This window comes from Pelecanus crispus, chromosome Z (genome assembly GCF_030463565.1).
Source record: "Pelecanus crispus isolate bPelCri1 chromosome Z, bPelCri1.pri, whole genome shotgun sequence".
In the NCBI taxonomy this organism is placed as follows: domain Eukaryota; kingdom Metazoa; phylum Chordata; class Aves; order Pelecaniformes; family Pelecanidae; genus Pelecanus; species Pelecanus crispus.
Window position 1 is genome coordinate 86,447,546 of NC_134676.1, and position 68,175 is coordinate 86,515,720.

Genomic DNA, 68,175 nt, shown 5'->3' on the forward strand with positions numbered 1-68,175 from the left:
ACCTTTTGGGATAACCAGGAGGATTTTGGATAAGTTCTTCCCCACGGATCGGTGCCAGCCGCCGGGGCATCACCCTGCGCATCTGCAAACGGCTTTTGGCATCGCTCTGAAACATCCCTTAAAAAAAAAAAAAAAAAATCCATAATCCCCATCCCGAAGGGTTGCTCTTCCCTGAAGGGTCCCTTTTCCGTACCCCGATGCTCCTCCAGCTCGGGGACCATGGGAAAAGGGGGTGCATTTTCATCTCCCGCGCGAATATTCCCTCCGTGGCGGGGGATACAAGGGCAAAATCTCTTCCCAGGTGGAAATTTTTAGGCGAGGACTTTCCCTGGGCACCGATAAAAGGTGCAAAAAGGCTCAAAAAAGGGTCAAGAGGAGGAGAAAGGGAAGGAACCGGCTTCGTTTTCTGCGGTGGTTGCTCACTCGCTCGATTTCTGCGCCTTCAAGCGGGAAAACGGGTTTAAGGCTCCGTCGCTTAAGCGCTGTTTTTGCGGGATCTTGATAAAATAGTTTGCGGAGATGCCGGGATGGGGAAAATAGCCGCTCTGTGAGTAACCGGGGGGCTGAGGAAGTGCCGGGTCTTCGTGTAGTGAAGCGCAAATTGCTGAAAATGGGCTAAGAGAAACAAATTTTCATGTAGCAGAGCATAAAATGCTGAAAGTGGGTGGAAAGGAAACAAATTCCTGTGTAGCGAGTCTAAATTGCTGAAAACAGGCAGAAAAAGAAACAGATTTCATGGACTGAAGCCTAAGTTGCTGACAGTGGGCCAAGAAGAAACAAAATGTTTGTGTCCCAAAGCCTAAATTGCTGAAAAAGGGCAGAAAAGAAACGTATTTTCATGTAGCGAGGCATAAATTGTTGGAAGCGGGCGGAAAGGAAACAGATTTCTGTGTACCAAAGCCTAAATTGCTGAGAGCAGGTGAAAAAGAAACAAAACTTAAGTGTAGTGCAGCCTGAATGTCTGAAAAGAGGCTGAAAACCAAAATTTTCATGAACCAAAGCCTGAATTGCTGAAAACGGGCGGAAGAGAAACAAAATTTCACGTACCAAAGCCTGGATTGATGAAAACGGGCAAAAAAAAAAAAAAGCCAAATTGGGGAAAGTGGTGAATATCCAGGAGGTGGATGTCAGCGGAGGGATGTTAAATCTTGTGCCGCGGGCTTTCGGCTGATTTCTTAACGACGAGAAGCTAAATCAAAGCCTAACGCGGGGCACAGGTTGCGTTTATGCGCTCAGCTCTTCTCTTGAAGCACCTCCCGCTTTTACGCTGGGACAAAACCATCTGAATTTTCCCCGTTTCTCTCTTCGCTGACAGCCCCGAGTGTCATTCCGCTGGACACCCGTATTATTCTTGGGTTTTAACGCGTTTTTAGCCACGGTACTGTCATGCCAGGCTTCTGCTAACTAGCATTTCGAGTCGCCGCCCCCACCTCGGCCGATCCGCAACGCTAACGGGGTACGTCTCAACACGCAGCGCTAATTAGGAGGCGAAACGCTTTCGGTGAAAAAAATCACCCGGGATGCGCCCGTGGGGCTGGGAAGAGGCACCGGCGGCAGCTCGGCCGACGGCGGGACGCGCCGCACAGACGCACGCCGGCGAGAACGCGGGTAAATAAGTTTTATGGAGCGTTTTATTGAGGTTCCGCTCCCTTTCCAACCTGTTTTCCACCTGTGTCGCATCGCTGCTGCAGGGAAGGGGGTGTGCTGGTAACGCTCCCATCTTTCGAGCAGGTTTACTTGCTCGTCGGCGCTGGAAAATGCTGGGAAAAGGGTTTTTAAGGATTTTTCTGACCCTGAAATACCCTATTCCCTGTGCTTTCAGGGCCCGCTGACCCTTTCCCAGGCCGCATTGGCAGCAAATGCCCTTTTTTGAGGTCTTGTGTTTTTTTTTTTTTCTCCCCGAGCACAAAGGGGAAGGGCGCTACCAGCAGCCCTGGACTTTTCCAGCGTTCAGCCGGCCCCGGGAGCTCGTTTCGGCGCCGACGGTGCTCACAGGCAGCCTTTGTCCCAGCCCAGTGGGGCGCTGGGTTTTCGGCCGGAGCTCAAACTGGAGAAGAGGAGGTGGGGTGGGGGGGGAAGAAATTGGGGTGAGGGAGAACGATTTCTGTTCGGTGCCGGTGGAAGATGTTGAACCGAAGCCGCCGCACCGGGCGGGAGTGGACTCTTTTGCTCCCCGCTTGTCCCCGTCAGCGTCATCCCATGCCCCAACCTGAAAACATTAAATATTTCCACGTGCTGAGAGGCGCTTTTTTTTTTTCCCCCTACAAATCCACTTTTTAAATTGATTTCGGTGCTTTTTCGCGGCTAAGCCACAACTGTCCGTGGTTCCCCAGCGCGGTGGCTTGCGGCCACGCATCCGGCAGGTGTTTTGGCGAGCACCGGCGCTCCTCCCAATCCAGATCTCCGGGAAGAAGCGCATCCCTCGGACCCCTTCTCTCCGTGTACGGCAGCGGCTCCACCGTCATCTCCTCGTACCCCCGGCATCCTCGCGGCACCTGTATTTCACCCGAGCGGCGCAGCCGTCGCCTCTGCAGGCTGTCATTACACCGCCCGCTTTAATCCGCCCGGGATTAACGAAGCTGAATTCTGCATCGTCAGGATTTTTCCCTGGCCGCAGCCGCCAGGAATGGGATTACCAGCGGCCGCGTTCCTCCCAGGGCCGCGCTCCTGATGCTGACGGCATCGCCGGCATCTCGTCCGTGCTTCGTTTCCAGACGTTTGGGTGATCGTCTGCCGCTCCATCTCCTCTCCCTCGCGCTGCTGTCAACCGAACGCGACCTCGGGAGCGTCTCCGGCTGTAGCGTCTCCGGCTGTAGCGGCGCATACGTGGGTCTCTGTTCACAGGAAGGGGGCCGTAATGGTGTTTCTCAGCACCGAGAAGAGGGAATTGGGGAAAAGGGAATAAAGCGGGTAGGCAGGGTGAGCCTACGGAGGTGGTTTCGGCAGCGCTTTCTAAGGAGAACGATGGTGCGTCAGGAGGTGGAAGGCGAACGTGGATTTTCCATCCCTAATTATGACAACGATGATATTTTTAAGGACAAATTTCAGGGGCGGCAGTCAGGTGTGGTTCAGGGAAGGGGCAGGATGATCCAGCGAGCCTTCTGCGGTCTCGGTGGGACTGTGCCGCCTCGAAACCCCAGCGCTCGGCATTCCCGAAGAGCCAACACCCGCTGGCCAGCGCGGCATTTAACACCGCCGGGCGCGTGGCTCCTGCTGTACTTGAAATGCCAGCCCTCGGGGAGGTCGTCTGGCTCAATTCATCGGCGTCGGACGCGGACTGGTTCTCACTGGCTCTCTGGCACCAGCCGGGGTGGGTTTTGGACGGGGAAAGCGCCTGACGTGGTTGCTGGGGCTGGAAAACACAGGCAGAACGATTGTTTCCCGGCGCTCAGCCGGGCTTCGCGTTGTTCGGTGGCGGTGGCTGACTGGAAAAACCACAACCCAGGGAATCACTTGGGACGTCTTGCCGGGACGGTTCAGGGGTTGGCTGGAGGAGCAGGGCTCGGCCGCAGTGGTTTCACCGTCAGCTTTCGCTTTCCAGGTGCGGCTGTACTGGGAGGTGTATCACAAACAGCGTAAAATGGGCTGGAAGCTGTTACGGGCGGTTGTTTTAGCGGCGGCGGGGCTCAGCGCACCGGACAAACCCGTCTCTAAATCACGCCTAAACTCTGTTTTGTGCTTGCAGTTGATGGCAGATCGGATACATGGAGCGATAGGATTTTTTTTTCCCCAGAAAACTAGCAATAAAGGCTAGAACTCCAGACCTTTCCGCCTGCTGGTTTTAAAAAGTAATGCTCAGGTGGCCTAAAACATGTTTCATCCCTTTTTCTGTCCCACCGAGGCATCTCCCAAGGTCATATGTAACGTATTAGCATGAAAAAATGCCCATTTTTGCCTCGTTCCTCCCCGCAGCTGAAAAATCACGCCTAGAACAGAACGCGTAAACTGTCAGAGCTGAATGAATATGACCGAAACGGGAGGAAAAAAGCCAACTTCCTTCCCCCTCCTCCTTAATCTCTATTATTTTTTATTTTAGCTTGTTGTTGGGTGGGGCTGCATTATGCACAGCCAAGAGAAGAGGGAATTGAAATGAAAAAACAACTCCTCTTCTGGGCTAGAAAAGCCGCTTTCCAACTCTGCGCTCTCCTCAACCTTTAACTCTGGACCCCGATTCCCCCATAAAAATGCAAATCCTCTTGGATTTCCAGCTCTGACCCTCTTCCTGATTTTCCTCCTACTCGAAACAAATCTTGAGGAGAGGCCCCGAGTGCCTGGATTTAATTACCTGAGTTGTTTTGTTATCGATAACGCAGCCAACGAACTTTAGATAGAGAAACGGAGAGCGTCTGGAATTAATTTCCTGGCACGCGTTGACGTTGAGGATCTCCATCCTACACGTTGCTCTTAAGCATTTTTTTCCTTTTTTTTTTTAATTTATTGTTTGTTTGTTTATTTTAAATTTTGCAGATTATTTTTAAAGCCCGCGTTGCTGAGGCCTAGGAAGGCAACGGTCTCTTGAATCGGCTGGAGTCGGCGTGGAAGAGCTTTGCTCCTCGGCACGATGTCCACCAAGGTGCCGATCTACCTGAAGAGGGGCAGCAGGAAGGGGAAGAAGGAGAAGCTCCGTGACATCCTCTCCTCCGACATGATCAGCCCGCCCTTGGGGGACTTCAGGCACACGATTCACATCGGTAGTGGCGGGGAGAGCGACATGTTTGGGGACATCTCCTTCCTTCAGGGCAAGTTTCACCTCCTCCCCAGGACCACAGGCAGCCTGGATTCCGACAAGGACAGCCCCGACGCAGCGCCGTTCGAGTTCTCCAGGACAGCCACCATCTCCGGATGCGAGCAGCCGTCCTCGGAGACTTCATCTCCCCTCCTCAAAAACGCCATCTCCTTGCCCGTCATCGGGGGACCGCAGGCGCTGACGCTGCCCTCGGCGCAAGCCCCCCCGAAACCGCCGCGGTTGCACCTCGATGACAAAGCCCCGCTGGCGCGAGGCCGGGAAGGCGGGGAGGAGGACGGCGAGGGCGGGAGCGTCGCCCCGCCGCTGCATCCCTGCGCCTCGCGTTTTGCCGCCCCGACGAATGGCTTCACCGAGGAGAAGGGCAACACTGAGCCGCCCTTCCTCTCCCACGCCGGCTCCCTCCTCTCCCTCCACGTGGATTTGGGCCCCTCCATTTTGGAGGACGTCCTGCAAGTGATGGAGAAACATCAAGCGGAGAGAGTGGGTGGATCTATACAGGATTCGGCCAGGCAGGAAATCTTGACGTGAAGACAGCTCAAGGTAAAGACGCTGAGAAATGGATGATTATTATTATTATTTTGGGTTGTTTCTTTTAAGTGGCTCCTAAATGACAGCTGAAACGTGCAAGTTTGACTCCACACACCTTCCTTAACCGGTGTGCTGACAGCGATGTGTTGTTTCCTCTCGCAGAGCCCATCGTGCGAACGGGACGTGAGCGTTTTTCCTCAGCGCCGCTCCCTGCAGACCTCCGGCTACTCCCTCAGCATGGGGAGGAAAAATAAAAATAAAAAAAAAACCAAAACCAACGCACCCTACGAAGCCAAGACGAAACGGGCAGCGCTTGCTGCCGGATTATCTTGCCGCTTGCCCGTATCGACGTCACCTATAGCGATGGAGCGAACCGTAGGACTGCGCCGACCGGTAGAAAATAAGACACCGCGCTGTTATAAACGTTTGTTGTACTGGACAGGGTGAAACGACGACGGTTGAATTCCCAAATGTCTTGGTCGGGAGGAGTTTTGGGGGTTTTGGGCTGGGGGGGGTATTTTTTTTTTTTGCTTGAAGAGGGGCTGCGGTTTGCACTCAGTCGAGGTGAAGGTGTGACACTCACGGTTTGCCAACCACCCGCACCCTCAAGGTGAGGTCAAATGTCAGCCTTCAACTCGATTTATTTTTTTAAAGATCCCACAAATCGGTAAATCTAACGGTTACGTGGCAAAAGGCCCCATCGGGCTTTTATGTTGCGCCGTCGCTAAGGCGAAGCTAAAAGCTCCCTGTGGAGAAGCTAAAAAACCCCCTCTCAGGCTGTATTTTGGCAACTAAATCCGTGGCTGGAGCTTGGGGTTGGAATTTCAAGTCGTAAATAAGATGCAAAAAAATATGTTAAGTGAAGGGTGAGTGATCACCCGGCCAGATTCCTGCACGATGGGGTGAAATTCATTCTCCAGAAAGACGCCGTCTCCATCAATTGCAGATTGTTTGGATGGACGGAGGAACGAGGGGGTGAAACGCTTCGGCACGCAGAAAGGAATGCGAATCCCTTCTGCTTTTTAAAAAATAATAATAAAAAAAAAATCACTGGAAATGCCAATTCTGCTGACAGCGGGGTGAAAGACCTCGGCTGCGAGGGCTTTCATTCTCTTTCCCAATCTCTGCATCGAGGACAAGAGAAGCCTGTTGGACGCAGTAACGGTGTAAAAGCAAGCGGGACCTCGTTTCCTCGATGCTGTCGTTAATTAACTGCATCATTTTTAACCATTTCTGGTCATTTGAGCCCAGAATGAGCCTGGGAGTCCCCCCCGATAAGGAATTAAGGCACCTCTTGACGAGCACACTGACTTTTTGCTGGCTTGCCAGTGCCTGACCGCGTATTTCTTTACATCATCGATTGCTGTTTCGGACAGGTATCATTAAATAATGAGTCATTAGATTAACGAGCTTGTAGCTCATCACCACACAGTTGTGTCCCGGCTCTTGCTTCCCCTTGCCCATCTGCATCCGGCAGGGCACGCCCACTCTAAGACCAAAACCCTCTCTTTTGGTGGGAACACCAAAGATTTGGGGTTAAACCAGTTTTTCAAGCCTTCAGTCTGCAAAATAATTAAGAAAATTAGGTTAATTGAGCTCCAGCCAGGCAGCCACTGGGTGTAATTTCTGTTTGATTTTACGCTGTTACGGTTCAATCCTTACCTGGTCTAAACCGAAGGCGCTTCCTCCAAACAACGCCCATCCACATGGCGACAACTTCTTTTTACTTATTTCAGGATTTTTCTTACCAGAAATAATTCCAGCAATGAGATGAGGGCATCGTTTGTAATTAATTTACCCTGGTGATCGCCTATTTTGATGGGGGATGGGGCTCGGAGCATGAGCCTGACTCAGTTTCCCCAATCCCTTCTTCACTCCCTCACACGCTGCAGCTGCTCTTTGGGCAAACGACTTGAAGGAAAAAAAAGCCTAGAATGGATAATTTTGGGCGGGTTTCAGAGCACTTTGCTTGTTTTTTTTTATGTGGCCCAGCGTCCTCGGGTGGGGTGGGCTGCGACAATGCGGCGGCGCTGGTTTTCACGGGCTTCACCTTAATTAATGAACTCAATTGAAGCGGGGATGAAGACCTTTTGAGTTTGCTCCCAACCTCTGCCTAATTATCATCAGCAATTACAAAACCGCACCGAGAATCGCCACCGGATCCGGGCAACGCCACGCAGCAGCTTCCCCACCGTTTCGAAATAACAGAAGCTAACGGCAAAATCTCCTTTTTTTTTCCCCATTTTTGCTGCTCAGTACGAGTCAGGGGATGGATTTGGGGCGTTAACGGCTTTAATCTGGCACCTCGCTCGCTCTTGACGGCTCCCGGCTGCGTCCGAGCGGATCCGTCCCTCCCTGATCATCCCCCTCTGCTCCGGTGCCGGAATGGCAGCGCCTTCCGGAGCCGACAGCTCAGCTCGGATAGCTGGAAGAGAAACAGGAGCTGGTATTACAAGGGGTTACATGGAAAAGACGCTTTAATTTGCTGGATTTTGGTGTTTTTCTACTGTGAGAAGTGATGCTCCTTGCCCGCAACACACCTCCTCCCTCCCCTCCGCCCTCTCAGACTATATTTGATATAAACCCCCTGAAATTATCCCAATATTTTTTGGTTTTGGGGTTTTTTTTTTTACACACACACCCCACACCCCCCCCCATTTTTCCAGGCATGGCCTCACCTCCTTAGCCGCAACAAAACTCCATTTCTTTAATTAATTTTTAGCTATTAGCAATAAAATCATTTGGGATTCCCCCCCTCCTGCCCCGGGGTTTCCACACAGGGTGGGGGCTTCTCGGTCCCTAATTAATCACTCCTCAAATCGCCGATTTATGCAAACAACTGTTGCTAAACCCTGGGGTTTGGTTTTTTTTTTTTAATCCCGTGTTCGAAGAGGCGTGAGTCACTCGGGCAGGAACGCTGTTCCCTGCTGTGACTCAGCCAGCGTGTGCTGAGCCTTTTTCCCCTGCCTTGCTTTTTCAGGGAGATTTAAGGCAGAATAAGTTAATGAATAATGAATTAATTTGATTAATTCCAGGGGGAACAACGGGTGCCCACAAGCGGAGGGTTTGGGGGGTACAGGCTGACACTCGGCTGTTGGCACTCCTACCTAGCCCGCAAAATTCTTCGTTATCCCAAGATTTCCGGGCAGCGGATTAACGTCGCAATAAACTCGGCAAACGCCTACGCCGACATTTGGCTTTCGACCCCCCGTCGTGGGTTCGGCGCGCCTGACCCCGTCGCAATGCCTGTAGCCGGAACGTCACAACTGTTAATCACGGTGACAAGAGCGTCGAGTTTTATTGACAGGGCAGGAAAATAAAGCGGCTGCCCGCACGCAAATAACAGCCGGTGCGGGATTAAGGGGAGGAGGAAGGGCAGAGAGAAAGGTTTAACCTTAGATGTAACCCAGGAAACCAATACGTGGGGGGAAAAAAAAAAAAACCAAACCAAAACCACAGAGAAAGTAGAAATAACAAGGAAAATAAAGGCGTTCACCTGGCTCCCGTTTTTGGACAAACCACGCTTGCCATGGGGTACACGGGCAACCTTGTGTCTGCTTCATCACCCTGCAGGATGAATTTTAAGATCTCTGGTTAATTTAGGTTTGATTAAAAAGGGGAAAAGGGCTCCAAAATATAAATTTTCTGCATGAATTTCTAAAGAAAAAAAGAGGTTGGGGGGGTGGTGGTTTTGGGGCATGGCTGTTGTGCCGGCACCAGGCGCTGAAACCGTAAATACCTGTGGGGAATCGCTACGGAGGGTTGAGATCCGACGGGGAGGATCCGCATTTCCACCTCAATTCCTCCTCCCTCATCCCTCTTTCCTTGTCACCTCCGCCCAGCAACCTTCATCCTCCCCAGCCCACCACACTCCTCCTTCCTCATCCCCCCACCCAAACACCCTTCATCTCACCCAGCTGCCCTCACCCCCTTCTCCTCATCCCCCTTTCCACCCCCCTCCATTCTCACCCCTTTCCCTCACCCCACGTCTTTACTCTTCCACATTTACCTCCCGCCTCCATTTTGCCCCTCACTCTCCCTCCCCATTTTCTTCCTGCACCCTCACCCCACCCCTTTCCCTCTGATTTTCCCCTTTTCCCTTCACTTCCCTCCCCCATCCCCTTTTCTTTCTTCTCCTCATCCGTTTTCTCCCCTTACGGTTGCCCCCACCCCCTTTTCATCTCCCTTTCCATCCCTCCCCCCTCCATTTTGCCCCTCGCTCTCCCTCCCCGCCACCCTCCATCCTCTCACCCTCCCCATTCACCTCCCCCATTTTCTTCCTGCACCCTCACCCCACTCCTTTTCTCTGATTTTCCCCTTTTCCCTTCACTTCCCTCCCCATCCCCTTTTCCTTCTGCTCCTCACCCATTTCCCCCGCTCCTGGCTGCCCTCACCCCCTTCTCCTCATCTCCCTTTCCATCCCTCCCCCCTCCATTTCGCCCCTCGCTCTCCGTCCATCCATCTGTCCATCCATCCATCCTCCCTCCCCACTCACCTCCCCCATTTTCTTCCTGCACCCTCACCCTGCCCCTTTCCCTCCGATCTCCCCCTTTTCCTTCACTTCCCTCCCCATCCCCTTTTCCTTCTGCTCCTCGCCCATTTCCCCCCTCCCGGCTGCCCTCACCCCCTTTTCATCTCCCTTTCCATCCCTCCCCCCTCCATTTCGCCTCTCGCTCTCCGTCCATCCGTCCATCCATCCATCCATCCTCCCTCCCCACTCACCTCCCCCATTTTCTTCCTGCACCCTCACCCCACCCCTTTCCCTCCAATCTCCCCCTTTTCCTTCACTTCCCTCCCCATCCCCTTTTCCCTCTGCTCCTCGCCCATTTCCCCCCTTCTGGCTGCCCTCACCCCCTTTTCATCCCCCTTTCCACCCCCCTCCATCCTCACCCCCTTTTCCCTCACCCCAGGCCTTTACTCTTCCACGTTTACCTTCTCCCTCCCCACCACCCTCCTTCCCCTCACCCCCCCACTCACCTCCCCCATTTTCTTCCCTCACCCCACCCCTTTGCCTCTGATCTCCCCCTTTTCCCTTCACTTCCCTCCCCCATCCCCTTTTCCTTCTGCTCCTCGTCCACCTTCCCCCCTCCCGGCTGCCCTCACCCCCCTTTTCATCTCCCTTTCCATCCCTCCCCCCTCCATTTTGCCCCTCGCTCTCCCTCCCCGCCACCCTCCATCCTCTCACCCTCCCCATTCACCTCCCCCATTTTCTTCCTGCACCCTCACCCCACTCCTTTTCTCTGATTTTCCCCTTTTCCCTTCACTTCCCTCCCCATCCCCTTTTCCTTCTGCTCCTCACCCATTTCCCCCGCTCCTGGCTGCCCTCACCCCCCTTCTCCTCATCTCCCTTTCCATCCCTCCCCCCTCCATTTCGCCCCTCGCTCTCCGTCCGTCCGTCCGTCCGTCCATCCATCCATCCTCCCTCCCCACTCACCTCCCCCATTTTCTTCCTGCACCCTCACCCTGCCCCTTTCCCTCCGATCTCCCCCTTTTCCTTCACTTCCCTCCCCATCCCCTTTTCCTTCTGCTCCTCGCCCATTTCCCCCCTCCCGGCTGCCCCTCACCCCCCTTTTCATCTCCCTTTCCATCCCTCCCCCCTCCATTTTGCCCCTCACTCTCTATCCATCCATCCATCCACCCTCTCCATTTTCTTCCTGCACCCTCACCCTGCCCCTTTCCCTCCGATCTCCCCCTTTTCCTTCACTTCCCTCCCCATCCCCTTTTCCCTCTGCTCCTCGCCCATTTCCCCCCTCCTGGCTGCCCTCACCCCCTTTTCATCCCCCTTTCCACCCCCCCCCCCATTCTCACCCCTTTTCCCTCACCCCAGGCCTTTACTCTTCCACGTTTACCTTCTCCCTCCCCACTCACCTCCCCCATTTTCTTCCCTCACCCCACCCCTTTCCCTCCGATCTCCCCCTTTTCCTTCACTTCCCTCCCCATCCCCTTTTCCCTCTGCTCCTCGCCCATTTCCCCCCTTCTGGCTGCCCTCACGCCCTTTTCCTCATCCCCCTTTCCACCCCCCTCCATCCTCACCCCTTTTCCCTCACCCCAGGCCTTTACTCTTCCACGTTTACCTCCTCCCTCCCCACTCACCTCCCCCATTTTCTTCCCTCACCCCACCCCTTTCCCCCCGATCCCCCCCCTTTTTCCCCTTCGCTTCCCTCGCCCCTTTTCTCCCCTCAAGCTTTTCCCGCCTCTCCCCTGCGCGCACGCGCGGGCGGGGCGGGGCGGGGCGGGGGCGGAGCCTGGCGCATGCGCAACGCGCACCCCCCGCCGCCGCGCACCCAGCGCGCGCGCCCCCCCTCCCCTCCACTGCGCAGGCGCGGAGCCGCCGCTCCCCCCGCCCCTCCCGCCCGCCGCGCATGCGCGCTGGGGCGGCGCAGGGCCCCCGGCGGCGGAGGGAAGATGGCGGCGGTGGTACAGAATGTGGTGAAGCTGTGAGTGGCGTCGGCCGTCTTCTCCGTCCCTGTCCGCGCCTCTGCCTCCCACCCCCCGCGGCGAGGGCAGTGCCGCGGCCCGGCCCGGCGCGGGAAGAGGGCTTGCGCTCCCCTCCTCGCCGTGTCGCGGGCGGGACCGAGGGGGCGGCGGGGGGCGGGGGGGGGGGGGGGAGGAGGACGGACACACGCTCATTGTTCGGGGGGAACTTTCCTGAGGCGGCGGTGGGGCGGGGGGGGAGTATGTGGAGAATTCTCCCGTCCGGTTCCTTGAGGGGAGACCCCCCCCAATATGGCGCTGTAAGGAGGCTTGTAGAGCCCTGGGGGTGGGGTCCGCTGAGGGGGGGGCTATAGGGTCCAAAGGGTGCGAGACCCCCCTGTCTGGCCTTATGGAGGCCAGGGAGGGGGGGGCACCCCTATACATCCCTGCGAGAGGGTCTTACAGATCCCAGGGGGGTGCGCTGGCCCTCACCAAGCTCTTTGAAGGGCGCCTGGTAGAGTGGGAGTTTCCCCCTATATGCTCCTGGGAAGGGTCCTATAGAGCCCAGGGGTGTCCCCACCCATATGGCCCAGCGAGGGGGGCTCTGTAGAACCCTGAGGGTGGATATTGCCCTGTGTGGGTGCCCTACGAGTGAGGCACCCCCCCATATGGCCCCATAGGGGTTCCTATATGTCCTCAGGGCGGGGGGATAAGTCCCTACTTTATGGTCCTATACGGCTGTGCCCTATAGAGCCCTGGGAGCGCGGACTCTCCTCAGTACGTCCTTGTGAGAGGGGAAGCTATAGAGCCCTTGGGATGGCGGTCCCCCTCCCCATACAGCCCTACGAGAGGGGCCCTGTAGACCCCCGGGGGCGGGGGGTCCCCCATATCGCCTCGTAAAGGCCGAGGGGAGGGGTCTACCCCCTATACGGCCTGACGGGGGGGGCACACATACCCTTGCAGGGGTATAGAGCCCCCCACGATCCACCCTGCTATAGCAAGGCGGGTACAGGCGGTCCCCTATAGAGCCCTATAGGGGAGGCCCATCCTGCCTCGATGGGATTTGTGGACTTGGAGACGTTTGTTGACCTTTTTTTGGCCTCTCCCGGTGGTTTTTTGGCATTTCCAGAGGCCTTTTTTTTTTTTTTTTTTTTTTGGCATCTCGCAGGGTTTTTTTGGCGTCTCCTTTCAGCTGGCGGCACCTCGGCCGCGGCCCCCGTTGCGTCCCTGCTGCCGTTTCCCTCCAAAATCTCCGTTCTTGAGGGAGGGGTGTTGGTGCAAAACGGGGCGCGATTCGCACCCACCCCTGGGTCTTCTCTGGCGAGATGAGGCTTCGTTAAGAGGCATTGGGATCTCCTCTGACGAGCTGGGGTTCGTTAAGAGAGGTGAGAGCCCCGGCTCCGTCTGCCTCGCAGCCTTTTCACCTGCAGATGCGTTGGCGAAGCTGCTGGAGAAACTCGGGGCCGGCCAAGGGCACGGGCAGCTGCGCTGCTGCGTTTTTTGGGGACCCCTTTCTCGGATCGTTTCTGAGAGAAGCACAAACCGCAAGTCACGAAACGCCTTTTTCAGACTCTCTTTGCCCCGAATCGACGAGCCGACGCTTCACAACAGCACGACTTCGCTGCCGCTCCTGTGGATCTGCAGCTTTCGGTGAAGTTGGGCACCTGAAACAGCATCCCGCCTTACCCGCTTTTGTCAGCGAATGTATTTTTATTTATTTTACAAGCTGCCGTTGGGTTGTGAGGCTGGATTTTTCGGTCGCAGCGTGCCAGCGAGGATGATGGAGGGGAGCGCGGCAGGATTTGGGGGTTTTTTGACTTTTTAAAGCCGTTCCCCAGGCTGTTCTCCTATCTCCGGGTACCACTGGCAAAGAGTTTGGTCTACCAAATCCCTCCCTGCTTTATTTTTCTCCAAATGGGGGCAGCAGTTAGGGCAGGACAGTCTCCAGCGACGACTTTTTGGGGCTTTAAATCGCTCCCCTTCCTGCGCGGGTGCGCGTTACCCACCTCAGCACGAAGCCTGATGTGCCTTTTCCCCGGCGGTTTTGGGGATGGAGGTAGAATCATCGAATCATTTAGGTTGGAAAAGACCTTTAAGATCATCCAGTCCAACCATTAAGTAGTAGTAGTCACATCATACTTTTTTTTTTGCTGTTTGATCTCTTACCAGCGGTGCTAAAACACATAAAACCACCCGGTTATTTCCACGGCGATCCGCTGACGCGATGCGCTTTACTGGAAGCTGCTCTTGAGGGCACTTAGGACTTGCTTAGCAGCCGGAGGAGGCTCTAAGCCACGCCGAGTCCGCAGGGAGCAACGCTTGGGTTCGTTAGAGCTGTTTAAAACACATTAGTCCTTCCTGACAGCTTCGTTAGCTCTTTGCTTGTGCATTCAGCGGCGATTCGAAGCGGCGCTTCTCCTCCTTGTTACGCAGCTGCGCGTGGGGATCGCCGAGCGTCCCTGCCTCGAAGCACCCCTCGGTTTTGGGGACCAAAGACCTCCAGGCAGCGTAAAGGGAAGGTTATAGGGTTGTACCTCGGAGCCGGAGATGAGATCTCTGCTCCTTGACGTCTCCCGTGGTCCTTCTCCATCCCCTCAGCGCTCGGGGTGCACTTTAAAACCCATTTCACGAAGCTTTTTTTCGGCACCGAAGCCAAATCCTGGTGTGTTTCTCAGCCAGCCCAGCAGCCCTCCGTTCATTTGCAGTGAAAACAACCGCAGATGATTTTGGGGGCTGATTGCCTCTTCCCCCCCCCCCCCCCCCCAACTCTGAAATCAAGCCAGCGGGAGAGAACGAAGTTGGACAACCAAATTCTTTTCGGGTTTGTATTACCATAAACGCCGAGTTTTCTTCCTCCTCTCTGCAACGCTCGGCAGGGCTTCACCTGGATGTTACGAGGAAGTTTTAGGGCTCCGCGTTGTTGGTTATCGGGCATAAATGGAGCTATCGAGGAGCGGCGTGGTGATTTAGGAGGAAACTAAAAGCTCCAGGAGGGATTTACATCCCCAGACTCCATGAACGTGACAGTCGCCTGCTCCCGAGCCTGGGATTCGGGCTCCCTCTGCAGTCAGCAGAGAGAAAAAGGCGATTTGGGACCTTTCTCATCGCTCTTAATCGCTGCTGGGACACCGTTCCCGCTTCCAAAACTGCTGCTGTCACGCCAAGTGCGGTGAGACAAACCCCGTTTCTCCGGGCTCCGTAAGGAAACGAGTGCGGCGGTCCTTATTTGCATTTAATATTTAGTAATGTTGTCTTCTTGGTTATTCCCTCCCTGCCCGCTGGTTTTCTTCTGGCCGTCTCCCCGCGCGCCCGATTTTCACTTGCGCTGGAATAAAAACCCGGTGACGAAGCGATTTCTGTCCCGTCTCCTTTTCCTCCGTCGGGCGAGATATTTCACCGACCGCGCGTGCTTCCTCGCAGGCAGCCGAGGCGCCTTTCTTTCACTCGCCTAAATTAGCCGTCTCGGGAGCGTGGGTGATGACAGGGCTCCTCGCAGTCATTCCAGCCGGTATTAAAGTGCCAAAATCAATATATATTGATATAAACAAAAGAGCGCATTCTCCTCTCCCGGCACCGGGGAGGGGAAAGCTCCGTCTCCGGCAGCCAAACAGACCCTCGGCTCTTCCCCGCTCCCTGCCGCGCGCGGTGGGAAGAGCTCGCCGTCCAAATTAGTGTAATTACGGCTACGGGGCTGCGACGCGGCTCTGGCAGCCCTGACGGTCTCCGGTTGAAGGAGGAGCGCAGGGATGTGGCACGAAGAGGTTGCGCGCTTAAAAAAAAGAGCGTGGGGCACGATTTCATCCGCTTAAGGAAGCCAGAGAGACGCCCGCGGCCGCTCGGATCCATCCGTAATGCGGAGATGTTGGTGCGGGCTTCCCGCAAGAGGCTTCAGGGGCACGAGAAGTGCCGAGGGGCTCTCTGGAACGCCGAGGGGCTCTCTGGAACGCCGAGGGGATCTCTGGAACGCCGAGGGGATCTCTTAATGATCCAATGTTTTGCCTGCTGGCGGCGAGGAAAGCTGTAATCGCCTCTCACGGTGGTCCCCGTGTCTCTGCGCTTTTGCTGGGCGAGGGGACATCTCTGCCCTCCGCCAATATTGCGTCGAGTCGCGCCTTCGCCTTGCAGAGGGGATATTTTACGCTGCGTTTTCTCCGAGAGCGGGGCCGGGAAGGAGCGTGGCGTTTCCTTCTCCTGGCAGATGCGTTACCGGGGCTGGAATTTGGGGCTCGGGGGGGGGTTGTTGGCCGAGCGCTGAACCTCTTTTTCCACCCGGCAGCCTCGGGGAGCAGTACTACAGGGATGCCATGGAGCAGTGCCACAACTACAACGCCCGGCTGTGTGCCGAGAGGAGCGTCCGCCTCCCTTTCCTCGACTCCCAGACCGGGGTGGCCCAAAGCAACTGCTACATCTGGATGGAGAAACGTCACCGAGGGCCAGGTATGCCGGGAAAACGCCGGCTTGGGGACGAGGGGTCGGTGCGTGTCGTCGCCGGCTTCGTCGCTCTCTGCAGCTGCCTGACAGGAGGGGGCAGGGAGGGGGGTGTTGGGCTCTTCTCCCAAGGAACAAGCAATAGGACGAGAGGAAATGGCCTCAAGCTGCGCCAGGGGAGGTTTAGATTGGATATTGGGAGAAATTTCTTTATGGAAAGAGTGGTCAGGCGTTGGAAGAGGCTGCCCAGAGAGGTGGGGGAGTCCCCAGCCCTGGAAGTGTTCAAAAAACGGGCAGAGGTGGCACTTTGGGACGTGGTTTAACGGGCATGGGGGTGTTGGGTTGACGCTGGACTGATTATCTTGAGGTCTTTTCCAACCTTAATGATTCCTAGTTTGACTTTCATTAAAAATAATGCAGCCCCCAAGCCAGGAAACGTGAAATTATGACTCTGCCCTTCATTGGTTTAGTGGTGGACTTGGCAGTGTCAGGTTCATGGTTGGACTGGGTGATCTTAAAGCTCTTTCCCAACCGAAACGATTCGCTGATCGCCTCGGATAATTTTGGTTTTTTTTTTAATTAAAGGTTTAGCCGCTGGGCAGCTTTACTCCTACCCCGCGCGCCGCTGGCGGAAGAAACGCCGTGCTCATCCTCCGGAGGACCCGAGGCTTTCCTTCCCTTCTATCAAACCAGGTAAATCCTTCCCACCGCCGCTTTCTGCACGCAGTAAGGGGTGGGGGTTTTGGCAATACCGTGCCCAAACAGCACCGGCTGACGGTAAAAATCGGGGAGGGTTGGCAAACCCCTTCGCCCGACGCCGCTGTGGCGGGGAAGCTTGCGAGCGTGGCCGAGTAAACGGGATCTCGGCGCACGCCAACGCTTCCGCCCGGCTTTTTTCTCTTCCCTTTCCCTCCACCGGCGCCTTGCAGACACCGATCAGACCCTGAAGAAGGAAGGGCTGATCTCGCAGGATGGCAGCAGCCTGGAAGCCCTGTTGAGGACCGACCCGTTGGAGAAACGTGCCCTCCCGGACCCCCGTATCGACGACGACAGCCTGGGCGAGTTCCCCGTCACCAACAGCCGTGCGCGGAAGGTACGGCAGAGAGAGGGCCTCCTCCCCTCTGTTGGGAAAGGGAGCTTCAGGCTAAAACACCCACGGCTCCGTGCCACCGCTCTGCTTGTCCACCCCCTTCCTCTTCCCCTCTGCTTTCTCCGCGTCTTTTAGCCGCAGCAGAAAGATTTGGGATGGATTTTAGGGGGCAGAGGTGATGCTACCAGCCTCGTGCGGCTGCCAGAGCGTGGGAAGCCAGGGCTTGGCTCCCTACAGCGACGTCGTGTAGGGGGGTGGACGTTCCCTTCCTCGCAGTCCAGTTAGAAACTCCCCTCATTCCCAGGAAGGGAGGTTCTGGCCCCAAAAATCAGGGATGGGGAGGTTGTGGCCCCAAAGTTCAGGGGTAGGGAGGTTCTGCCCCCAAAGTTCAGGGATGGGGAGGTTCTGCCCCCAAAGTTCAGGGATGGGGAGGTTCTGCCCCCAAAGTTCAGGGGTAGGGAGGTTGTGGCCCCAAAGTTCAGGGATGGGGAGGTTGTTCAGGGATGGGGAGGTTGTGGCCCCAAGTTCAGGGGTAGGGAGGTTGTGGCCCCAAAGTTCAGGGGTAGGGAGGTTGTGGCCCCAAAGTTCAAGGATGGGGAGGTTGTGGCCCCAAAGTTCAGGGATGGGGAGGTTCTGGCCCCAAAGTTCAGGGGTAGGGAGGTTGTGGCCCCAAAGTTCAGGGATGGGAGGTTGTGGCCCCAAAGTTCAGGGATGGGGAGGTTCTGGCCCCAAAGTTCAGGGGTAGGGAGGTTGTGGCCCCAAAGTTCAGGGATGGGGAGGTTGTGGCCCCAAAGTTCAGGGATGGGGAGGTTGTGGCCCCAAAGTTCAGGGATGGGGAGGTTCTGGCCCCAAAGTTCAGGGGTAGGGAGGTTGTGGCCCCAAAGTTCAGGGGTAGGGAGGTTGTGGCCCCAAAGTTCAGGGGTAGGGAGGTTGTGGCCCAAAGTTCAAGGATGGGGAGGTTGTGGCCCCAAAGTTCAGGGATGGGGAGGTTCTGGCCCCAAAGTTCAGGGGTAGGGAGGTTGTGGCCCCAAAGTTCAGGGGTAGGGAGGTTGTGGCCCCAAAGTTCAGGGGAAGGGAGGTTCTGGCCCCAAAGTTCAGGGTTTTATGGTGTCCAGGCACCCAGTTTAAGACTCTGCGCTGGGTGTCTCTGCACCCAGGAGAGCTTTCATCCCTCACTGACCCACGGAGCCTTGTGAAATGGCCGTGATGAGGGGTGAGCTGCCGGGATTTCGGGGTGCCGGTCCCCACCCCTGCCATCTCCTCCCTGCCCCGGCTTCGTTTTGTCCCCCCGTCAGCACCGTTGCAGCGAGCGCAGGTTTTTCATCGCCTCATCTCATTGCTGCTTTTTGGCTCCCGGAGTGGAGACAAGCTCCGAGACGTCCTGTCAAGCCAGACTCCTTTTATTCCGTCTTGTATCCAAAGCTCTTTTTCCATTCTTTATAGCAAAGTTATTTTAAAAGAGATTTTCAGCTGTCGCATAGGAGTAAGAAGGATGTTCAGCCAGCTCTTCAAAGCACTGTCTTCTCGGCGAGCCCTTTGAGAACGGGCTCAGGAAGAGAAAACAGAGTTTGGTTTTGAAACGAAGACATGGGAAGGAAGAAAAAGCCCAGGCCGAGCGTTTAGCAAGGTTACAAGTGTCTGGTTTCTTTTTGCATCACTAAACTAATCCAGGGTTGTTATAAATCGCAATGAAATCTGGAAAGCATTTTGACTGGTTGCAAGTCGAAGCCGTCTCTCCTGCTGCCCCATAGATCCCCCCAAATAATTACAAGCAGAGCAAGGTGTGCAATATTGCAGTGTAATTTTGCTAGAAAAAACCCATATTTTCCTCTTCCTGGGCTTTTCTACGTGAGTAATTTTTCCAAACCTCGTCTCTTTTTGCCTTGTCTTCGATTACTCTTTTTCTCAAGCGTCTTCACGCCATGTTGGGCCCTTCTGTGACTTTTGGGGGGATAAAATGTACCAGATCCCTTCTCCCTCCCCCAAAATTTCACATCCTTTCTCCTCCTTCAGCGTGACAGGTTTGAAATGGATTCGACCGCTGACGGGTGACCCGAGGCTGCGCCGACGTATCTCGCTCCCCAATTTCTCCCCCCGTTCCCTTGATCCGTGCCGAGGTTTTGTCTGCAATAACCCCTTTCCTCTTCCCTAGCGGATTCTTGAGCCGGATGACTTCCTGGACGATTTGGACGATGAAGACTACGAAGAAGATACACCAAAGCGGAGAGGGAAGGGGAAAGCCAAGGTGAGGGCAGCCGGATGGGTCTGGCTGGGTCCCGGCGTCGTTTCGGTGGCGATTCCGGGCAAATTGGAGACGTTGCCGGTGCTGAAACAGCACCGACGCCTGCCGGGGCTCGACTGTGTCCGTGTTAAACCTCAACGTTGGGGAAAACTCGGACATGCTTGACCTCCTCGTGGGCAGGATGAGCGGAAAACACACCCCGGGGGCTTGAATAACGCACGTTCGTTAGCCGCTAACGAACGTTAGCCACCCAAAACCACCTAGCGCCTGAGAGATACTGCGTGGTGAGAGGACGGTCGAGAGATCTCTCATGGATCTGCCCCTTCCCAAAGCGGGAAGGACCCACTGAGGATTCCGAGGGATTTGGGCCGTCCCTCGATGCCTTCTGCCCCGCGCAGCCAACAGCCGGTTCAGGCTGCACCCACTACGTGGCAGTGTTGGATCGCGCTTTCCTCCGACGCCGGATCACCGGTGTCGTCCTCCCCGCCACCCAGGAGCCTTTTGGGCAGCAATTTTGCCTCAACCTTGGCTTTTTCCCCTTTTTTTTCCTAGGGCAAAGGTGTCGGAGGGGCTCGCAAGAAGCTGGACGCAGCTATATTAGAAGACCGGGATAAACCCTACGCTTGTGACAGTGAGTACTAAAAATCTCTCCTCGCCGCGTAGGGCCCGGGAGCGGAGCCAGGCTGCGTTGCTTTCGGGATCCGGGGGGTTGTCCGCTGGGATTTAGGTTTTCAACCTCAAAAGGTAGATTTACACATCTAGGCGAGGGTGTTTTTGAACACCTCGGACTCTCAGCCCTCCTCCGATGGTCGAAGACGGCTGGAGTTTTCCCACCGGGAACGCGATCCTCTCGCCCCGAGTAAAGGGCTGCGCAGATAGCCGGCACGGAGAAACGAGGATAAAAAAAAAAATGATAAAAAAAACCTCTCCCGGTTTTGCAAACGACCCCCTCGAAGGTTGAAAACAGCCCCCGCCATTTTCCTAGCCGCCTTTCGAGTTGGATCTGTGTCCGTCAGGCTGGTTTCGAAGCCGGCCGTAGTCCCCCCCGGCCCCGAACCCCTTGCGCTCTCGTGCCTCGTTAAAGCCACTTAATGAGTTTGTAGCTGTGCAACGCGACACCGTGCGCTGGTCCTGCTAAAAAAACCTCAGCTCCAGGGGCTGGGATTTCATTTCCGAGGCCGTACCTTCCTGGCCCGCTCCTCCGCGAGCCCAGGGTTGCCGACGCTTCCTCCTCAAGCTGGAGGCGGGGAGGGGGGAGGCAATTTAACGGGGCAAACGGAGCAAAAAGGGCAAGTGAGGTTTTTGAAATTACCTTTCTCTCTTCTTCCTCCTGTCCTGCAAGAGCTGACACTAGCTTCTTCCAAAAAAAAAAAAAACCACCCCCAAAACCCACCCAACCCCAAAGTAGTTGTGTTTTTCCTCCCTTTTTTCTTGTTTTAAGAGTCCGTCTGTCGCTTGGCACGGGTGCGTGTGCGTGACCTGGTGTGTGTGTGTTTTCTCACGACTCTCTTTCTGTGTTTCAGATAGTTACAAACAAAAGCATACCTTGAAACCTCCCGATCGAGGTAGTCCACTCTCTGTCTGCTTTTTTTATTTCCTTCCTGCCTTTCTTCTCCTGAAATGTTAGGGTGTTTTTTTGGTTTTGGTTTTTTTTTTTTTCCTTCACCAAACCTCGCTGGAGCCTGCGGGAAAGGGATTGGCGGGCGGGGGGAGCGGGACGGGACACGGGAGAAGGGGAGGGAGAAGCCAAAGGCCACCGAGAGACGTCAAAGCTGGCCTCCCCGCCAGCAGCGGGATTCGGCAGCTCCTCTCCGGGCTCGCCTGACCCTTTTCCAGCAGGGAAGAGCGGTCGTGCGTGCCAGCAGAGCGGCCTCCCGAGAGGGAAAACAAAGATTAATCCCCCCCGCACCCCGTCGCGACGGCGGGGATGGGAAAAAAACACGGCGTTTCCACCAAACCCCTTCCCTCGCTCCCAGATCCCGCGTGCCCGGGACGTGCCGCCTTCCTTTTAAGACACAACAAAGTACGTTGCTGCTTCTCTTACCAAAAAAAAAAACCCAAAAAACCCCACCTTTTTGCTTTAAAATAAGCCCCAAAACGGGTCAGCTGCAGGTGCGGGTTGGACGTTGGCGGCGGGCTGCGAATAAACGCCCGCGGCCAAGCCGGAGAGCCGAGATCGTCTTTGCGGCGGCTCCTTTTCCTCGCTGTTCGGGAGGAGGAAACCCGACTCGTGTTTAGATACCGGCCTGCCTGGGGGGAGTTTTGGGGGGAAAAAGGTCAATTTTAAACCCTGCCGGGGGGGTGGGGGCGGATGAAGGTGGAGGAAACGCCGCCTGCCAGCTCCGCGTGGCTGCTCACGGGGCCGACCCCGTCGTGCCCTCGGTCGGCTCTGGAAAGCCAGAATTCGATGTAATAAGGTTGTAATTGCTGTCACGGCTGCTTTTCGGGCTACTTTTCCCCTCCTTTGCCGAGCTCGCTTTGCTGAGCCACTCCGGACCTCTGCCGATGCTGGGTATTTTCCGTGGGGTGGCAAGCATCCCGCAGATCCCTTTGCCCGGGGGGTGGGGAATCTCTGCGGCTTTTGTCCCCCCAAAAATGCTGGCTGCTTGCGTCGGGCTCTCTTAGCGGGGTTCAAACCCTGCTCTCGGGGAGCGGGCTGAGCTGGGCTGCTTTCCCCGCCTTGTTTTTGGAGCGAGTCAATGGCTTGAGAGGGGGTGTGAGCCCTGGCGGGGTTTCTCCAGGCTTCAAGCGAGCCTGGAAGTGGATCCAGAAAGGTCCGGGATGTTACGGAAAAGCTCCGAGCTCAGGAAATCTCATCCCAAAGCGACTTTTCCCCCGATTTGCCTGGATGCCGTGAAAAGATGCGGGGAAAACACGTTGCCAAATCCATCCACCGGGCCCTGTAAATCCCCCTCCAGCTCTTTCCGGGGGGATTTCGCCCCAATCCCCGTCCTCGTGCCCGGCCAGCCTCCCTGCTCTACCGTGCCGGCAGTAGGAGGGTGCAAGGCCAGTGCCGGCTTCGTGCTCATCCTGTACGGGGCTGAAAGGGGGTTTTGGGCTGTCCTCAGAGCCTCACGGCTAAAAAGCTGCCAAAAAAACCCCCGGAAAACCAGTAACAGTGAGCTGGGAGCTCGTTCCCCAGCCGGGAAGGCGCTTCCCCGCTCCGTGGGTGCTCGGAGGTCTCCCCAGGGAAGCGCCTGCTGCCGGACCGAGAGCGAAAGCTCCCAGCCCCGCAAGAAATGGGGCGGAAAGCGGGCAAAGCGATGGCATTTGGGGCGGTGGGTGATTCCACGCCGCGCTCGGATCAGGTTTGGAGGAGCTCCGTGGGTCCGAGGAGGGAGCGGAGCCGAGATGTGCCCGTGGCGGCTGCAGTTTCCCTCCTCGGGGTCCCAAAAAAAAGAGGTTTCCCCTTCGTGCACATCGAAGACGGCTTGAGTTTTTTACCCAGCTGGTGTAGGAGATGGTTTTTGGGTGGGAAATTCCCCCCCTCCCACTATCTTTCCAACCGGGTTTTGCCACTTGGATTGATCCCCACGTGGTTTCGCTGCGCTTAACGAGCCGCCGTCGTTATCTGGCTGCCGTGGGTATCGCTCGCCCACCAAATCGGCTTTAGCCTCCCGCGGTGGGATGCGCGGAGGAAGCTGCGGTGCCTCTCCGGCTGCTCCAGACCCGATCCGGAGGGTCCAGCCCCAAACCCCTTCATTAGGATGTTCCTGGGTGGTTTTAATAAATTCCAGGTTGGAATTTAATTTGGGGCAGAAGGGGAGCAGCCGTCAGTGCTGAAAGCCCGGAGACGGGACCCAGGGATGCCGGATGATTTGGGGTACAGGGTCTCTCTTGCTCTCTGCTGAGGTGAACTCAGACTTTTCCCATTTCTATCCATAGTCTGCGGGAAGCGATACAAGAATCGGCCGGGATTGAGCTACCACTACGCTCACTCCCACCTGGCCGAGGAAGAAGGCGACGACAAGGACGATTCGCAGCCCCCCACTCCCGTCTCGCAGCGATCGGAGGAGCAGAAATGTAAGCAAAACACCCCCCCTCTGCCAAAAACCCCGGCGTGGAAAAGGCGGAAAAGCCGGGAAACCACCCGTGCCAGGGCTGGGAGCGAGCGGCATCCCTTCGCCGATGCTTTTGAGCACCGTGGTGTCGCCCCGGGGCTCGGAGGTTGCCGGAAAGGCTGCTCCGAGCATTGGGATTTGCGCCACGGAAGTGTTTTCTCCTGGTCCTACGCAGAAAGCCTTCGCCCTGCGGCTAATCCGTCTCTCCCGTTCTGCTTTTCCAGCCAAGAAAGGACCCGACGGCTTAGCTTTGCCCAACAACTACTGCGATTTTTGCCTGGGAGACTCCAAAATCAACAAGAAGACGGGGCAACCGGAGGAGTTGGTCTCGTGCTCGGACTGCGGGCGATCAGGTAAGGGGTCGGAAAACGTCCTCCCCACCGCGGGCCTCGCCAAACCGTCCCCGTTTTCTTCGCTTGCCCGGAGAAGCCGAGGATTTGGGTGGGAGCTGGGGAGAGGGTGGTTTTCTCGCCGCCGTGCGGCTCTTCCCCCCCTGCCCTGCCTTCACGCGCCTCCTGCCCGCTTCGCAGGGCACCCCTCCTGCCTGCAGTTCACCCCGGTGATGATGGCCGCCGTCAAGACGTACCGCTGGCAGTGCATCGAGTGCAAGTGCTGCAACATCTGCGGCACCTCCGAGAACGACGTGAGTACCCCCCGGAACGATGGGAGTACCCCCCGGAATGACGGGAGTACCCCCCGGAATGATGGGAGTACCCCCAGAATGATGGGAGTACCCCCCAGAATGATGAGAGTACCCCCAGAACGATGAGAGTACCCCCAGAACGACGGGAGTACCCCCCAGAATGACAGAATTACACCCCAGAATGATGGGAGTACCCCCAGAACGACAGGAGTACCCCCCCGAACGATGGGAGTACCCCCAGAACAATGGGAGTACCCCCTAGAATGACGGGAGTACCCCCAGAATGATGGGAGTACCCCCCAGAATGACAGAATTACACCCCAGAACGATGGGAGTGCCCCCCAGAATGACAGAATTACACCCCAGAATGATGGGATTACCCCCCAGAAAGAAGGGAGTACCCCCAGAGTGATGGGAGTGCCCCCCAGAAAGAAGGGAGTACCCCCAGAATGACAGGAGTACCCCCAGAACAACAGAAGTAACCCCCAGAACGACAGAATTACATCCCAGAATGACGGGAGTACCCCAAGAATGACAGAATTACACCCTAGAACGGCCGGAGTACCCCCAGAATGGCAGCAGTACCCCCCAGAATGACAGCAGTACCCCCAGAATGGTGGCAGTAACCCCAGAATGACAGCAGTACCCCCAGAACGGGGGGAGTACCCCCCAGAATGACAGCAGTACCCCCAGAACGGGGGGAGTACCCCTCAGAATGACAGCAGTACCCCCAGAACGGGGGGAGTACCCCTCAGAATGACAGGAGTACCCCCAGAATGGGGGGAGTACCCCCCGAAGGAGCGGGGCACCCCCCGGGCCGCCCTGGGCTGCGGCGCAGGGATGGTGAAAAGCCCATGGGGGTGCGAGCGGCCTCTCGGCTTTGGGGCCGATGTTTTAATGATCCGTAGGATGCGTCCGGGGCTTTTTGGGGGGAAATCTTTGCGCTTTTGATATTCCAGAGCACAGAGCGATCTTTGGGGGGGAAATCGTTGCGCTTTAGTAGTCCGTAGGACACAGGGGAGTCTTTTGGGGGGGAAATTATTGTGCTTTTGATGGTCCGTAGGACAGATCGGGGTCTTTTTTGGAGGAAGTCTGCTTTAATAGCCCGCAGGACACGGGAGAGTAGTTTGAGGGAAATCTTTGTGCTTTTAATTGTCCACAGAACACAGGAGAGTCTTTTTTGGGGGAAATCTTTGTGCTTTAGTAGTCCGTGGGACACGAGAGAGTCTTTCTGGGGGGAAATCTTTGTGCTTTTATAGTCCGTAGGACGCGACAGAGTCTTTTCTGTGGGAAATCGTTGAGCTTTTAAAGGTTCGTAGTAGCGAGCAGTCTTTTGCGGGGAAATCTTTGTGCTTTAATAGTCTGTAGGACACAGGAGAGTCTTTTTTTGGAAGAAATCTTTGGGATTTAGTAGTCTGTAGGATGCAGGAGAGTTGTCTTTGGAAGAAATCTGTGGGCTTTAATAGTCTAGGACGCCGGAGAGTCTTCTTTGGAAGAAATCTTTGGGCTTTCATAGCCTGTAGGACGCCCGAGAGTCGTCTTTGGAAGAAGTCTTTGGGATTTCATAGTCTAGGATGCAGGAGAGTCTTCTTTGGAAGAAATCTTTGGGCTTTCATAGCCTGTAGGACGCCCGAGAGTCGTCTTTGGAAGAAATCTTTGGGATTTCACAGCCTGTAGGATGCCCGAGAGTCTTCTTTGGAAGAAATCTTTGGGATTTCACAGCCTGTAGGACGCCCGAGAGTCGTCTTTGGAAGAAATCTTTGGGATTTCACAGCCTGTAGGATGCCCGAGAGTCTTCTTTGGAAGAAATCTTTGGGCTTTCATAGCCTGTAGGACGCCCGAGAGTCGTCTTTGGAAGAAATCTTTGGGATTTCACAGCCTGTAGGATGCCCGAGAGTCTTCTTTGGAAGAAATCTTTGGGCTTTCATAGCCTGTAGGACGCCCGAGAGTCTTCTTTGGAAGAAATCTTTGGGCTTTCATAGCCTGTAGGATGCCCGAGAGTCTTCTTTGGAAGAAATCTTTAGGCTTTCAGAGTCTGTAGGACACGGCAAAATCTTTTTTTAGGGGAAAAGATTATGCTTTTGGTAGCCCGGAGGACATGGCGATGTCTTTCTGGTGGCTCCGACAGAGCTTGGAGGACGACAGAGAGGGACCCTCGTCCCCTCCGTGTTGTCCTTGAGCCAAGGCCGAGTTGAATCATCCGAATTTCTCCCCTTTTCCCCCCGCCTCGGCTTAGGACCAGCTGCTCTTCTGCGACGACTGCGACCGCGGCTACCACATGTACTGTCTCACCCCGCCCATGTCGGAGCCGCCCGAAGGTGAGTGCCGCTCCTGTCCTCCCTCTCCGCTTCGGAAATGGGTCAGAACAAGCAGAATTCAGCCCAGAATGTTTCTCAGCCGTGCGGACCTGCTTCTGCCCGTGGTTTTTCGGGGCGATCGTGGATCTGTCGTGCCACGATCAAAAATGACGGGGTTCGTCATTCCGGTTGTTCCCCAATTATTCCTCCTCTGCTCCGCTGGAGAAGCGGAGAAGCCTTTTACCGCCCCAAAATCCGTCAGCGACATCCCTCGTGCCCCAAAATGTCTCCATATGGGCCGATAAAGCCGAGCGGGATCCCTCTTCTTCCTCCTCTTCCTCCCACCTTCGACTCCTGGCGTCGAAGCGAAAAAACCCCCAGCCTTCACAACACAAAACCAACGCCGAAATCTCGCTGATGCCTGCTTAATTATCCCAGCGGTTAATTATCAACCCCTCTCCTGGCCGCCTTCGCTTGAAGGTTAACGAGGAAGAGGAAGGCTTGTGGGGTCACAGAGCCACAAACAGCCCCGTAAAGCACCCCCCGCCTTGTTCTCTACATGTAATTAGGAAGCTGTGACCCTTAACGAAGCCCTAACGAGGGCGAAACCAGGCCACCCACGTGTCCTTCTCTCCGCAGGGAGCTGGAGCTGCCACTTGTGTCTGGACCTGCTGAAGGAAAAAGCCTCCATCTACCAGAACCAGAACAACTCCTGATCCCGCTCCGCCGACGGGACGGGCTCCCCGGTGCCCTCTTCCCACGCGTTTTCCCTTTTTTTTGGGGGGTCTTTTTTCTTTCCTTATTTTTTTTTAAACCTTCCCTCTGGTTTTTTTTTTGTTGATTTAGGGGTTGGTTTGGGGTTTTTTTTTGGTTTTTTTTATCGCTCGGGGAGGGGGTGGCGGGGTTTATTTTATTCGTTTTTTGCCGTGCGAGGGCTAATTTCTCACCTCCCCGCAGCGAGATGGGGCGCGTCCCCCTGCGAGGACGGGGTGATGCTGCCGTGTCCCCCGCCCCGCAGCGTGGCATTTGGGGTGACGCCCCAGGGACCCCCGTCCCTACCGAGGGGACACGGACGGGACGGGGCTGCCCTTCCCCCTCGCCGTTTCCTGGCTTTTCCACCCAAAATGAGGCACCCGAATCCACTCCGCCGCCTCCCTGACGACGCGGCGTGCCAAAAAACTCGCTTTCTCCCCCCTTTTCTTGGGAAAATTCAGACCCCCGCGCCAGCTGGGGTTGTGTTTTTGGGGCTTTTTGTTAATGTTTTTATTTTTGGGGGGGTGAGATGATTTCCCCGCCCCCCAGTTTTATTTTTATTTCCTTTTTTTCCTCCCCGTTTTTATCATTTCTCCCCACCGTCTCTCCCGCCTCAGAGGATGCTCCCTGCAGCCCGGCCGATCCCCCCCTGCCCAGACGAGGCCTTACACCCCGACATCTTCCTCTGGCCGGCACGAAACGGGGCAAAATCCCTCCATTTTGGGCTTTTCCTGTGCTCCCACACGGCGCAGAGGGAGAAATGCTTTGCCCCGTCCCCCCCCAACCCATCACGGTCACACAGGGTTTGTTTTGGGGTTCGGGGGGATTTCTTTTGAGGGGGGAAAAAGCCGCTTTCGCCCCCAAAATGCCACTGATGGGGAGAAGCGGGAGACGCCACTGTTTTGGGGCTCTCCGGGGACACCCTGATATCCCCGCCCGCCCCCACCCCCCAAGGGTCCCGTTGACTGAATGTGCCTGTTTTTTCTAAAAATCAACTTAAAAAACCTACCTCCGAACCCCCCCTCCCTGCCACCGCACCCCGAATTTCACCTCCCAGAACCCCCCAAAAGAGAGGAGCCAACCGGGACGGCGGCAGAGCAGCCCCGAAACCGGCCCCATGAGTAGGAAAATGGCCCAAAACTGACTAAAATAGCCCCAAAAATGACCGCGATAGCCCCAAAATTGATCAAAATAGCCCAAAATGAACCAAAACCACTCAAAATTGATCAAAATCCCTAAAAAACACTGCTACACCAAAAAAAAAAAACCCCAAAACCTGGATCTGGGTGACAAAGTGGCTCCAGCTTGGTGGTTTCTCTCCTCCCCCTCTTTGAGCGCGATTCGGGTGGAAATGAAAGCGTTTTGGTTAAAAATGGGTGGTTTTCCCCCGTTTTCGTGTCCTGACGGGGGTGGGACGATTAAATGTCCCTAAACGGGTGGGTTTTACCCCAATCTTCCCCTCAGCAAAGCTTCACGGTTGTGTCTTATCCGGAAAAAAAAAACAAAAAAAACCAAAAAAAAAAGAAAGTGACACCAAAATGGCTTCTTTTCGTAATAAAAATGGATAAAAATGCAGCGGTGTGGAAGTGAGGGCGTTTTGGGGCAAAAATGCAGGGTTTTGGGGCGCTGGTGTGTGTGGGGGTGCCTGGGTTTGGGGTAAAAACCAGATATTTAGGTGCTGGGATGCGGCTTCTCTGAGGGCTGATACTGGGGTTGCGCTACCCTGTTCTTTGGGGTGAATAAACCCAATTTAGGTGCTGGGATGCGGCTTCTCTAAGGGCTTATAGCGGGGTTGCGCTGCCCTTTTTTGGGGTAAAATCTGCCCCATTCGGGGCTTTTGCCACCCGCCGGCCCCGGCTTGACGTGAGAATTAATCCCTTTGCAGATTTCTTTCGCAGCTAAATCGCACGAATTGGGGCAAAGGCCGGAGCTCGAGAGCCGGGACGCAGGCAGCCGGGTAATATATTGGGGAAATTAATCCTCGTTAGCCTCCTCGGGGGGGGTTAGGGTGGGGGGCCCCGAGCGCCTGGGTTCCCTGGGGGGGTTGCGGGCACCCCTGGGTCCCCCGGGAGGGCAGCGGTTATCGAACACCGACGTTGCAATGAGGTTTTATTGGGATTAAATAAATAGCGTCCGGGTTAGGGGGGTATCGGCCGTGGGGCGGGGGGTTGTGTCACCCCGGGGGTCCTGTCCCCCGTCCCCGCTGGCCCAGCAGGACCCAGGGGTCCCCGATGCCCGTCCTCTCCCCCTCAGACGCCGTCCTTGGTCTTGGTGGTACTCAGGGGCACAGTGACCTCCTCGTCCTTGAGGTGACCCGCTCTGTGGCCGTGCCAGGGGAAGAGAAACCCCAAAACCTTCAACCTTTCTCCCCCAAAACCTTCGTCCCTTCCCAAGCCCAAAACCTTCAGCTCTTCCCACCCCAAAACCTTCAACCTTTCTCCCCCAAAACCTTTGTCCCTTCCCAACCCCAAAACCTTCGGCTCTTCCCACCCCAAAACCTTCGTCCCTTCCCAAGCCCAAAACCTTTGGCTCTTCCCACCCCAAAACCTTCAACCTTTCTCCCCCAAAACCTTCGTCCCTTCCCAACCCCAAAACCTTCGGCTCTTCCCACCCCAAAACCTTCAACATTTCTCCCCCAAAACCTTCGTCCCTTCCCAAGCCCAAAACCTTCGTCCCTTCCCAAGCCCAAAACCTTCGGCTCTTCCCACCCCAAAACCTTCAACCTTTCTCCCCCAAAACCTTCGTCCCTTCCCAAGCCCAAAACCTTCATCCCTTCCCAACCCCAAAACCTTCGGCTCTTCCCAACTCCAAAACCTTCGTCCCTTCCCAACCCCAAAACCTTTGGCTCTTCCCACCCCAAAACCTTTGGCTCTTCCCACCCCAAAACCTTCAACCTTTCTCCCCCAAAACCTTCATCCCTTCCCAACCCCAAAACCTTCAGTTCTTCCCACCCCAAAACCTTCGGCTCTTCCCACCCCAAAACCTTCGTCCCTTCCCAAGCCCAAAACCTTTGGCTCTTCCCACCCCAAAACCTTCAGCCCTTCTCACCCCAAAACCTTCGGCTCCTCTCACCTCCAAAACCTTCGTCCCTTCCCAACCCCAAAACCTTCGGCCCTTCCCACCCCAAAACCTTCGGCCCTTCCCACCCCAAAACCTTCGTCCCTTCCTACCCCAAAACCTTCGGCCTTTCTCACCCCAAAATCTTTGGCTCTTCTCACCCCGAAACTTTTGTCCCTTCCCAACCTCAAATCCTTTTGCTCTTTTCACCCCAAAACCTTTGACCTTCCCAACCCCAAAACCTGTGTCCCTTCTCACCACAAAACCTTTGGCTCTTCCCACCCCAAAACCTTCATCCCTTCTCACCCCAAAACCTTCAACCCTTCCCACCCCCAAACCTGCAAGCTTGCCAACCCCAAAACCTTTTGCTCTTCTCACCCTAAAACCTTCAACCCTTCCCACCCCAAAACCTTCATCCCTTCCTACCCCAAAACCTTCTCACCCCAAAATCTTTGGCTCTTCTCACCCCAAAACCTTTGTCCCTTCCCAACCTCAAAACCTTTTGCTCTTCTCACCCCAAAACCTTCAGCTCTTCTCATCCCAAGACCTTTGACCTTCCCAACCCCAAAACCTTCGTCCCTTCCCACCCAAAACCTTCAACCCTTCGCACCCAAAACCTTCAACCCTTCCCACCTCAAAACCTTTGTCCCCTCCCACCCCAAAACCTTTGGCTCTTCTCACCCCAAAACCTGTGTCCCTTCCTGCCCCAAAATGCTTGGTCCTGCCCACCCCAAAACCTTTTGCTCTTCTCACCCCAAAACCTGGGTTCCTCCAGGAAAGAAATCTTGCCCTACTAGGGGCATTTCCCCCACTTTGTGTCCACCACGAAAGGATCGGGGAGAAAAAGGGGATCTGGTGGGGACAGGGTCCCTCGGTGTGGCCAAGGCCACCTCACTGGGGAGCCCCTCACCGTCTCTCGACGTCCTTGACGGTCTCGGGCAGGGGCACGTTGCGGGTCTCGGGCAGGAAGTAGGTGGCGATGGCCGAGATGATGGGGGCGGCCCCATAGATGACGAGGGGCAGCACCGGGGTCACGTCAGCTGCCATGCGCACCAGTGGGGCGACCATGCTCCCCACGCGGGCCATGGTGCCCCCCAGGCCCATCCCCGTCTGCCTGTGCCGGGGAGAGGGAGCGGGTGGGTGGAGGGACAGACAGATGGCTGGGGGGGTGGGTGGATGGAGAGGTCGATGGATGGATGGAGGGGTTGAGGGAGGGAGGGAAGGAGGGATGGATGGATGGTTGGAGATGTGGATGGATGGATGGATGGATGGATGGATGGATGGAGAGGTGGATGGAGGGGTTGAGGGATGGATGGATGGACGGAGAGGTGGGTGGGTGGATGGAGAGGTCGATGGATGGATGGATGGAGGGGTTGAGGGAGGGATGGATGGATGGATGGAGATGATGGATGGATGGATGGAGGGGTTGAGGGATGGATGGATGGATGGAGGGGTTGAGGGATGGATGGATGGACGGAGAGGTGGGTGGGTGGATGGAGAGGTCGATGGATGGATGGAGGGGTTGAGGGAGGGATGGAGAGGTGGATGGAGGGGTTGAGGGATGGATGGACGGAGAGGTGGTTGGATGGATGGAGGGGTTGAGGGATGGATGGATGGTTGGAGATGTGGATGGATGGTTGGATGGAGAGGTGGTTGGATGGATGAAGAGGTGGATGGAGGGGTTGAGGGATGGAGGGCTTGGTCAGTGGATGGATGGAGAGGTGGTTGGATGGATGGAGGTGTTGAGGGATGGATGGAGAGGTGGATGGAGGGGTTGAGGGATGGAGGGATTGGTCAGTGGATGGATGGAGAGGTGGATGGATGGAGGTGTTGAGGGATGGAGAGGTGGACGGATGAAGAGGTTGGGTGGATGAAGAGGTGGTTGGGTGGATGGAGAGGTGGTTGGATGGATGGAGGAGTTGAGGGATGGATGGAGAGGTGGTTGGATGGATGGAGGGGTTGAGGGATGGAGGGGTTGATGATGGATGGATGGAGAGGTGGATGGAGGGGTGACGGATTGAGGGGCTGGGGGATGGAGGGGTTGACGATGGATGGATGGGTTGGGGCATGGAATGATTGCGTGGGTGGATGAGTGGTTGGGCGGGCAGATGGGCTGGCCCACGGGTGGGTGGGTGGGTTGATGGAGGCCGACTCGGTGAGCGGGTTGGCAGGTGGGTGAGTGGACGGACGGACGGAGGGCGGGCTGTGGCGCCAGCAGCCTTCGTGGGTGACAGCCACCCACCTGATGACGGTGGGGAAGAGCTCTCCGGAGAAGATGTAGGCACAGTTGAAGGAGGCGGCCAACGAGCCCTTCCCGATCACCGCAAAGGCCATGCGCAGCGGCTGCAGCTCTGGGGACGGGCGCGGGCGGGGCTCGCACCTCCAGCCCCCCACTGGCTCCTCGCTGAGGTCCTCCCCCTCACCCAGGTCCTCCTCCCCTCCTCACCGAGGTCTTCCTCCTCACCGAGGTCCTCCTCCCCTCCAACCTCTCCCTCCACCCCCGAGTGTCCCAAGTCCCCTCCACGGACCCTTCATCCCCATGTCCTTCAGGCTCCACCGCTGCCCCCCGGTGCACCCCAACGTCCCCCCAATGGCCCCCAACGTCCCCCCCACCCCTCTGTCCTCCAACCTCCACCCATCCTTCCACCCTCTGTCCCTCCATGCCATCGTCTTCCAACCTCCATTCACCTTCCCAGCCTGTCCCTCCAACTTTTCTCTCTACCCTTCCAGCTCTTCTTCCTCCATCCCATTGTCCTCCATCCCTCCATCCCATTGTCCTCCATCCCTCCATCCCATTGTCCTCCGTCCTCCATTCTCTATCCCGTTGTCCTCCACCCCATTGTCCTCCATCCTCCATCCCTCCACCCCATTGTCCTCCATCCTCCATTCACCCCCCATCCCATTGTCCTCCATGCTCCATTCTTCACCCCATTGTCCTCCATCCCATTGTCCTCCATCCCATTGTCCTCCATCCCTCTATCCACCCGTCCTCCATCCCTCCGTCCTCCATTCTCTATCCCATTGTCCTCCATCCCATTGTCCTCCATCCCATTGTCCTCCATCCCTCTATCCACCCGTCCTCCATCCCTCCGTCCTCCATTCTCTATCCCATTGTCCTCCATCCCATTGTCCTCCATCCCTCCATCCCTTTGTCCTCCATCCATCCGTCCTCCATTCTCTATCCCATTGTCCTCCATCCCATTGTCCTCCATCCCATTGTCCTCCATCCCTCTATCCACCCGTCCTCCATCCCTCCGTCCTCCATTCTCTATCCCATTGTCCTCCATCCCATTGTCCTCCATCCCTCCATCCCTTTGTCCTCCATCCATCCGTCCTCCATTCTCCATCCCATTGTCCTCCATCCCATTGTCCTCCATCCCATTGTCCTCCATCCCTCCATCCCTTTGTCCTCCATCCATCCATCCTCCATTCTCTATCCCATTGTCCTCAATCCCTCCATCCCATTGTCCTCCATCCCATTGTCCTCCATCCCTCCGTTCTCCATTCTCCATCCCCCCGTCCTCCATCCCCCCGTCCTCCGTCCCCCCGTCCTCCATTCTCTATCCCGTTGTCCTCCATCCCATTGTCCTCCATCCTCCATTATCCATCCCATTCTCCTCCGCCCCACTCTCCTCCATCCCTCCCACCATCCCTCCGTCCATCCCAGCGCCCACCCGTTGGCACAACGATGTTGGCGAGGATGCAGACGCCGGCGAGCGCCAAGGAGCCGCTCTGGGCCACCCGCCGCCCCAGGCAGCTGATGGCCAGCACGGAGGCCAGCTTGGCCGGGATGTCCACAGCCCCGAAGACCAGCTGGCTCAGGTAGATGTCCACCCCGAAGCCCTGCAGATCCATGGCCAGCCCGTAGTAGGCGAAGCTGGTGGAGAACCTGTCCCCAAAAGCCAACGGTTCAACCCCAAACCCACCAGGCGTGACCAAGGGGGGACCAAAAAGGTGGGGTTTGGCCCCAAAAACGTGGGTTTTGACCCCCAATAGGTGGAGTTTGGCCCCAAAAACGTGAGTTTTGACCCCCAAAAGGAGGGGTTTGACCACCAATAGGTGGGGTTTGGCCCCCAGAAGAAGGGGTTTGACCCCCCAAAAGATGGGTTTTGCCCCAAAAGGAGGGGTTTGACCCCCAAAAGGTGGGTTTTTGGGCCCCCAAAAGGATGAGTTTGACCCCCAAAAGGTGGGGTTTGGCCCCCCAAAAGGTGAGTTTTTTGCCCCAAAAGGTGGGCTATGGCCTCCAAAAAGTGGGATTTGACCCCCAAAAGGTGGGTATTGGCCCCAAAAAGATGGGTTTTGCCCCAAAAGGAGGGGTTTTGCCCCAAAAGGTGGGCTTTGGCCTCCAAAAGGTGGGTTGTGCCCCGAAAGGTGGGGTTTGGTCCCCCAAAAGGAGGAGTTTGACCCCCAAAAGGTGGGGGTTTGGCCCCCCAGAAGGTGGGGGTTTGCCCCAAAAGGTGGGGGTTTTGCCCCAAAAGGTGGGGGGTTTGCCCCAAAAGGTGGGTTTGACCCCCAAAAGGAGGGGTTTGACACACCCAGAAGGTGGGGTTTGGCCCCCCAAAAGGTGGGGTTTGGCCCCCCAAAAGGTGGGTTTTTCTCCCCAAAAGGTGGGTTTTGACCCCCAAAAGGTGGGATTTGACCCCCAGAAGGTGGGGTTTGGCCCCCCAGAAGGTGGGGGTTTTGCCCCAAAAGGTGGGATTTGACCCCCAAAAGGTGGGGTTTTCACCCCAAAAGGTGGGTTGTGCCCCAAAAGGTGGGGTTTGGCCCCCCAAAAGGACGAGTTTGACGCCCAAAAGGTGGGATTTGGCCCCCAAAAGGTGGGGTTTTGACCCCCAAAAGGTAGGTTGTGCCCCAAAAGATGGGTTTTTCACCCCAAAAGGTAGGATTTGACCCCCAAAAGGTGGGGTTTTCTCCCCAAAAGGTGGGTTGTGCCCCAAAAGGCGGGTTTTTTGCCCCGAAATGGCCCCACTTGCCAGACGAAGGAGACGCCGCAGGAGACGGTCCTCATCCCGGGGGTGCGGACCAGGGTGGCCAGGGCCCCCCCCGGCGGCGGCGGCTCCCGGTGCCCCAGCGGCCCGCAGCACCTGCGGGAAGGGGGATCCGGGGAGATCTTGGGGGGGGATCTAGGAGGGATCCAAGGGCTCAGGGGGGATCCAGGGGGATGGGAAGGATAATGGGGGGCTGGGCGGAGCTAGTGGGGTCGGTGGCATCTAGGAGGGATAACAGGGGTCTTGGGAGGGGATTGGAGGGGTCTGGGGTGATCTAGGTGGGATCAGAGGGATCTAGGAGGGATAACAGGGGTCTTGGGAGGGGATTGGAGGGGTCTGGGGTGATCTAGGTGGGATCAGAGGGATCTAGGAGGGATAACAGGGGTCTTGGGAGGGGATTGGAGGGGTCTGGGGTGATCTAGGTGGGATCAGAGGGATCTCGGAGGGATAACAGGGGTCTCGGGAGGGGATTGGAGGGGTCTGAGGTGATCTAGGTGGGATCAGAGGGATCTAGGAGGGATAACAGGGGTCTCGGGAAGGGAGCCAGGTGATCTGGAGGGGGTTGGAGGGATCTGGGGTGATCTAGGTGGGATCAGAGGGATCTCAGAGGGATAACAGGGGTCTTGGGAAGGGAGCCAGGTGATCTGGAGGGGGCTGGAGGGATCTGGGGTGATCTAGGTGGGATCAGGGGGATCTAGGAGGGATAACAGGGGTCTTGGGAGGGGATCCAGGTGATCTGGAGGGGGTTGGAGGGGTCTGGGGTGATCTAGGTGGGATCAGAGGGATCTCGGAGGGATAACAGGGGTCTCGGGAGGGGATTGGAGGGATCTGGGGTGATCTAGGTGGGATCAGGGGGATCTCGGAGGGATAACAGGGGTCTCGGGAGGGGATCCAGGTGATCTGGAGGGGGTTGGAGGGGTCTGGGGTGATCTAGGTGGGATCAGAGGGATCTCGGAGGGATAACAGGGGTCTCGGGAAGGGATCCAGGTGATCTGGAGGGGGTTGGAGGGGTCTGGGGTGATCTAGGTGGGATCAGAGGGATCTCGGAGGGATAACAGGGGTCTCGGGAGGGGATCCAGGTGATCTGGAGGGGGTTGGAGGGGTCTGGGTTGATCTAGGTGGGATCAGGGGGATCTAGGAGGGATAACAGGGGTCTCGGGAAGGGATCCAGGTGATCTGGAGGGGGTTGGAGGGGTCTGGGGTGATCTAGGTGGGATCAGAGGGATCTCGGAGGGATAACAGGGGTCTCGGGAAGGGATCCAGGTGATCTGGAGGGGGTTGGAGGGATCTGGGGTGATCTAGGTGGGATCAGAGGGATCTCGGAGGGATAACAGGGGTCTCGGGAGGGGATCCAGGTGATCTGGAGGGGGTTGGAGGGATCTGGGGTGATCTAGGTGGGATCTCGGAGGGATAACAGGGGTCTCGGGAGGGGATCCAGGTGATCTGGAGGGGGTTGGAGGGGTCTGGGGTGATCTAGGTGGGATCAGGGGGATCTAGGAGGGATAACAGGGGTCTCGGGAGGGGATCCAGGTGATCTGGAGGGGGTTGGAGGGATCTGGGGTGATCTAGGTGGGATCTCGGAGGGATAACAGGGGTCTCGGGAGGGGATCCAGGTGGTCTGGAGGGGGCTGGAGGGATCTGGGGTGATCTAGGTGGGATCAGGGGGATCTAGGAGGGATAACAGGGGTCTCGGGAGGGGATCCAGGTGATCTGGAGGGGGTTGGAGGGGTCTGGGGTGATCTAGGTGGGATCAGAGGGATCTCGGAGGGATAACAGGGGTCTCGGGAGGGGATTGGAGGGATCTGGGGTGATCTAGGTGGGATCAGGGGGATCTCGGAGGGATAACAGGGGTCTCGGGAGGGGATTGGAGGGATCTGGGGTGATCTAGGTGGGATCAGAGGGATCTAGGAGGGATAACAGGGGTCTTGGGAGGGGATTGGAGGGGTCTGGGGTGATCTAGGTGGGATCAGAGGGATCTTGGAGGGATAACAGGGGTCTCGGGAGGGGATCCAGGTGATCTGGAGGGGGTTGGAGGGGTCTGGGGTGATCTAGGTGGGATCAGGGGGATCTCGGAGGGATAACAGGGGTCTCGGGAGGGGATCCAGGTGATCTGGAGGGGGTTGGAGGGGTCTGGGGTGATCTAGGTGGGATCAGAGGGATCTCGGAGGGATAACAGGGGTCTCGGGAAGGGATCCAGGTGATCTGGAGGGGGTTGGAGGGATCTGGGGTGATCTAGGTGGGATCAGAGGGATCTCGGAGGGATAACAGGGGTCTCGGGAGGGGATCCAGGTGATCTGGAGGGGGTTGGAGGGGTCTGGGGTGATCTAGGTGGGATCAGGGGGATCTCGGAGGGATAACAGGGGTCTCGGGAGGGGATCCAGGTGATCTGGAGGGGGTTGGAGGGATCTGGGGTGATCTAGGTGGGATCAGAGGGATCTCGGAGGGATAACAGGGGTCTCGAGAAGGGATCCAGGTGATCTGGAGGGGGTTGGAGGGATCTGGGGTGATCTAGGTGGGATCAGAGGGATCTCGGAGGGATAACAGGGGTCTCGGGAGGGGATCCAGGTGATCTGGAGGGGGTTGGAGGGATCTGGGGTGATCTAGGTGGGATCAGAGGGATCTAGGAGGGATAACAGGGGTCTCAGGAGGGTATCCAGGTGATCTGGAGGGATGGGGGGGGGGTCTAGGTGGGATCAGGGGGATCTAGGAGGGATGCTAGGGGTGTCAGGGGGGATCCAGGTGATCTGGAGGGATGGGGGTGTGTTGGAGAGATCTAAGGAGGACACAGGGAATGTGGGGGACCCAGGTGATCAGGAGGGATCTAGGGGGAGGTCAGAAGTATTTGGGAGGGTTAGAGGGGGGCTGGGGGGCTCTAGGCTGAGTAGAGGGGAAATGGGGGGATCTAAGGGAGAATGAGGGGCATCTGGAAGGATTTGGGGGATCTTAGTGAGATCTGGGCGTATCTGGGGGGGTGCAGGGATGTGGGGGAGGATACGAGGGAACGGGGGGGGGGTGGATCTGGGAGATCCGGGGGCGGGGAGGGGCTCTGGGAAGCTCCCCATCACCTCCTCGTTGAGTTTGTCCCCCTCCTCCTTCCTCCCGTTGACGCGGGCGACTTTGCGGAGCCCCTTCAGGGCCAGGTCGGGTCTCCCCGAAATCACCTGCCAGCGGGCCGACTCCACGAACAGCCTTGGCGGGGAGTGGGAAGAGGGGTTATGGGGCACCCCGGCAGCCGGCGGGGGTCCCTGCTCCCACCCTACACCTCCCACCACCCACTGAGGACCGCGGTGTCCCCACCACCCCCAAGGAACCCGGGCACCCCAACATCCACCCCATCCCCCCCTGACTCCTGAGGCCACCTGGAGCCCCGGGTTCCCCGTACCAGGAGTAGAGGAAGAAGAGGAAGAAGGGGAGGGAGACGACGAGCTGGAGCCAGCGCCAGTGAGGGAGGCCAAAGGCCACAGCCGCCAGCACGAACTGCCCCAAGGTGTAGCAGTAGCCGTTGATGGTGCCCACCACGGCGCGCGCCTCCGTCGGGATCCACTCCATGCCTGTGGGTAAGCGTCAGCGCACGGATGGTGGGGTCTAGCCCGTGGGATGGGGTCAAACCGGGATCACTGGGTCCCTCCCAAGGGCCAGTGGCGGTCGGGTTGAGACTGGATCCCTCCCAAGGGCCAATGGTGGTTGGGTGGGAGCCTCAGTCCCTCCCAAGGGCCAATGGCCATCAGGTTGAGACTGGATCCCTCCCAAGGGCCAATGGCGGTCGGGTTGGAGCCAGGGTCCCTCCCAAGGGCCAATGGCCGTCGGGTTGAGGTTGGATCCCTCCCAAGGGCCAATGGCGGTCAGGTTGGAGCCAGGATCCCTCCCAAGGGCCAATGGCGGTCGGGTTGAGGTTGGATCCCTCCCAAGGGCCAATGGCGGTCGGGTTGAGGTTGGATCCCTCCCAAGGGCCAATGGCGGTCGGGTTGAGGTTGGATCCCTCCCAAGGGCCAATGGCATTCCTGGGGCAGCCCGGGTGCCTGGGGGCTCCCCCCGGGACGGGGTTCAGGCCCACACCCAGCCCCCCGGTCCCCAGCTCACAGAGGGAGGCGGAGTTGAGGGAGACGCCGGCCATGGCCAGGCCCGCCAGGAAGCGGCACAGGCAGTAGACGACGAAGGTGGGGGCGGCCGCCGTGCCGGCCCCCGTCACCCCCAGCTGCAGGTAGCACCAGGTCAGCAGCGCCCGGCGCCCGAACCTGCTGGGACACGGCGCTGGGGGCACTGGGACAGGGGACGGGGGGTACTGGGAGGGCACTGGGATGCTGATATGGGGCACTGGGACAGGGTCAGAAGGCACTGGGGGTGCTGGGAAGGGGGCTATGGGGCACTGGAGATGCTGGGACAGGGGACATGGGGTGCTGGGGGCACTGGGGTGGGGGACGTGGGGCACTGGGGGGGCACTGGGATACTGATATGGGGCACTGGGACAGGAGCATGAGGCACTGGGGGTGCTGGGATGGGGGCTATGGGGTGCTGGAGGTGCTGGGACAGGGGACAAGGGGTACTGGGGGCACTGGGATGCTGGTATGGGGCACTGGGACAGGGGCACGAGGTGCTGGGGGCACTGGGACAGGGGACATGGGGCACTGGGGGCACTGGGATGCTGATATGGGGCACTGGGACAGGGGCACGAGGCACTGGGGGTGCTGGGATGGGGGCTATGGGGTTCTGGGGGCACTGGGTTGGGGGATATGGGGCACTGGGATGCTCATATGGGTGCTGGGATGGGGGCTATGGGGTGCTGGATGTGCTGGGATGGGGGACATGGGCTGCTGGGAGCACTGGGATGGGGGTTGTGGGGTGCTGGGGCCACTGGGATGGGGATGTGGGCACTGGGATGGGGGGGCTCTGGGGTGCTGGGAATTCTGGGACAGGGACACGGGGCACTGGGCTGGGGACCCAAGGCATTTGGACCAGCGGCATGGGGAATACGGGCACTGGGAATACTGGGATGAGCGACATGGGGACGGTGAGGACTGGGACGAGCTGTACTGGGACAGACCCCCCCCGGCGCACTGGGGACACTGGGACAGCAGGGACCAGAGGGAGGGGGGGACATCCCCTATGCATGGCCATCCCCTCTCCCCTTTCCCAGTTCCTCCCAGTTCCTCCCAGTACAGCTCTGGGGTGGCCACACACTTGTCGGAGAGGAGCCCGAAGAGGCCCGAGCCCAGGAGGATCCCGGCCATGTAGATGGATTGGGCCACCTGCCTCAACCTCTTGGACTCGCACACCAGGTCCCACTGCCAGTGGGAGAGGACGCGGGGGTCAACACCCGGACCCCCGGGTCGCCCCCCCGGCCACGTGGGGGGCAGCTGTGGGGCACCCCCCTCACCTCAGTAACGATGGTGTGAGCGAAGACGCCGTCGTGGTAGGTCCAGCCATCGCGGCACGGCTCGGTGGCCGCCCGGTTGGCCGTGCTGTTGGCCGTGCCGTTGACCTCCAAGAGGTGCCACTGGGGTTCCACGTAGCGGCGGCAGCGCTGGGGATGGTGGCGGCCGTCGGAAGGGATGAAGACGAGGAGTGGGACGTCCCCGGCGCTGTCATTGGCCGTGGGCCGAGGCCGGCAGTGGTGCTCGGGGACGCCAGCGGTGAAGTTCTGCAGAAGGTTGTGGCTGGCCAGCATGAGCAGTGGAACGGCCAGGGCGGCTACGTAGGTCACCTGGAAGCGGCCCATCCCGCCCAGGCGGGCCAGCAGCTCCACGAAGGTCATGGTGGGATGAGGGATGGAGCGGGGCGGGGGGCCCAGGTCCGCTGGAGGCGGGGAGGAGGAGAAGAGGTTGAGGGATGGGCCAAGGGGTGGGCTAGGAACGGCCGAGGGGTGGATTGGAGGAATGGGTGAGGGATGGTCAAAGGATGGGCCGAGGGATGACCGAGGGATGGCCAAGGGGTGGTTTGGGTGATCAGTGCCTGGACAGATCCAAGGATTGGCCAAGGAATGGCCGAGGGATGGCCAAGGGGTGGTTTGGGTGGTCAGTGCCTGGACAGATCCAACAATTGGCCAAGGAATGGCCAAGGAACGGCCAAGGGGTGGTTTGGAGGAAGGGGTGAGGGACGGATCCAAGGATTGGCCAAGGAATGGCTGAGGAATGGCCAAGGGGTGGTTTGGCAGAAGGGGTGAGGGATGGGTCAAAGGATTGGCCGAGGGATGGCCGAGGGGTGGTTTGGGTGAATGGACAGATCCAAGGATTGGCCAAGGAATGGCCGAGGAATGGCCAAGGGGTGGTTTGGGTGGTCAGTGCCTGGATGGATCCAAGGATTGGCCAAGGAATGGCCGAGGAACGGCTGAGGAACAACCAAGGGGTGGTTTGGAGGAAGGGGTGAGGGACGGATCCAAGGATGGGCCAAGGGATGGCCGAGGAACAGCTGAGGGGTGGTTTGGGTGGTCAGTGACTGGATGGATCCACAGATTGGCCAAGGAATGGCCGAGGAACAGCCAAGGGATGGTTTGGGTGGTCAGTGACTGGATGGATCCATGGATTGGCCGAGGGTTGGCCAAGGAACGGCCAAGGGATGGTTTGGGTGGTCAGTGCCTGGATGGATCCATGGATTGGCCAAGGGTTGGCCAAGGAATGGCCGAGGAACGGCCAAGGGATGGTTTGGGTGGTCAGTGCCTGGATGGATCCATGGATTGGCCGAGGGTTGGCCAAGGAATGGCCGAGGAACGGCCAAGGGATGGTTTGGGTGGTCAGTGCCTGGATGGATCCACGGTTTGGCCGAGGATTGGCCAAGGAATGGCCGAGGAACAGCTGAGGAATGGCTGAGGGATGGTTTGGGTGGTCAGCAACTGGATGGATCCAAGGATTGGCTGAGGAATGGCCAAGGAACGGCTCAAGGGATGGTTTGGGTGGTCAGTGCCTGGATGGATCCAAGGAATGGCCAAGGATTGGCCGAGGAACGGCCGCGGGGTGGTTTGGTGGAAAGGGTGAGGGATGGATCCAAGGATTGGCCAAGGATTGGCTGAGGAACGGCTGAGGAACAACCAAGGGGTGGTTTGGTGGAAAGGGTGAGGGACGGATCCAAGGATTGGCCGAGGAACGGCCAAGGAATGGCCGCGGGGTGGTTTGGGTGATCAGTGCCTGGACAGATCCAAGGATTGGCCAAGGATTGGCCAAGGAATGGCCAAGGGATGGCCAAGGGGTGGTTTGGAGGAAAGGGTGAGGGATGGATCCAATCCTTGGCCGCGGGGTGGTTTGGCGGAAGGGCGTGGGCCCGGGGGTGGGGCAGGCCGGGGGGTGGGCAAGGGGCGGGGCAGAGGACAGCGGGGGGGGGGGGGGGGGCGGGGGGGGGGCTGGACCCACGGACAGAGCCGGGGGGGACAGAGGGATGGGGTGGGGGGTGCGGGTCGAGGGGGGATCGAGGGAGGGACAGCGGGGGGGGGAAGGGAGGACCCTCTGTTGGGCGGCTGGTGATCGGGCTATCAATCATCAATCGGTCTATCGATCAGGCTATCAATCTATCAATCACTCTATTGATCGGTCTATCAGTCTGTCGATCAGTCTATCAGTCTATCGATCGGTGTATCAATCATCAATCGGTCTATCGATCAGTCTATCAATCTACCCATCAGTCTATTGATCAGTCTATCAATCTATTGATCAGTCTATCAATCTACCCATCAGTCTATTGATCAGTCTATCAGTCTATTGATCGGTCTATCAATCTACCCATCAGTCTATTGATCAGTCTATCAATCTATCGATCGGTCTATCAATCGGTCTATCAATCTATCGATTGGTCTGTCGATTGGTCTATCAATCTACCCATCAATCTATTTATCAGTCTATCAGTCTATCGATTGGTCTATCAATCTACCCATCAGTCTATTGATCAGTCTATCAATCTATTGATCAGTCTATTGATTGGTCTATCAATCTACCCATCAGTCTATCGATCAGTCTATCAATCTATCGATCAGTCTATCAATCTACCCATCAGTCTACCAGTCTATCAATCAGTCTATCAATCTATCGATAGGTCTATTGATCAGTCTATCAATCTATCGATCAGTCTATCAGTCTATCGATCGGTCTATCAGTCTACCCATCAGTCTGTTGATCAGTCTATCAATCTATCCATCAGTCTATTGATCAGTCTATCAATCTATCGATAGGTCTATCGATCAGTCTATCAATCTACCCATCAGTCTATTGATCAGTCTCTCAGTCTATCGATCGGGCTATCAATCTACCCATCAGTCTATTGATCAGTCTATCAATCCAGTGATCAGTCTATTGATCGGTCTATCAATAGGTCTATTGATCTACCAATTGATTGAGCCGCCCTCTGATCTATCAGTCTCTATCGGTCTATCACTTGGTCTATCAACACACCTATCTAGCGGGCTTTTGGTTGCTCTATTGATCTATTGGTTGCTCTACTGATCTATTGGTTGCTGTATTGATCCGTCAGTGCCTCGATCAATTGATCGATTGAGCTATCAGCCTGTTGGGTTGCCAATCGCTCCAGCAATCAGTGTCGCTATCAATCTATCGGTCGCTATTCCTCTATTGGGGTGTCTATTGATCTGCCAGGCTATCAATTGGTCAGTCTCCCTGGCTATCAGTCTATCAATCTATCAATCTATCAATCTAATTGGTCAGTCTACCTATCAGTCTATCAATCTATCAGGCTAATTGATCAATCTACCTACCAGTCTATCAATCTATCAGTCTATCAGTGTTGCTATCAATCTATCGGTCTCTATTGATCTATCAGAGCATCTATTGAGATATCAGTCTCTCTATCAGTCTCTCAACCTGTCGATCTAGCGATTGGTCTATCAATCTAGCGATCTAATTGATCAATCTACCTATCATTCCATCTGTCTCTACTGACCTATCGATCGCTAACCATTTATTTCTTGCTATCAGCTCTGCCCCTTGCTGCTCTCCCTCCTCCCCCCCTCCACATTATCGATTGATCAGGCAATCAATCAATCAATCAATCCAGCCAGCCCCTCTCCCTTCTGCCCTACCGCTCTCAGTAGGTTCATCCCTGCGGTGATCCCTCGCGATCGGTCGATCCCTACCTGCTCTTCTGCTCCTCTCCCTCTCTCTGCTGCGCTCTCGGTCTCCGGCTCGGTCTCTCCGGCCTCCCGCTGTCCCTCCGTCCATCCCTCCGTCCCTCCCTCCCTCTGCCCCTCCCACTCGCTCTTCCTCCAGCCCTCCCTCACCCCTCGCTCGATCAATCAATCAATCAATCGATGGATTTCTCTATCGCCCACGCCAACCATCATCCAGCTGGTGGATCTGCGCCCCCGGCTCTTGACTCCTCACCCTACCAATCGATTGATTTATCTGCTAATCTACATGGGTCTAGTGATCAATGTATTGATCTCCTCCTCTCTATTCATTGATCTATTGGTCTCCCTGTCGACCAATCCAGCGAGGCCTTCCTCTACTGATAAATTATTGACCTTTAGATCTCTAGTATCTATAATGTGTTGATCATCGATTAGTCCATAATCTCTTTAATTATTAATTTACTGGCCTATATGTTTCTGTTGATCGACCTATTGATCTATTGATCAATCTATTGCTCTGCAGCATCTCTATTGATCCATCTGATGGTCTGTGTGTCTCTATTATCGATAAATTGATCTATGATCTATTCATTGATCAACCTATTGGTCTGTATTTTTCTACTGATGAATCTACTGAAGCATGATCCACCGATCAATCTAATGATCGGTCTCCCCGTTGATCAATCTACTGGTCTGTCAATCAATTTCTTGATTTATAATCTTTCCACAGATCGATGTAGCAATCTTAATCTCTCTATCGACCAGTCTATTGGCCTATAATCTTTCTATTGATTGATTTATTGACCTTTAATCTCTCTATTCATTGATCTCTTGGTCTCTCTATTGATCAACCTATTGACGTATAATCTGTCGGTCAATATAGGGACCTTAATCTACCTATTGACTGCTCTGTCGGTCTCTATTGATCAATCTATCGATCTTAAGTCTCACTATTGATCAGTCTATTGACCTATAACCTTTCCATTGATCAGCCTTGCTCTCTGTCAATCAATCTATTGAGCTTTAATCTCTCTCTTGACCAGTCCACCGGCCTCTCTCTCTCCTGATCGACGCATTGAGCTCTGCATCGATCCACTCACCTGTCCTTCGCTCGAGCTAGTGCCCGAACTCTCCCAGCACCAAATCCCGCTCCCCGGAGCCGTCTGCCGGCAGCTACCACCCCTCGGCCCCGCGGCTGCCCATGGCCACAGCCCTGTCCCCGTCCCTGTCCCTGTCCCCGCTCCTATTTAAAGCCACCCCCCGTCCCGGTTAACGTTTGACTCCGGCACGACCAGATCCCGCTATGGGTCGGTGGAGACGATCATCAGGTGGAAATGCCGGTGCTGGCCATGCCGGTCCCCAACCAGGGATGCCCAATGGCTCCCTGGGGCCATCCCATCCTCTCCATCCTCTTCCTCACTGAGGAAGCCCCCGACCCCAGGTGGACAGGGACCCCCCTAGCCCCCCTCTTTCCCCCCCCCCAGCTTGTTTTCACCATCCATGGTGGATGATTCTTGGGGCAAAGTCCCTGGGCGCCCTGAACTGGATCACTGGGAGCCCCTTGGACCCCGGGCAGGAGGGCAGCGGGAGGCAGCAGAGCGTAGGCAGGAAGGGGCAGCGACCAGGGGACATCAGGGGTGGCTTGGGGGGCAGGACGCCTGGGTCCTGGCTGGCTGGGAGCTTGCAGAGGAGGGTGCGGTGGGTGCCGGCTGGATGGACACTTGGATCTGTGGGTCCTTGGGATGTCTGGGCACCCAGGTGCCTGGATTCCTGGGATCCCTGGGTCCTTGGGACGTCTGGGTCCTTGGGATGTCTGGGCATCTTGGGATGCCTGGATTCCTGGGATCCCTGGACACCTGGGTCCTTGGCATGCCTGGGTCCTTGGGATGTCCAGACACGTGGGTCCTTGGCATCCCTGGGTCCTTGGAATGTCTGGACACCCAGACACGTGGGTCCTCATGTTCCCTGGGTCCTTGGGATCCCTGGGTCCTTGGGATCCCTGGGTCCTTGGGGTCCCTGGGCCCTTGGGATGTCTGGACACCCAGACACGTGGGTCCTTGGGATGCCTGGGTCCTTGGGATGTCTGGGTCCTTGGGATGTCTGGACACATGGGTCCTTGGGATCCCTGGGTCCTTGGGACTTCTGGGTCCTTGGGACGTCTGAGCACCCAGATGCCTGGATTCCTGGGATCCCTGGACACCTGGGTCCTTGGGATGCCTGGGTCCTTGGGATGTCCGGACACCCGGACATGTGGGTCCTTGGGGTCCCTGGGTCCTTGGGATGTCCGGACACGTGGGTCCTCAGGTTCCCGGGATCCCTGGGTCCTCAGGACACCTGGGTCCTCCCTGCGCCCTTGAGCGTGACTCTCCCTCCCTCGCAGCTCTGGCGCAGGCAGAGGGGAGGAGGGGACGGGGGGACGGGGGGGGGGAGGACGCGATGCCGAGGCCACAGCACCCCGCTGGGTCCCGTATTTGCCTTTGGGGCGGGACGGCCAGGCTGTGCGGGACCCCCCGCGGCCGTGGGAAAACACCCCCCACCCCCACCCCCCATGTTTCACAGGATTTTTGCTTTTATTGTTTTTATTCCAGCACAGAAAAATCATCCTGCAAAGCAGCGTTTGGGGCTGAGGCGGGGGGGGGGGGAGGCCCCATCCCCCAACTCTGCGTGGAGAGGAGGACGCCTGGGTCCCCTCCTTGGCCGTGCCGTGGTCATCACTGTCCCTTTGATCTTCTGGGAGGGGATGCGACCCCCCAGCCCCACTCCTGCTCCTGCATCTGCTGGGTACATGGAGGTCTGGGGGGGCTCGGGGGGCCCCCGGGGTGTTCGGCACTAGCAGGGCCCCGTGGTGCCGCTGGGCTGGGTGGGCTGAAGCGGGACCTGGAGATGTTGGGCTTCGTCCTTCTGGGGCTGGGTCCTGGCGGGAGAAGGAGGATGGGGTGGGGATGGGTTTTGGCAGGCCAGGTGGGTTTTCGTGCTGCTGTTCCCCCTCCTTCCCCATTGACCTGTCCATCCATCACCCGTCCATCCATCTTCATAGACATCCGTCTGCCCATCCTTTCATCCATCCATTGCCGTACTCTTCTTCCTATCCATCCATCCGTCTATCCACCAATCTCTGTCCCATCCCATCCACTCCTGTCCATCCATCCGTCCGTCCATCCCCACACGCAACCAATCCTCCATCCCCCTCCCCATCCAGCCCCACACACACACGCAATCCTCCGTCCGTCCACCCCCCTGTCCAACCAATCCTCTCCCACCATCCCGCCCCATGTCCAGTTGTCCATCGGTCCCTCCCCACCATCCATCTGTCCCGCCCCTTGTCCTTCACTCCCTCCAATCCCACCTGCCCTCCACCTCCTCCACGGTCTCAGGCAGTGCCATGTCCCGTGTCTCCGGCAGGAAGATGGCCACCAGCCCCGACACCACGGGGGCTGCCCCATAGATGATGAAGGGCAACGTGGGGAAGACATCACCCGCCATCTTCACCAAGGGGGCCGTGATGCTGCCCAGCCGCGCCATGGTGTTGGCCAACCCCATGCCTGTCTGCCTGTGGGACACCGAGGGGCCCTGAGGGACCAGACTACGTGGTCACGGCCACCCCATCGCCTCCCCCCAACCTGCACCCCCACTCCTTACCGAATGACAGTGGGGTAGAGCTCACCCGTGTACAGGAAGACGCAGTTGAAGGATGCAGCCAAGCAACCCTTCCCAAAAACGGCCAGGGCTGTCCGGAGCGTCCGCAGGTCTGTAGGGATGAGGACAAGACCTCTGGGACTCACTTTGGTGTCACTAGTTGGAGCTGGGTTGGGTTGATGGTGGGTGATGGAGAGAGAAGACCCCCAAAGACCAGGATTTCGGGCAAATTGCTGATAAAAAAGCTAAAATCACTCAGCCGGAGAGTTGCGTTAATGGGTTGAGATTGCTCTGGCCCACCCGGATGGTGCCTTAGGGGCTGGAGATGAAGGGGACACCATGGCCACCGCCCCCAGCCCTCACCTCGTGGCACCAAGGTGTTGCCCAGGATGGCCAAGCCGGCTAGGATGAGGGCAACGGACTGGGTGAAGCGTCGCCCCACGAAGGTGATGGTGAGGATGGAGACCAGCTTGGCGGGGATGTCCACGGCCCCGAAGACGAGCTGGATCACGTAGATGTTGAAGTCAAAGTTCTGCAGGTCCATGGCCAGCCCATAGTAGGCAAAGCTGGTGGAGAACCTAGGCCAAGAAGAGGTGGGGGGGGCAAATGTCACCAGTGGGGAGGTGTGGGGCGGGATGTGGGGGTCACACACCATCTCCTGGCTTGTGGGATCCAGCCAGGAGATCTCTGTCCCTTCCGGGAGCATGTGTGGGCCAAAAAACCTCTGTTGACCAAGTCCTGCACCGTGACTCGGTTTCCCTTTGGGTAAGGACCCAGCTAAGGTGGGTGTTTGGGTGGAGGGGTAGACAGCAGGATGGATGGATCGATAACTGGGGGGGACAAATGGACAACCACCCACTGATGTCCTCCACCGCCAGGCGTACCACACAAAGCAGAGGCAACAAGAGATGCGGCGCACGACGGGCGTCCGGACCAGGTCAAGCGCCGTGTGGTGACTCCTCGATGAAGCCATCATCTCCTTCTGCATGTAGGACCTCAAGGCCTAGAGGGAGAAGGAGGGCTCTGGGGTGGGGACGAGGCGCCATGGTCCCTTTTCTCACTGGGGGTGGGGACAGGGGTGGGAGGAGCAGCGAGGGGAACCAGGATGGAGCTCGGAGGATGGGGAGGGGATTAAGGCCTGGGCAAGATGGGTGGGAGGAGGGATGGAGGGATGGACAAACGGATGGGCAGATGGAGGGACTTGGGGGATGGAGATGGTGGGTTGGTTGTGAAAGGGGCCGGATGGATGGAGACGGAGATGATGGAGACAGAGATGATGGAGGAGGTGGTGATGGAGATGGGGGTGATGGAGTGATGGAGACGGGGGGTGGTGGAGATGATGGAGAAGGAGGTGATGGAGGTGGAGGTGGAGATGGAGAAGGAGGTGATGGAGGTGGAGATGGAGAAGGAGGTGATGGAGAAGGAAGTGATGGAGGTGGAGATGGAGAAGGAGGTGATGGAAGTGGAGATGGAGACGGAGGTGATGGAGACGGAGATGGTGGAGATGGAGGTGATGGAGTTGGAGGTGATGGAGTTGGAGGTGATGGAGTTGGAGGTGATGGAGATGGAGATGATGGAGAAGGAGGTGATGGAGACGGAGGTGATGGAGACGGAGGTGATGGAGACGGAGGTGATGGAGATGGAGATGGTGGAGAAGGAGGTGGTGGAGATGGAGATGGTGGAGAAGGAGGTGATGGAGATGGAGGTAATGGAGACAGGGATGGATGCAGCTGGCAATGGATGGACAGTTGTCTGCTGGGCTGGATGGTTTTTTAAGGAGATGGAAAGATGACTGTAGGGGAGCCCCACTGCTGGTCACCCTCACCCCCCATGAAACACCCCAGAGTTGCCCCAGGGGACCCAGCCGGAGCCTTTTACTTCTATGTCGAGCTTGTCCCCTTCCTCTTTCTTCCCATTTATCCTGGCCACTTTCTGGAGCTCCTTGAGAGCTTGCTGGGACTTCCCCACCATGACCAGCCAGCGAGCTGACTCGGTTAACCACCTGCAGAGGAGACGGGGACAGGATTCCCAAGGAGCAGCCCACCAGCCATCTGACCCCACCACCAGTGAGCTACCCCTCCAGCCAGCTCTCCATGCTTCCACCCACCCAGCCAACCCTTCATCCACCCAGCCAACCCTCCACCCATCCAGCCAACCCTTCATCCACCCAGCCAACCCTTCACTCATCCAGCCAACCCTCCACTCATCCAGCCAACCCTCCACCCACCCAGCCAACCCTCCACCCACCCAGCCAACCCTCCACTCATCCAGCCAACCCTCCACCCACCCAGCCAACCCTCCACCCACCCAGCCAACCCTCCACCCACCCAGCCAACCCTTCATCCACCCACCCAACCCTTCATCCACCCAGCCAAACCTCCACCCACCGACCCAACCCTCCATCCATCCCTGCACCTCCTAGTCATCCAGCCAGCCACCTTGGCACCCAACTTTCCTTCTACCCACCCATCCAAGCCTCCATCTCTCCCACCACCCCTCCATCCATCCACATCTCCACCTGTCCGTGCCTCCACCTCACCATCCCTCCATCTGTCCGTCCCTGCATCCACCCCTCCACCCACGACTCCATTCCTCCCCCTTCTCCTCCTCACCATGAGTAGAGGAAGAAGCAGAAGAAGGGCAGCGACACGGTGAGCTGCAGCCAACGCCAATCAGGGACGGCATAGGCGATCCCAGCCAGCAGGAACTGCCCGGCAGTGTAGCAGTAACCCATGAAGGTCCCCACGAGCGCCCGGGTGCGAGTGGGCATCCACTCCAAAGCTGCTGAGACACACAGAGATGTGGAGCAGACCAGGAGGGTGCCCGGGGCCGGTACCGTGGGGCTGGTGGTGGCCACGTACAGAGAGAGACGCTGTTGAGGACGATGCCGGAGAAGGCCATGCCCGTGAGGAAGCGGAAGAGGCAGTAGACGGTGAAAGTGGGGGCGAAGGAGGAGCACGTCCCCATGGTGCCCATCTGAAGGTAGCACCAGGTGAGCAGTGACCGGCGGCCGAACCTGGGCAGTGAGGAGGAGGACGAGGGGGTGAGGAGGAGGACAAGGGGGTGAGGAAGAGGAAGAGGGGGGGAGGAGGAGGATGAGGGGGTGAGGAGGAGGACGAGGGGGTGAGGAGGAGGACGAGAAGGGGAGGAGGAGGACGAGGGGGGTGAGACAATCCCCATGACGCTGCCCCACCTCCCCGCGGGGATGGGGCGTCACCCCTCACCTGTCCGCGAGACCCCCAAAGATGATGCCGCCCACCAAGACGCCGGCCATGTAGAGCGACTGGGCCAACTCCTTCAGCCCTCGGGAGCTGCACACCAGGTCCCACTGCCGAGGGGCAAGGACATGGGGTGGGACAGAGATGGGGGCGGGAGGGGGGGTCCCCTCTGGCCTCTCTCCTGCCCCCCCCAAAACTGACCATGGTGGCTAGAAGGGTTGATCCAACACAATGGGTGGCCAATGGACCCACCAAGGAGGTGCCACTAAACCCTTGGCCACCCTTCCCAGCATCTCCATGGTTGGAAGCTCCTTCCAGGGGACATCTGGCCCCTTTTTGATGGCCACCAACTCCCTCAGCCCCACCCCATTTCTTGTCCTGAGCTCTCACGGCGTTGCGTGCCTCCACCGGGGGTTGAGCGGGGAAGACGCTCCAGTTGGAAGAAGTCAACGCCATGACGACAGTGGACCCTTCGCTGGTGCCTCGAGGCGGGAACCGCGCACACATGATGGGGCGAAAAATGCCCCCAAATCTCACCCCGCTGCTGCCGCCGCCCTACCTCAGTGATGATGGTGCTGGTGAAGACGCTGCGGTCGTAGGTCCAGCCGTCACGGCAGGGCTCTGTCTCTGGCCAGCTGCTGTTGGGAGCCGAGCCATTGGCCTCCAAAAGCCACCACTGGGGCGTCACAAAACGCCGGCACTGCTCGCTGCGGGGAACCGAGACCCTCAGCAGGTCCTGGGGGTCGAGGCCGCTGGCGTTGGCCTCCCAACGAAGGCGGCAGCGATGGGCGCTGGTGGCGGCCGTGAAGTTCTGCAGAAGGTTGTGACTGGCCATCATGAGGACGGGCAGGGCCAGGAGAAGCACCGAGGCCACCTGGAAGCGGCCCATGCCCCCCACGTGCTCCAGGAGGCTGGCGAAAGCCATGCTGCCACCGTGAGCCCCCCGGAATGCCCCACAGCCATGCACGCCCACCCCACACTCGCAGAGCCCCGCAAGGGATGGATTTCACCCCCCCCACCCCCCCCCCAAAAAATGCTTCTCTCGTTCCCGCAGTGTCCTCACGCCGCAAGCACCAGGGAACAGGCTCCTATATAACCCGGCCAACGGCGACTTTGGGTTAATGTTTGACATCTGGGGGTGGGTTTTTTTGGCGCTTTTCCAACAGGAGAAGGCAAAGGAAGGTAGGCAAAAGTGCAGGCAAGGTGGCCGGGCTAAGGGGGGGGGCCACCAAGTGCCACCAAAGGGTGGCCAGAGCCAAATCCCCGGGCAGCACTTCCCTTGTTGTGGCAGAAAAAAGAAGAAAAGAAAAAAAAAAAAAAAAAAAGCTCCCAAAATCAAGCAAAACTGGCCCAAAATGGGCAAAACTGGCCCAAAATGGGCAAAACTGGAGCAATCTGGGGCAGGAAGAAAATAAATAATCATCTTTCTTTTAATTCTTTTTTTTTTTCAGCGTGGCTTTTTTGAGGGGGAAAAGGCGACTTTTGGAGCCCAACCTCCTCCATCCAGCTCCTGGGGTACCCGCGGGTGGGGATCCCGGTGAGTTGGGGGGGGGTCTCCTGGCGTGGGCCACCGTATGGCCGCCGCCAGCCCCGTTGGGTTAAATTTTAGCGATTTTTGCTGTCGAACGGGAACCCAAAGGTGCTGACGGAGGTGGCCCTGCTTGGGTCAGCGCATTCTCTGCCTGGGGAAGCCGGGGGGTTAATTTTTGATGGGGTCAACCCAATGAGGCGGGGGGTGATGGGGCCAAGGGACACGTCGGCAGTGGGAGCAAGGGCCGGGGTGGCTCGGAGGGCGCAGGAGTCCGGGAAGGGGCATCATGGTGGCAGCCCCAGGGGTTGCTGGGAAGGGGCTGGGGTGGGATATGGGAGCTCCTCGCCCTTCCCACCCCCCCCTTCTCTGGGATTTGGGGGAACCCCTCTCCTGGGACAAGGCTTGGGTGGGTTTGGGGTTGTTGGGTGTCATCTTGTTGGAGGTGACCTCTAAGGTGGTGGGTTCTTGGGTGTCATCTTATTGGAGGTGACCTCAGGGACACGGTTCTTAGGCATTGTCCTATTGGAGGTGACCTTGGACATGGTTCTTAGGCGTTGTCCTATTGGAGGTCACCTTGGGGACAAGGTTATGAGGTGTCATTGGAGGTGACCTCCAACGGGGGGGGGGGGGGTTCTTGGACGTTGTCTTACCAGAGGTGACCTCGAGGACAAGGTTATTGGATGGCATCTTATTGAAGGTGACCTCCAGTGCGGTGTTCTTGGGTGTCACATTATTGGAGGTGACCTCAAGGACCAGGTTAATGAGGTGTCACCTTATTGAAAGTGGCCTCCAATGTGTTCTTGGGGGTCACCTTATTGGTGGTGACCTCAGGGACAAGGTTATGAGGCGTCACCTTATTGGAAGTGACCTCCAATGTGTTCTTGGGCATCATCTTATTGGTGGTGACCTCAGGGTCAAGGTTATGAGGTGTCATCTTACTAAAGGTGACCCCCACCACAGTCTTCTTGGGTGCCGTCTCACTGGAGGTGACCTCAGGGACACGGTTCCTAGGCATTGTCCTATTGGAGGTGACTTTGGACATGGTTATTGGGTGCCATCTCATTGGAGGTGAGCTCAGGGACATGGATCTTAGGCGTTGTCCTATTGGAGGTGACTTTGGACATGGTTATTGGGTGCCATCTCATTGGAGGTGAGCTCAGGGACATGGATCTTAGGCGTTGTCCTATTGGAGGTGACTTTGGACATGGTTATTGGGTGCCATCTCATTGGAGGTGAGCTCAGGGACATGGATCTTAGGCGTTGTCCTATTGGAGGTGACTTTGGACATGGTTATTGGGTGCCATCGCATTGGAGGTGAGCTCAGGGACATGGATCTTAGGCGTTGTCCTATTGGAGGTGACTTTGGACATGGTTATTGGGTGCCATCTTAGTGGAGGTGACCGTGGGTGGGCTCAGATAACATCCCGAGACGCCGTTCCCCAGCAGAGCTGCTTTATTCCTCCGAGGACTTCCCCTGCCCCACAGAGGGAGGTCACCAGCTGTGGGGCGGGCAGCGAAGTCGTACCCGTCCCCAAAACAAGGTTGTGGGGACCCATGGGGGTGGTTGCTGTCCCCCCCCCACCCCCCGTGGTCCTTCAGGGCTCCTTCTGTGGGGCCTTGTCCTGGGGCTGGAGGGGGATCTTCTCTTTGGGGTCATCCCTCTTCTTCCGCTTGGCCCTGGAGGGAGGAAGATGAGGAGGAGGAAGGTCTGTGGGGCGCGGCAGGATGGAGAGGCCGCTGGCAGGGTAGGAAGCAGCCCAGCTTGCACCGGGGCCATCTGCCCGGCCGTTCAGCCACTCATAGCACTCGTTCTTCTGTCCCTCAACACATCCATCTGTCCGTTCATCCAACCCCCCCTTCATCTTTCAGTCTGTCCGTCCGTCCACCATCCAACCGTTGCCCACCCAAAACTCCACCCCCTTTGTCTACCGCCCTACCCCTCCGTCCATCAGCACATCCATCCAGTCCTTCATCTACCACCACATCCGCCCGTCCGTCTGTCCTGCCGCACGCCCACCTGCTCTCCACCTCCTCGATGGTGTCGGGCAGCGGCGTGTTGAGGGTCTCCGGCAGGAAGCCGGCCGCCACGGCCGCCACCACGGGGGCCACCCCATAGACGGCAGGGGGTAAGAAGGGGTAGTACTCGTCCATCATCTTCACCAGCGGCGCCACGATGCCACCCACGCGGGCCATGGTGCTGCCGAAGCCCAGCCCCGTCTGCCTGCCGGCGCCGTGGGGGGGGGTCACCATGGGGCAGGGACCACCTCGGGGGTGCCACGAGTGGGTGAGGGGGGACCTGCCCCACCGGGGGGTCACGGGGACGGGGTCTTACCTGATGGGCGTGGGGTAGAGCTCGGTGGTGTAGAGGAAGACGCAGTTGAAGGAGGCGGAGAGGCAGCCCTTGCCAATGACGGCCAGCGCCGTGCGCGCCGTCTGCAGCTCTGGGGCAGAGAGAGGCGTGGGGTGGACAGGAGCCACCGCAGGGGTGGGGTGATGGGGGGAAGGAGAAAGAAGGGAGGACAGCGGGGTGGGTGGATGGCTAGCTAGAGAAATAATTGGGTGGGTGGATGGCTGGAGACATGGATGGATGAATGGAGACATGGATGGTTGGTTGGAGACATGGATGGATGGAGATGTGGATAGGTGGTTGGAGAGGTGGATGCATGGTTGGAGATGTGGCTGGATGGTTGCAGATGTGGATGGACGGTTGGAGACATGGATGGATGGAGACATGGATGGAGATGTGGATGGCTGGATGGAGATGTGGATGCATGGTTGGAGATGTGGCTGCAGGGTTGGCGACATGGCTGGATGGTTGCAGATGTGGATGGACGGTTGGAGACATGGATGGCTGGTTGGAGATGTGGATGGATGCTTGGAGACACGGATGGAGACGTGGATGGCTGGTTGGAGACGTGGATGGCTGGATGGAGATGTGCCTGGATGGTTGCAGATGTGGCTGGATGGATGGAGACATGGATGGCTGGTTGGAGATGTGGATGGATGCTTGGAGACATGGATGGATGGAGATGTGGATGGATGTTGGAGATGTGGATGCATGGTTGGAGATGTGGATGGCTGGATGGAGATGTGGATGGCTGGATGGAGATGTGGATGGGTGGTTGGAGACGTGGATGGGTGGTTGGAGATGTGGATGCATGGTTAGAGATGTGGATGGATGGATGGATGGAAAGTGGGTGATGAGATGGTGAGTTGCCATCCTTGGCAATAGTCAAAAGCCATCCGGACATCATCTTGGGCCACCAGCTCCAGGTGGCCCTGCTCGAGCAGGAGGGTTGGACCAGGTGACCTCGAGGTCTCTTCCAACCTCAACCACACCGTGGGCAAGTGGGGGGGGATGGCTAGGTGGGTGGTGAGATGGCTGGAGAGCTGAGCGCGTGGATGGAGACATAGGTAGGTGCGTCATTCAATGGCTGGAGAAGGGAGGGATGGGTGAAGAGCAAAGCAGAGTTGGGTGATGGACCGGGGCGGGAGGACACGGGTGGTGGGACAGAGCAGTGCAGAAGACCCCCACCACCCCATCGCACCCACCTGTGGAGACAAAGATGTTGGCAATGATGACCAGCCCCGCCAAGAAGAGGGCCACCATGAGTGACACCCGCCGGCCGATGTAGCTCAGGGAAACGGTCACCACCACTTTGGCCGGGAAGTCAACGGCACCGAAAATCACCTGGATGAGGTAAATGCTGACACCAAAGTTCTGCAGATCCATGGCCAACCCGTAGTAGGAGAAACTGATGGAGAACCTGGAGTGGGGCAGGGAGAGGCACGGACCTTGAGGTGGCGTGACCATGGGATGTCACCATCGCACGGGACAGGGCAGGGGTCAGGTGGAGGAGAAGAGGGCTGTGGTACAGCTGGACGGCTGGATTCAGCGATTGGCTGTCCATCTGCCCAGTCAGCCATCTGTACATCTGACCAGTTGTCCAGCCATCTGTCCATCTACCCTTCCATCCTTCCATCCTTCCATCCATCCATCCTTCCGACCATCCATCCTTCCATCCATCCAACCATCCTTCTGACCATCCATCCTTCCATCCATCCAACCATCCATCCTTCCGACCATCCATCCATCCATCCACCCACAGAATCATACACTCGTTTAGGTTGGAAAAGACCTTTAAGATCATCAAGAACACCCATTCATCCATCATTAAGAACTTCATCCATCCATCCATCCTTCCAACCATCCGTCTATCCATCCAACCCCCCCATCCTGCCAACCATCCCTCCACCTCTCCACCCACCTCTCCACCCCCTCACCCATCCCTCCCTCCTCCTCCTCTTCATCCCTTCCAGACTTCCCCAGCCCAGCCCCACCAGACGATGGAGAGGCAGAAGAAGATGTGGCGGATGACTGGCGTGCGGACCAGGTCGGAGATGGTGTAGGAGGACTTCAGACCCGCCAACTCCTCCTTCATGTTGGACCTCAGGATCTGGGAGAGGGGGGAATGGGAGAAGTTGGCGGGGGACAGGGGTGGGAAACCCAGCCCCCCCCACACCCCGGGCCCACCGTACCTCCACCGTGATCTTCTCCCCTTCCTCCTTTCTCCTGTTAATCCTGGCCACTCGCTGCAGGACCTTCACGGCCCTCTCGGCCTTCCCCGAGAGCACCAGCCAACGGGCGGACTCAGCCAACCACCTGCAGTCGGCGAGCGGGAAACTGAGGCACGGAGAGAGCCCCGCATGTCCCTGTGGCCTTTCCCCACGGGACCCAAGCATCCTACCAGGAGAAGAGGAAGAAGACGAAGAAGGGCAGGGAGACGGTGAGCTGGAGCCAGCGCCAGTGGGGGACAGCGTAGGCCATGCCAGCCAGCAGGATCTGGCCCAGGGTGTAGGCGAAGCCGGTGATGGCCACGGTGATGGCGCGGTAGGGCGTGGGGATCCACTCCACCACTGCAAGGGACCACGGGGACACGTCTGACTCGGTGTCCCCTCCCCTCCGTGACCCTCCTGGTGAACGTGGCCTCCCCATCATGTCCAGATGCATCCGCACCACAGGGCCCCCTCCGCGGCCGTGGTGATGGCCCCATCAGTGACCACTGGGATGTCCCCATCAGCAGCCATGGGGATGTCTCCATCTGTAGAGAGGGGAATGTCCCCAACCGTGGCCGTTGGGGACTTCCATACCCGCAGCCACGGCCGTGTCCCTCTCCATGGCCACGGTGATGTCCACATCCATGGCCATTGGGACGTCCGTGGCCATTGGGTCATCCCCATTCACAGCCACACTGATTGTCCCCACCCGGAGCCACGTGGCCACCCTCATCACTGTCCCCAAGCACGGTTGTTGGGGACATCCGTATCCGCGGCCATGGCGACGTCCCTCTCCATGCCTACCGTGATGCCTACCACGGCCATTGGGTCGTCCCCATCCACGGCCATTGGGTCGTCCCCATCCACGGCCATTGGGTCGTCCCCATCCATGGCCATTGGGTTGTCCCCATCCGTGGCCACGCTGATTGTCCCCCACCCAGGTCCCCGTGGTCCTCCTCATCCCCGTCCCCTCACCCAGGCAGGCGATGCTGAGGCCGAAGCCGGAGAGGGCCATGCCGCCGGCGAAGCGGAAGACGCAGTAGGCCGCGTAGTTGGGGGCGAAGGCCGTGCACGTCCCCATCACCCCCAGCTGCAGGTAGGACCACATCAGCAGGGCCTTGCGCCCAAACCTGCAACAGGGAGGCGCTGGGTGCCGCTGGGTGCTGCTGGGTGATGGGCTGTCACCCCGTGGGGAAACCAAGGCACGGGGAGGGCTCTCTGCTGCCCTTACCTGTCCGAGAGGCCCCCCAGGACCAGGGCGCCCACCAGGACCCCGGCCATGTAGATGGACTGGGCCATCTGCCGGAGCTGCCGGTAGCTGCAGACGAGATCCCACTACGGGGACGGGGGTGAGGTGAGGACGTGTCCTCTCCTTCCAGCCATCAGTCCCTCCCCCCTTGCTCCTCTCCATCTGCCCACCTGTTCCACCACCTCCATCCCGCATCATCCCCATAGCTCCGTCTTCCCCATACGGCTCCATCTCCGTCCCTTCAGCCCCATACGGCTCCACCTCCACCCCTCCATCTCCATACAGCTCCACCTCCATCCTCCCATCTCCATATGGTTCCATCTCCACCCCTCCATCTCCGTACGGCTCCACCTCCATCCTCCCATCTCCATACGGCTCTATCTCCATATGGCTCCATCTCCATACAGCTCCACCTCCATCCTCCCATCTCCATATTGTTCCATCTCCACCCCTCCATCTCCATACAGCTTTATCTCCATCCTTCCATCTCCATACGGCTCCACCTCCACCCCTCCATCTCCATACAGTTCCACCTCCACGCCTCCATCTCCATATGGCTCCATCTCCATATGGTTCCACCTCCACCCCTCCATCTCCATACGGCTCCACCTCCACCCCTCCATCTCCATACGGCTCCACCTCCACCCCTCCATCTCCATACGGCTCCACCTCCATCCTCCCATCTCCATATGGTTCCATCTCCACCCCTCCATCTCCGTACGGCTCCACCTCCACCCCTCCATCTCCATACAGTTCCATCTCCGCCCCTCCATCTCCATATGGCTCCACCTCCATCCTCCCATCTCCATACAGCTCCATCTCTATACGGTTCCACCTCCACCCTCCCATCTCCATCCTCCCATCTCCATACGGCTCCACCTCCACCCCTCCATCTCCCTACAGTTCCACCTCCACCCCTCCATCTCTGTATGGTTCCACCTCCATCCCTGACCTCCATACGGCTCCACCTCCACCCCTCCATCTCCCTACGGCTCCATCCCTCCATCCCCATCCCCACCTTGGAGATGCTGGTGGCCACAGGGACACCGTGGTCAGCTTCCCACCCTCCATCCCCACCTCCCCCTCCCCTGTCCCCGTGTCCCCGTCCCCACCTCGGTGACGATGGTGGCCACGTAGACGCTGCGGTCGTAGTCCCAGCCATCGTGGCAGGGCTCGGTGGGCCGGGGACCGGTGCTGCCGTTGGCGGGGGACGAGGCCCACGTAGCGCCGGCAGGACCCCAGGGTGGCATCGGTGGACCCCAGGGTGCCATTGGGCCACCCCAGGGCAGCACCAGCGGGCCCCAGGGTGCCGTTGGAGGAGCCCAAGGTGGCATCAAGCTGGCCACGGGTGCCGTCAGGGGACCCCGGCGTGCCATCAGGCGTGATGTGGGTGGCACCGGGGTTGCGGGTGCCATGGGGGGACTCCAGGTTGCCATCAGAGGACCTCAGGGTGGCACCAGAAGACCCCAAGATGCCATCGGGAGATGTTGGGATGGCGTTGGAGGACCTCAAGGTGCCATCAGAGGCCGCTGAGGTGCCATCAGGGGTGGCTCCGGGTGGCTCTGGGGTGGTGCTGGGGACACTTGGGGTGGCTCCGGGACCGGGGGTGACAGCGGGGACGCGGCAGCGGTGGGGGGGGACAGCGGCGGTGAAGTTCTGCAGCAGGTTGTGGCTGGCCATGAGTAGGATGGGCACCGCCAGCAGCGCCGTCTGCAGCACCTGGAAGCGTCCCAGCCCCCCGACCTGCGCCAGCACCGCCCCGAACGGCATCCTGGGGCGCGGGGACACCGTCACCCGCGGGGGACACCGTCGGGCACGGGGACACCGCTGGCCACGAGGGTAGGGGGAACGTCAGCACCCGTGGGGACACCAGCACACGTGGGGACACCAGCACGCGCAAGGGACACCGGCACCCATGGGGACACCAGCACCCATGGGACACCAGCACCCATTTTGGGACTCTGTCAACCACAGGGACACTGTCACCCGTTGGGAAGCCAGCACCCATGGGGACACTGTCACCTGTGGGGGACACTGTCGGGCACAGGGACACCGCTGGACATGAGGGCATGGGGAACATCAGCACTCGTGGGGACACCAGCACCCATGGTGACACCGTCATCCATGGGGACACCAGCACCTGTGGGACACCAGCACCCGTGGGGACACCAGCACCCGTGGGAACAGTCAACCACAGGGACACTAGCACCCATGGGGACACCGTCATCCATGGGGACACCGTCACCCATGGGGACAGTCATCCGCAGGGACAGCACCACCCATGAGGACACCACCACCCATGGGGACACCGTCATCCATGGGGACAGTCAACCACAAGGACCCCAGCACCCATGGGGACACCACCACCCATGGGGACACCGTCATCCATGGGGACAGTCAACCACAAGGACACTAGCACCCATGGGGACACCACCACCCATGGGGACACTGTCATCCATGGGGACAGTCATCCGCAGGGACAGCACCACCTATGGGGACACCACCACCCATGGGGACACCATCATCCATGGGGACACCATCATCCATGGGGACAGTCAACCACAAGGACACTAGCACCCATGGGGAACACCAGCACCCATGGTGACACCACCACCCACGGGGACACCGTCATCCATGGGGACACCATCATCCATGGGGACAGTCATCTGCAGGGACAGCACCACCCACGGGGACACCGTCACCCATGGGGACACCACGACCCATGGGGACACTGTCATTCACAGGGACGCCATCACCGTGGGGACACCATCACGGGGGACACTGCCACCCGCGGGGACACCATCATGGGGACATTGCCACCTGCGGGGACGCGGGACACGAGTGTTGGGTGGACACGGGTCAGACACCAGCAGGAGCGTTGAGATGGGGACACCGGGACGGGGGACACGGGGACAAAGACGTGGCGGTGGGGACACGGGGCACACCCGGGACCGTGGCGGCACGGGTCAGGCATGGGGAGGGGACACGGCAAGGACGGGGACGGCGGGGATGCAGCGGGGGGGACACGGTGGCCAGCGAGGCCATGGACCAGATGGGGACGGTGTCACCACTTGCGTCACGCGTCCCCAACCCCTCCTGATGTCCCCGTCCCCTCCCAGCGGGTCCCTGTCCCTGCTCCACCTCAGCGCGGCTCCCTGGGGATGGGGACATCCGGCCAGCTGTGACTCCCGTGTCCCCAAGGCCAAGGGTCCCTTCTCTGATGTCCCCAGCACGTCCCGGTCCCCAGGGCACCCCACGTCCCCTCAATGTCCCAAATCCATCCCCATGTACCCTCGTCTGGTGTCCCCAACGTCCCCTGGTCCCCAAGCCCTCCTCGATGTTCCCAACTTGTCCCCACTTCGACGTCCCCAACCCCTTGATGTCCCCCTTGTGTCACCCACGCCTCCCACATCCCCTCCGTGATGTCCCCAAGCTGCCCCGCTCCCTGGTGCCCCCTCCATGTCCCTTCAATGTCCCCAACTTGTCCTCACATGCTAGGCCAACGTCCCCACCCTGATGTCCCCAACCTGTCCCACTGTCCCCTCCACGATGTCTTCAACTAGCCCCGCGTCCCCTTCGTGATGTCCCCAACCTGTCCCGACATCCCCAACCCGTCCCACGTCCCCACCATGACCCTTAATGTCCCCAACCCATCCCAGGTCCCCTCTGCGATGTCCCCCAACCTGTCCCCATGTCCCCAACCCATGCCACATCTCCTCCATGATGTCCCCAACCCCTGTCCCATGTCCCCAACCCATCCCATGTCCCCACCATGCCCTTCAGGGTCCCCACCATGACCCACTGTCCCCTCTCTGATGTCCCCAACCCATCCCAGGTCCCCTCCACAATGTCTTCAACCCATCCCATGTCCCCCCCCATGATGTCCCCAGCCCATGTCCCCATGTCCCCAACCCCATCCTACGTCCCCACCATGCCCTTCAGGGTCCCCAACCTGTCCCAGTCCCTGCTCTGATGTCCCCAACCCGTCCCACGTCTGCTCCGTGATGTCCCCATGTCCCCAACCCATCCTACGTCCCCTCCACGATGTCCCCAACCTGTCCCACATCCCCTCCATGATGTCCCCATGTCCCCAACCCATCACACGTCCCCTCCACGATGTCCCCAACCCATCCCACGTCCCCTCCACAATGTCCCCAACCTGTCCCACATCCCCTCCATGATGTCCCAACCCATCCCACATCCCCTCCGTGATGTCCCCAACCTGTCCCATGTCCCCTCCATGATGTCCCCATGTCCCCAACCCATCCCACGTCCCCTCCATGATGTCCCCAACCCATCCCACGTCCCCTCCACGATGTCCCCAACCCATCCCACATCCACTCCACGATGTCCCCATGTCCCCAGCCTGTCCCACATCCCCTCCGTGATGTCCCCAACCCATCCCACATCCCCTCCGTGCTGTCCCCAACCCATCCCACGTCCCCTCCGTGCTGTCCCCAACCCATCCCACATCCACTCCACGATGTCCCCATGTCCCCAGCCTGTCCCACATCCCCTCCGTGATGTCCCCAACCCATCCCACATCCCCTCTGTGCTGTCCCCAACCCATCCCACGTCCCCTCCGTGATGTCCCCATGTCCCCATCCTGTCCCATGCATCCCACATCCACTCCATGATGTCCCCATGTCCCCAGCCTGTCCCACATCCCCTCCGTGATGTCCCCAACCCATCCCACATCCCCTCCGTGCTGTCCCCAACCCATCCCACGTCCCCTCCGTGATGTCCCCATGTCCCCATCCTGTCCCATGTCCCCTCTCTGATGTCCCCATGTCCCCAACCCATCGCACATCCCCTCCATGCTGTCCCCAACCCATCCCACATCCCCTCCACGATATCCCCAACCTGTCCCATGTCCCCTCCATGATGTCCCCACGTCCCCAACCCATCCCACGTCCCCTCCGTGATGTCCCCATGTCCCCATCCTGTCCCATGTCCCCTCTCTGATGTCCGCGTGTCCCCAACCCATCGCACATCCCCTCCATGCTGTCCCCAACCCATCCCACGTCCCCTCCACGATATCCCCAACCTGTCCCATGTCCCCTCCATGATGTCCCCACGTCCCCAACCCATCCCACGTCCCCTCCGTGATGTCCCCATGTCCCCATCCTGTCCCATGTCCCCTCTCTGATGTCCCCATGTCCCCAACCCATCCCACATCCCCTCCGTGCTGTCCCCAACCCACCCACCACGTCCCCCCGTGCGTGTCCCCCCGCCGCGGTGTCCCCACGGTGTCCCCACGGCCTCCCGGCGGTACCTGGGCCTCCTGGGGGTGACGTCCGCGTCCCCGGGGTCCCCCCGGCCGCCGGCCCCGTTATATAAGGCGCAAAGCGGCTCTTTTGGTTAAAGTGTCACCGGGATTAGGCCGGGGGGCGGGGGGGAGGAGGCGGATTCCAGCGCCGCGGGCGCCCGGACGCCTGGGGCCACCCGACGCCTGGGTCCCCTCGCCCGCCAGCCCCACACGCGCCCGGAGGGACCTATAGAGCCCCTATAGGGTAGCCCCCCCCCCCCCATAGATCGACCCCCAGCCCTTTCAGGACCCTCCTCCCGTCCCACTTGTTGCCCCCCCCCCCCCCCCCCCCCCCCGTAACCCCTGCGTGACCCCGGTACTGCCTGTGGGGACTCTATAGGTGCCTCCAGACTCCCCCAGGGCACCTATAGGCGCCTATAGAGGCCCATCAGCCCTCTAAGGATCCCCCCCACCGCTCCAAAACTCCCTGCGGGACCCTATAGAGCACCCGTAACTCGCTAGCGAGCCAGCCCAAGATGCCCTATGGGGCACTATACGTCCCCTATAGACACCTATAGATCCCTTATGTGCCCCTATAGCCCCTCACAACCTCCCGTGGGTTCGTATAAAGCCCATACAGACTCCTACAGAGACCCTATAGAGCTCTATACCCTTACGAACCCATATAGTCACCCCTTATATCTCCTATGGACCCCCTATAGCATTCCATAGATGCCCTGCAGCCCTATAAACCCTCTTATGGGCTCCTATAGTCCCCTATACCCACCCACCCCCCCCGAGCTCCTATAGGTCCCTATAACCCACCCATGAGCTTCTATAGGCCCCTATAGATCCCCTACAGCCTCCTATAAGCCCTCTTCTGGGCTCCTATAGGTCCTTATACCCCCTTATGAGCTCCTATAGGCTCCTATAGACCCCCTACAGTCTCCTATAAGCCCTCTCTGGGCTCCTATAGGTCCCTATACCCCACCATGAGCTCCTATAGACCCCCTACAGCCTCCTATAAGCCCCCTTCTGGGCTCCTATAGATCCCTACACGCCCTAGGAGCTCCTATAAGCCCCTATACATCCTCTACAGCCTCCTATAAGCCCCGTTCTGGGCTCCTATAGGTCTCTATAACCCCCCATAGCTCCTATAGGCCCCTATACATCCTCTACAGCCTCCTATAAGCCCCCTTCTGGGCTCCTATAGGTCCCTATACCCCCCATGAGCTCCTATAGGCCCCTACAGACCCGCCCAGAGGCTCCTATAGGCCCCTTACGCTCCTCTCGAAGCTCCTTTAAGCCCCTATAACCCCCCCAATAGACTCCTATAAGTTCTGCCAAGGGCCCCTATAGGGCCCCTATAGGGCTCCTGGCGGGGCCTGCCGGCGCTCTGCTGCCCTCTAGTGGCCGAGAAGGGAACTAAGGACCGGGGGGGACCCAGGGGGTCGGGGGGGGACCCAGGAGTTTGGGGGGGACCCAGGGGCTTTGGAGGGGACCCAGGGGTCCGGGGGGGGGACCCAGGAATTGGGAGGGGACCCAGGAATTGGGGGGGGGACCCAGGAGTTTGGGGGGGGGACCCAGGAGTTCGGGGGGGGACCCAGGGGTTTGGGGGGGGACCCAGGCATTGGGGGGGGACGCAGGGGTTTGGGGGGGACCCAGGGGTTTGGGGGGGGATGCAGGAGTTTGGGGGGGGGACCCAGGGGCTTCGGGAGGGGACCCAGGAGTTTGGGGGGAGGGGCAGGGGTTTGAGGGGGGACCCAGGGGTTTGGGGGGGACCCAGGAATTCGGGGGGACCCAGGAATTCGGGGGGACCCAGGGGCTCGGGGGGGGGACCCCCAGGAATTTGGGGGACCCCCAGGTGTATGGAAACGGGAACTTTATTGAGCCGATACAAAACCCCCCCCGACTCGTTAAAAGAGCCGCCAAAAGACCCCAAAACCAACACCCCCCCCCCCCCCCCTCCCTGCTTCCCCCCCAAAAAAGGGGACCCAGGCGTCCGGGGAGGGGGGGGACGGACCCCAGGCATCCGGGGCTGAGCCCCCCCCCGCCCGAGAACGGTCACAACTCATTACAGCAGTGCCTGGAGCTGGAGGCGGGGGGGGGGGGGGGGGGGCAGGGCGTTCCCAGTGCTCCCAGTATTGCTCCCCAGCTCCAAACTGGTCCGGGACCCACGCTTCCAGTACGACTACTGGGAAATGGCGCCCGGCCCCGGAATGGGTTGAAATCCGGGGAAAATGGGCAAAAAAAAAACGGGGGCGGGGGGGGGTGGGGGGGTGCTAAGAGTCGTAGTCTTCATCCTCCTCCTCCTCGGGGGCGCGGGGGGGGGCCGGGGGCTGGGGGGAGCCCCCCCCGGGAGCCCCCCCGGCAGCGCGGGGGGTCCCAGGGGTGCGAAGGGCACCCCGGGGCTGCGGGAGAGGGGTCGGTGGAGGCGGTGGCGGGGGGGGTCCTGTGGCACCCCCACCCACCCAAAAACCCCCCAACACCCCCCTAAAAGGGAGCCAGGCGGCTAGGGGATCCCACTTCACCCCCCCAGCCCAAAACCCCCCCCCAAAAAGGGACCTCAACCCCCCCAAAAGGGACCCAGGCATCTGGGGGGGGTCCCCACTTCACCCCCCCCCCCCCCAAAAAACCCGCCCCCAAAAGAGACCCAGGTGTCCAGGGGGGTCCCACTGCACCCCGCTCCCAACCTCCCCCCAAAAGGGAACCCCCCCCCCCCCAAAAGGCACCCAGGTGTCTGGGGGGGGGGGCCCACTGCACCCCCCCACCCCCAAAAAGAGACCCCAAAGCCTCCCCAAAAAGGACCCAGGTGGCTGGGGGGGGGGCCCACTGCACCCCCCCACCCCAAAAAGAGACCCCAAAGCCTCCCCAAAAAGGACCCAGGTGGCTGGGGGGGTCCCTCTTCACCCCCCCACCCTCAAAAAAAACCCAAAAAGGGACCCCAGTCCCCCCTCCAAAAGGGACCCAGGTGTCTGGGGGGTCCCACTTCACCCCCCCCCACCCCAAAATAAAACCAAAAAGGGACCCCAACCCCCCCAAAAAGGGCTCCAGGCATCGAGGCCGGTACCTGGTGAAGTTGAGGGGGGGGCGGGCGGGGGGGGGCTGCGGCGTCTCCTCCTCCCCGTCGCTGTCGCTGTCCTCAGAGTCCTCCTGGGGTGGGGGGGGACACGATGGCACCCCCACCCCCCAGGGACCCCCCCCAAAACCCCCAGGGGTCCGGGTGTTGCCCCCACACCCAAAGGGACCCCCCCAAAACCCCCCAGGGACCCCCCCAGGAGACCCAAGGGTCTGGGTGCTCCCCCTACCCTCAAAGGGACCCCTCCCAGGGACCCCTCCAACACCCCCAGGGGGACCCAGGGGTCTGGGTGCTGCCCCCACTCCCACAGGGACCCCCCAAAATCCCCCAGGGAACCCCCCAACACCCCCAGGGGTCTGGGTGCTGCCCCCACCCCCAAAGGGACCCTCCTAAAACCCCCCAGGGACCCCCTGACACCCCCCAGGGGTCTGGGTGCTGCCCCCATCCCCAAAGGGACCCCCCCAAACCCCCCCAGGGACCCCCCTGACACCCCCCAGGGGTCTGGGTGCTGCCCCTACCCCCCCAGGGGACCCAGGCATCCAGGTGCTCCCCCCACCCGCAAAGGGACCCCCCCCCAGGGATCTCCCTGACAGCCCCAGGGGTCTGGGTGCTGCCCCCACCCCCTCAGGGACCCCCCCCAAACCCCCCAGGGACCCTCTACCCTCAAGGGACCCAGGCACCCAAACCCAAACCAGGGCACCCAGGTGTCTGGGACCCCCCCACCCCCCTCCCCAGGGGTCTGGGTGCTGCCCCCCCCCTCACCTCCTGCTCCGAGTCCGTCCCCGACTGTTTGGGGTCCTTCCCCTTCGCCCCGGGACCCCCATTTTTTCGGCCGGTACCTGGGCGACGACCCCTGTAATAGACCCCCCCCCACCCCCCCGAGTCAGGGACCCAGGGGTCTGGGGGAACCCCCCCCACACCCCAAAACCTCCCCCCACCCCCATTCCCAGGGCACCCAGGGGTCCGGGGGAACCCCCCCACACCCCAAAACCTCCCCCCACCCCATTCCCAGGGCACCCAGGGGTCCGGGGGAGCCCCCCACACCCCAAAACCTCCCCCCACCCCATTCCCAGGGCACCCAGGGGTCCGGGGGAACCCCCCCACACCCCAAAACCTCCCCCCACCCCATTCCCAGGGCACCCAGGGGTCCAGGGAGGGGATCCAGGCACCTGAGGGGGGGACACCCTGATATTTGGGGGGACCCAGGCATTTGGGGGGACCCCCAGGCATCTTGGGGGGGACCCCGATATTTGGGGGGCACCCAGGCATCCTGGGAGGTGACCCAGGTGTTTGGGGGGGACCCAGGCATCTGGGGGGGGGGACCCTGGCATTCAGGGGGGGGGTC

The 68,175-nt window shown here is 58.7% G+C and overlaps 6 protein-coding genes across 7 annotated transcripts in view; 2 read left to right on the plus strand and 4 right to left on the minus strand.

Annotated features, from left to right (window-relative positions):
* The first annotated feature begins 4,558 nt into the window (after positions 1–4,558).
* On the plus strand, positions 4,559–5,275 carry CDC42EP2 (CDC42 effector protein 2). The gene has a single exon (XM_009486882.2). It carries the CDS (start codon positions 4,562–4,564, stop codon positions 5,273–5,275), a length of 714 nt encoding a protein of 237 aa, XP_009485157.2. The 5' UTR covers positions 4,559–4,561.
* A 6,380-nt stretch (positions 5,276–11,655) lies between these two features.
* Positions 11,656–27,281, plus strand: DPF2 (double PHD fingers 2). 2 transcript variants are annotated; one of them, XM_075726167.1, is made up of 12 exons: positions 11,656–11,712; positions 15,966–16,126; positions 16,703–16,810; positions 17,047–17,210; positions 19,360–19,452; positions 20,002–20,080; positions 20,973–21,014; positions 23,335–23,472; positions 23,735–23,863; positions 24,041–24,153; positions 26,390–26,471; positions 27,090–27,281. In XM_075726167.1, exons 1-12 carry the CDS (start codon positions 11,681–11,683, stop codon positions 27,164–27,166), a joined length of 1,218 nt encoding a protein of 405 aa, XP_075582282.1. In that variant the 5' UTR covers positions 11,656–11,680; the 3' UTR covers positions 27,167–27,281. The 2 variants fall into 2 exon arrangements, with proteins under 2 accessions (XP_075582282.1, XP_075582283.1); XM_075726168.1 differs by lacking the exon at positions 20,973–21,014 and having other exon boundaries at positions 11,681–11,712.
* A 3,885-nt stretch (positions 27,282–31,166) lies between these two features.
* On the minus strand, positions 31,167–41,000 carry LOC142596623 (solute carrier family 22 member 6-like). Its single transcript, XM_075726241.1, is given in 10 exon segments — positions 31,167–31,374; positions 32,503–32,611; positions 33,935–34,149; positions 35,234–35,304; positions 35,306–35,344; positions 38,314–38,437; positions 38,631–38,799; positions 39,329–39,483; positions 40,427–40,530; positions 40,623–41,000. Coding segments are annotated over 10 exon segments (1,572 nt in total).
* A 6,141-nt stretch (positions 41,001–47,141) lies between these two features.
* On the minus strand, positions 47,142–52,091 carry LOC104037112 (solute carrier family 22 member 6-B-like). Its single transcript, XM_075727129.1, has 10 exons — positions 51,726–52,091; positions 51,173–51,276; positions 50,810–50,964; positions 50,561–50,729; positions 49,827–49,950; positions 48,833–48,951; positions 48,312–48,526; positions 47,952–48,060; positions 47,659–47,862; positions 47,142–47,226 (listed from the first exon to the last, which is right to left on the minus strand). The coding sequence occupies exons 1-10, from the start codon at positions 52,089–52,091 to the stop codon at positions 47,142–47,144; spliced, it is 1,650 nt and encodes a 549-aa protein (XP_075583244.1).
* Positions 52,092–54,292: 2,201 nt separating this feature from the next.
* LOC104036003 (solute carrier family 22 member 6-A-like) lies at positions 54,293–60,273 on the minus strand. Its single transcript, XM_075727130.1, is given in 11 exon segments — positions 54,293–54,374; positions 54,715–54,918; positions 55,030–55,138; positions 56,250–56,464; positions 57,039–57,154; positions 57,237–57,360; positions 57,446–57,614; positions 58,230–58,384; positions 58,486–58,589; positions 59,616–59,720; positions 59,722–60,273. Coding segments are annotated over 11 exon segments (1,935 nt in total).
* Positions 60,274–66,033: 5,760 nt separating this feature from the next.
* DRAP1 (DR1 associated protein 1) overlaps positions 66,034–68,175 on the minus strand; it is a 5,508-nt gene continuing 3,366 nt past the window's right edge. The window contains 4 exon segments of the mRNA XM_075726986.1: positions 66,034–66,134; positions 66,137–66,162; positions 66,822–66,904; positions 67,593–67,683. Coding sequence (XP_075583101.1) covers positions 66,034–66,134; positions 66,137–66,162; positions 66,822–66,904; positions 67,593–67,683 — 301 coding nt within the window.

Bases quoted from the DNA above. Each gene is read 5' to 3' on its own strand.
- LOC104037112 (XM_075727129.1), bottom strand. From the start codon at position 52,091: ATGGCTTTCGCCAGCCTCCTGGAGCACGTGGGGGGCATGGGCCGCTTC. The intron at 50,965-51,172 runs GTGAGGGGTGAC...CTCACTGCCCAG, and splicing joins TTTGGGGGTCTCGCGGACAG to GTTCGGCCGCCGGTCACTGC. The intron at 48,061-48,311 runs GTGAGGGCTGGG...TCATCCCTACAG, and splicing joins CAACACCTTGGTGCCACGAG to ACCTGCGGACGCTCCGGACA.
- DPF2 (XM_075726167.1), top strand. From the start codon at position 11,681: ATGGCGGCGGTGGTACAGAATGTGGTGAAGCT. The intron at 16,127-16,702 runs GTATGCCGGGAA...TTTTAATTAAAG, and splicing joins GAAACGTCACCGAGGGCCAG to GTTTAGCCGCTGGGCAGCTT. The intron at 26,472-27,089 runs GTGAGTGCCGCT...TTCTCTCCGCAG, and splicing joins CATGTCGGAGCCGCCCGAAG to GGAGCTGGAGCTGCCACTTG.
- CDC42EP2 (XM_009486882.2), top strand. From the start codon at position 4,562: ATGTCCACCAAGGTGCCGATCTACCTGAAGAGGGGCAGCAGGAAGGGG.